General features: G+C 33.1%; 1 pseudogene; it reads right to left on the reverse strand.

Annotated features, from left to right (window-relative positions):
- Nucleotides 1-14927: 14927 nt before the first annotated feature.
- On the reverse strand, nt 14928-40173 carry LOC139900319 (ras-related protein RABH1e-like; annotated as a pseudogene).
- Between the last annotated feature and the right edge of the window lie 31916 nt (nt 40174-72089).

Genomic DNA, 72089 nt, shown 5'->3' on the forward strand with positions numbered 1-72089 from the left:
CTAGTACGTGATTTGTTAATGTATATGGTGTTTAATCGATCCCATGCTGTTAGGAAAAGATTTCCTATTGTTAGGAAAATATTTCCTATTTATTAGAATTGATTGGATAAAATCGGTAGTTTGTATAAATCCCTTAATTAGTGGGATTTGCATTTATCTAGGGGATTTAGTTTCCTAATTCTTATCCCCAAGACTCTATAAATAAAGAGGTCTTGGGGTGAGGTTAGTTATCTTTGCCTGCAGCAAGAATCGATCTCATAACTTTGAGATCGTCTATCCTCTGTTTTTCAGTGTTTATGTTCTTCATTTATTCAATAAAATGTTAAACTTTGAGAAACTTCTTTTGTTCTTCGTTTCCGCACTAAGCTAATGTTTAATTCTTTTGCTTGATCGACGTTATGGGGTCTATCAATTGGTATCAGAGCAGGATCAACATATCTTGTTGATGATCCAGTCATTTTCGAGCAAAAGATGTCTTATTGAAGATACAAAAGAAAAATCATTTTCAGATTCGTCATGCTATGCGCAGCGATATATAAATGATCATATCTCATTCGTTACCCGTCCAATAGTCATAAAATTTCGACTGTAGGTTCGAAACATATGGAATTAAATTCCTACCGAAGGAAATTTCGATCGAAGCATTGGATTGAGAGATATCAATGGTCGAAATCTGCTGCTGAGATTAAAGTGTTTTTCAGTGCAGTTTCAGTAATTTAATTACTGTATCTTCATTATCATCTATATTTTTATGATTTTTGGATATGTTATTGATTACATATAGATGGTTGTTGTGTAAAAATTTCATCTTGATTGGACGTGTCTACGAAAAGATATGAATTTTTGAAATCACAGCAGTCTGCTTGTGTTTCAATCTGCGCAGTCAGTTTAAAATGATTGTTTTAGATTCGTTGGCCGTTGGATCGTCATGATTTTTGAATATGAGGTTAACGACATACAGATAGAATCTATCTCGTGTAAAAATTTTAGCTTGATCTGATGATTGTATTAAAAGATATGTATTTTTAGTTCTGCTATAATTCTGAGTCTGGAAACTCAGACTCAAGACTCTGATTGAGATATGAGTCTGAATTTCGGACCTTCAGTTTGACTCAAATGCAGACTCAAGATCAGACTCAAGCACAGATTATAAAGATCAGATTCAGACATCAGTTTCGCGTGAACTTATACTTAGTAGAAGTCAGACTTACACGAGGTCAGACTCAAAATACTTCAGACTCTAGGACTCCAGACTCAAATCAGGTTAGACCCATTTGAGTTCATCTCTTTTGAACTCAGATTTTGAAGAGGTTATTCCCCAATAAGAAGACTGGATGTTAGCTCAACATAATCAACATTTATGAAGATGAAGATTCAACAAATATGTTCAACATTTATACGCAAGTGGTTTGAAAGGACCCGTCCTAATCCATCTGGACAAAGTCACCAACAACTGGTTCCATTGCGATGATCGACTCCAAATACTGTCTTTAAAATGAGCAAATGCACAGCGGAAATGTTTCTTTCATACCTGAGAATAAACATGCTTTCAAGTGTCAACCAAAAGGTTGGTGAGTTCATAAGTTTATCATAAAACAATAAAATTCATCATTTTGATAGACCACAAGATTTAAATCCGGCATGGTACAAATGGGCCCGAATCCTATACCCACCTGTAATGTACATGCGATATCTTTTAAAAACAGTACACTTTTCTCGTATACGAAATCATCTTTCATAAATCTTAGTAACCGTACACATATCTCGTGCACAAAAATAACATACACATAACCTGTGTATAAAAATCATTCTCCCGATACATAACATTCATATCAATTGGTGGCAATTATCATGTCCACATAATTCAATGGTGGCAATTATCATGTTCACATAATTCAATGGTGGCAATTATCATGTCCACATAATTCAATAATACTCCGCAGAACTTTTGTCTGCATAATAATTCATTCGAGGAAGGTTTTGCTTGTGTCTATCTCGTCAAACATTTATAAAATGCATTTCATGTATTCGCAGTTCAAAATATATTTCAAAAGCATTTAATAACGCAGTTGTAAAAACAGCGCATGTATTCTCAGTCCCAAAAATGTAAAGAGTAAAGGGATTCAAATGAACTCACCTAATGTATTTTGTAGTAAAAAATACATATGACTATACTGAACAACTGAACAATGCAGGGTTGGCCTCGGATTTACGAACCTATATCATTTGTACATTTATTAACATACGTAATTGTAATCGAACAAATATATGTATCATCATTTGTGAAGTAATTTATATATATATATAATAAATTAACAAATTTCATTAAATATAATTATATAGTAATATTAATGTAGTTAGGTTATGTGTATTAAATATATACTTATATATATATATATAAATCTTTATTTTTATGCTTAATACTTTAATTGCGTCATTTAAAACTCTTATTTTCATATTTATCATTATTAATGATAATGATATAAATAATATTGATAACCATAAAAAAATGATAATCTTAGTGATATCAAAAATATTAATTTTAGTAAAGATGATAATAATAATAATAATTCTAATACTTATATATTGATAATAAATTGTATGATTTTAATAATAATAATAATAATAATAATAATAATAATAATAATAATAATAATAATAATAATAATAATAATAATAATAATAATAATAATAATAATAATAATAATAATAATAATGGAAAGAAAAGAATGTATACCCTTAAGAAAATCGTTCTAAAAAGAAATGCCCACGACCGGGCTCGAACCCGTGACCTCTTGGTATCCCATCACTTAGCAAAACCACTTACCTATCTGTTTCTTTCTGTTACAATTCATAAGCTAAATCTACTTAACCCGTTTTTTTTTCTTTTCTGTTTTCGTTTTCTAAATTTCATCACTCATCTTCGATTATTATTGTGTATCCTTTTGAACCATCTGGCCTAACCTTCCTTCAGCCCAGTAGCAATATTACAAGCCCAACCAAATATAATTATACCCATAACAAACAGCCCGTCTAGTTATGTTTAGGAAAGAAATAAAAGGTGTTGGTGTTTTAGGTTTGTAACAGAAATCATGAGCCGCCAGTTTCCTTTATCAGTATACAATATATTTAATAAATCAAGTGGGTTCTTGTTGAGCTCATTCGTTACCTGTTAAACATAAACAAACACGTACAGCTGCAATCTATGTGTGTTTGGTTCGTAACAGAAAAAAATATAGAAAAGAGGTAGGTGGGGTGTTCGGTTTGTGGTGGATTCAGATGATGACCGATGGTGATCAAGGTCTGAGGGTAATAGTATACATTGGTTCTTGGTGGTTGTGATGTCGATAACAAAACAGCAGTAGCAGTATAACGGCAGCAATTAACGGAATTTATTTGTATTTTTAATGATGGTGTTACAGTGGTTAGATGGTAATGGTTTTCATGATGGTGATTGTTTTAATTGACAGAATATAGAAGAGAGAATGGTGTGACGGTTCATGAAGGAAACAGAAACAAAAAGTGTGCAGTAGCAGGTGACTATTTAATAGGTTTAAGTGGTGATGTTTGGGTCTGCGTGTTACTCGATCAATACAGGAAAAAAAAATAGTAGCAAATCATGCGTTTGATGATGAGGATAATGATAGTTTTGATGGGTTGTAACTTTGTGTGGTTAATTTTAAGTGGCCTGATTATAAGTAAAGAAAGAAGGATATACGCGTGTGTAGTAAGGATTGAGCTGGTTGCGTTTGAATATGAACCGGAACAGTGACAGCAAAACAGAAACAGTTTTGAATGCTTTGCAGGTTGCAGGAGATGGTTGTTGATGGTGGTTTGCTCAGTCCACAACAGTAACAGAAAACAGAAATTAATAGAAGCAGTAGGTTGCAGTGACATTGATGATTTTGTGGTGTTTGTCTTGGGTTTGTTCGATTTGGTTGCAAAAACAGAAACACCTATAGCAGTAGATGGGTCACAAGTTGCAGAAGAGAGAGAGAAGACTGGAGGATGGCAGTTTGGGGCTGGAAATCGAGCAGGAACATAATCGATTCAAGAGGTGGCAGTTTGGTTTTTATATCTAGTGGAAGATAGAAAAAGTTTGGTAACCAAAGTCAAAAGTTGTTTTGGTGATAATGCAATGTATCTATCTAAATGTTAATATGTTGAAAGAAACAAGTATAGTAATATTTATGATTAATCACGGGTGATAATTGTACTTTATAAAGGCTGTTTAGAAATTGATGGTTTAATAGCTGGAAAGCAAATATATGTACATATAGATATGTTACCATAATTATGCATATATATATATATATATATATATATATATATATATATATATATATATATATATATATATATATATATATATATATATATATATATATATATATATATATATATATGTATATATATATATATATGTATATATATATATATATATTTATGTATATATATGTATATATATATATATATATATATATATATATATATATATATATATATATATATATTTATGTATATATATATATATATATTATATGTTATCAATTTGTAAATCACAGTACATGAATTGATTGGGATCGAATGATATCTGGATGTGGGGACTGGTCAAAGAATCTGATGGTGATATCTATATGCATACATGTAATGTGTGTATATGTACACATATAATTAATAATAATAATTAAAGCGTGTGAATAAAGTGTATCCTTAGCCGTCATCAACTATCTTTATATTTCTACGTTTATTTAAATTCCCATAAGTTTGCATTAAATTTTATTTAATACTAATAATCAATGATCAACGTTTTAATGTCTTTTATTAATTAAATTTGAAACCATCTTATCTATATATAAACACGTTTTAATCAACACGTTTCATTATATCGTAAGTTATTTACATATTTAATTCTAACAAATAAATCATATATTATTTCAAATTATTATATACATATTTAAATATATATATATATATATATATATATATATATGTATCTATTTACAAATAGTTGTTCGTGAATCGTCGGGAATAGTCGAAGGGTAATTGATTAATGAATATAGATTTCAAAGTTGTCAAGACTCAACATTACAAATTTTGCTTATCGCGCTGGAAACATATAGAGATTAAGGTTTAAATTTGATCGAAAATTTCCGGGTCATTACAGTACCTACCCGTTAAAGAAATTTCGTCCTCGAAATTTGATAGAGGTCGTCATGGTTAACAATAAGAATGTTTTCATGACAAACATGAATTGATAAAATAGAGTTTTATCGTTATTGAGTGATATAGATAAAACAATTTGATAATACGAGGAGTATAAGCGAAGCTATCGCAAAAGAGTGAAATGAGTAATCGTATATTCGTTTACCCGATGACGTAGTTACGATTGATTTCCGGAATTTAAAGAAAATCTTCGTAATAAAATTTGGTTCTTCGGTGATTAAGGAAATCAGGATCTTCTTTGATTTAATGTAATAATCTGTTTCGATTTCTCTGTCGGATATATTACTATAAATCCACCTCCTTCACTTCCTTATTTCCATATCTCACATCTTTTATTCTTTCTCCCTCAATTCATACTTTACTGTATTTGTTAATATGCTCCATCCAGTTCTGCTTCTTAATATATTCCTAACCTTCATATCGGTCATTCTTCTTTTTCACCTACCGCCAGAAGAATCTATTCACTTCTATTATTTCCTTGGAATTATAATGTTTTTAATTCTCCCGTGTCTTTACGTTGCAATACGTATTGATATACACGGTTTGAAATTTCTGGGTGGTTGTTGGGTTTTATATCTTCCTTTATACTTCGATGTCCCTGCTTCTGTCTTCTATAATAATTGTCATCCACAGTTAATACCCTCTCCTATTTGCTGCGATTTATACTCCAATTTCTATTTTTGGAGCTTTATTCTTTCGTTTCCTCTTCCCGTCCTCGAGTCAAGCGAGCAATGGTCCGGAATTCGTAAGTATGAAATTTGGAATGAACATAGCTTATGCTCTCAGAAAGAAATGATAATGGCACGATTTTGATTTGTAAAATTACCAGATTGTCCTGGAAAAGACCGAATCATCAAGAAATATTTTCTTGATATTTTTATAATTTACATAGAATGCAAGAGCCGTGTAACATGGCACATGACGATGGTACTGTGAATCATCACATTCCGTTAGAAACTCAACATGACTTACTGTAATATAATCACGTTGATCAAGTGTCATTATATTATACTAACTCATGCATCAGTTCCCAACATTACTTCAATAACATTCATATTTTAAGCTCGAAAGTTTACAGAATATAGAAACTAACAGTTTCGATATGATGTAACACTGATAGCACGAAGAGATTAATGATTTCAGATAAGAATAGTTATAAAAATATCTCCAGAAATATGGAGGATATTTATAATGAAAGATACGATAATATCTCGAAATATCTAAGATCAGAGGATGATAGAAACTATTATCTGCAAGGGTTTAGAGTAAGGAGCAAGATATTCACTAAAGATTTCAACGGATCCAGAATTACCTGGATTCTTTGAATATAGGGTTTGGTCCTTGTATTTATCCTTGATCTCCTTCGTGGTTAGCTCAATCCGTTTTTCAGTTCCAACTTTTCTGAACTTTTCCAACATTCTATTCTTTATCATCAAACTTCTGATGATTAGGGTCGTTTACAGTTTTTTTTTTTTTTTTTTGCTTCATTCGACTTTTCAAAATTCAGAGTATTGGTTCGCGGACTGGGTGCTTTTCAGAATTTCAGAATGGAAGATCAGTATTCTAAGAGATAAATGTTATACATATAACTGTTGATGTAGATATGCTGTGAGTTTTCAAAGTACTGCTTGCCGATTCTTCTACATTTACTGCTACCATATCTGAATCATTGTTTATCGATCTGAGGTGATTTCAAGAGAATTGTGTTTTTAGATGATTAAACGCTGATGGTAATATGGTGGAATATAAAAGGTTCCCCGGTAACAATAAAAGAACATACATATAAGTCAAGGTGATAATAAGGTTGTTTCGAACGAAAAGTCGAAGTTGATTTGCTGAAGCTGTGACAAAATTTGCTACCTTGAAAAGGGATCGCAAAGTTATTTTTGCTAATAAATGCCAAAGGATCTGACGCGGTTCCGTGTTAAACTTTTACTCAGTTGCCGAGAGTTTCTCAAGTGCATAACTATATGCATCGATCTTTTCTTCCGTAGATGAAGTGCGGTTGGTTCATCCTCTCGATTGAGGTGTTTTCAAGAATCATGAAAGATTTGAATGCAGATTGTAATTGTGATGATACGAACGGGGTTTAAAATGAAATCAAGTGGCAAACTTGAAGAATTGTTTAGTTTCATATGTTATAATCAATATTTTAATTCATTTTAATTGTCCAGTGTTGGTAGTCCACAGTTGATAGTCCACAGTAACAGTTCAGTAATTCATATATAGTTTAATATATAATATTCGAATTAATTACTACGTATCGTGACCCGTATACGTCTCAGACTCGATCACAACTCAAACTATATATATATATATATATATATATATATATATATATATATATATATATATATATATATATATATATATATATATATGGGTCGATATGATATGTCAAAACATTGTATACGTGTCCCGATATTTAAAATGCGTAAATAACAGAATGACGATAATTAAAGTGCGTAAAATAAATAACAGAAATTAAATGACGATAAATAAAATTGCGAGAATGTAAATTGCGAGAATGTAAATTGCGATAATTAAATTGTGATAAATAAAATGTAACCAGTTAGCTAGGATCTTGTTAGCGTGGTTTCTTAACAAAATTTCATATTGTTAATTAGTCTGTTTCTAATCAATTTTTATTGTATCCATTATTTCTTCATTATGCCACTTGTTGGATTCTGATAGGTCAAAATCCAAATTTAAAATTGAATGAAAATGGTTATTCTGCGGTGACGGATACGGATACCGGTGGATGTAAGTAGGATAGTGAATGACTGTTGAATCAGATTCGAAGAACGTACAATGTAACTTATTAATATGAAATTTAAATATTCCTCGAGTATTACCTACCCGTTAAAATATTTTCACCATTAACAGTTTGTACAAGAGAATTTTTAATTACAATCTTTATGAAAACATATATACATATATATATTTTCTTCAGATGTATTCATGGATTTAATGAGTTAATATGATATTAAACTCATTTGCTTTTCGGTTGGAACTAGAATAAATAATCTCTAAAACTTTAGAGATTACATATTCGTCATGTCGAACGAAGATAGATGAGGTAGAACGATACGTAGAACGAAGATCATACTCAAAGTACAGATGATGATATTGAAGCATGGATTATTGATGGTGCTGGTGCTGTTATTGATGGTACTGTTGGTACCGGTGATGTTGCTGAAGCTGGTACATTTTGCACCATATTCTCAGAATTGATTATTCGAGCGCGAAGTTCGTTGACTTATTACTCCAGGATGATTGTCGGTCGGAACGAGCGGATGAATAAGGTTCAGAATTGTGGATATAATATAATCTTGTCGAGTTACCCTGGAAATGAGACTGAAAATGGTGTCTCGAACAGGTTCGCCGGTAACCGCTTCAGGTTCATTGTCAAGAGGTGAATTCGGTTGTAGAAAGGATCGCCTTCTTCGCGTCTCCATTGATTAAGTCGACTACGAACTCATCAGATGAATTGGGGATGGATGATTTGTTGGTTCATTCTGGTGAGACTGCTTTCGGAGCTTAGGTGAAATTCCATATCGGAATAGCTGTCGGAATCCGAGGAATTCGAACTGGTTGAGGGATTCATCTCGTACGGTTAAATGAAGTATTTTCGATAAGAAATAGTTTATAGGATATAGATTAGTACCCTGCAATACATAATTTACATATGCATATATAATACTAAAATCCCATAAATTGCGGAGGAATCTACAGAAAATGTCAGGCAAAGTCTACAGTAACAGATATGGTAAGATATGAATTAGCAGATACGCTAAGATACGAATTTTGTCTATACACTATTCATACAATCATTGCAGTAAGATGTGTCTAGACTAAGAATGATAAGCAGGTAATTTCCTAAGGATGATAAGCAGATGATTTCTGACACGAAATGATAAGCAAAACTTTTGACATGCAGACACGGTCGAAGTCCAGACTCACTAATGCATCCTAACAACTATCAGTTAGACATACTAATGCAAGACCTGGTTCACTAAGACCACCGCTCTGATACCAACTGAAAGGACCCGTCCTAATCCATCTGGACAAAGTCACCAACAACTGGTTCCATTGCGATGATCGACTCCAAATACTGTCTTTAAAATGAGCAAATGCACAGCGGAAATGTTTCTTTCATACCTGAGAATAAACATGCTTTCAAGTGTCAACCAAAAGGTTGGTGAGTTCATAAGTTTATCATAAAACAATAAAATTCATCATTTTGATAGACCACAAGATTTAAATCCGGCATGGTACAAATGGGCCCGAATCCTATACCCACCTGTAATGTACATGCGATATCTTTTAAAAACAGTACACTTTTCTCGTATACGAAATCATCTTTCATAAATCTTAGTAACCGTACACATATCTCGTGCACAAAAATAACATACACATAACCTGTGTATAAAAATCATTCTCCCGATACATAACATTCATATCAATTGGTGGCAATTATCATGTCCACATAATTCAATGGTGGCAATTATCATGTCCACATAATTCAATGGTGGCAATTATCATGTCCACATAATTCAATAATACTCCGCAGAACTTCTGTCTGCATAATAATTCATTCGAGGAAGGTTTTGCTTGTGTCTATCTCGTCAAACATTTATAAAATGCATTTCATGTATTCGCAGTTCAAAATATATTTCAAAAGCATTTAATAAAGCAGTTGTAAAAACAGCGCATGTATTCTCAGTCCCAAAAATGTAAAGAGTAAAGGGATTCAAATGAACTCACCTAATGTATTTTGTAGTAAAAAATACATATGACTATACTGAACAACTGAACAATGCAGGGTTGGCCTCGGATTCACGAACCTATATCATTTGTATATTTATTAACATACGTAATTGTAATCGAACAAATATATGTATCATCATTTGTGAAGTAATTTATATATATATAATAAATTAACAAATTTCATTAAATATAATTATATAGTAATATTAATGTAGTTAGGTTATGTGTATTAAATATATACTTATATATATAAATCTTTATTTTTATGCTTAATACTTTAATTACGTCATTTAAAACTCTTATTTTCATATTTATCATTATTAATGATAATGATATAAATAATATTGATAACCATAAAAAAAATGATAATCTTAGTGATATCAAAAATATTAATTTTAGTAAAGATGATAATAATAATAATAATTCTAATACTTATATATTGATAATAAATTGTATGATTTTAATAATAATAATAATAATAATAATAATAATAATAATAATAATAATAATAATAATAATAATAATAATAATAATAATAACTAATAATAATAATAACTAATAATAATAATGGAAAGAAAAGAATGTATACCCTTAAGAAAATCGTTCTAAAAAGAAATGCCCACGACCGGGCTCGAACCCGTGACCTCTTGGTATCCCATCACTCAGCAAAACCACTTACCTATCTGTTTCTTTCTGTTACAATTCATAAGCTAAATCTGCTTAACCCGTTTTTTTTTCTTTTCTGTTTTCGTTTTCTAAATTTTATCACTCATCTTCGATTATTATTGTGTATCCTTTTGAACCATCTGGCCCAACCTTCCTTCAGCCCAGCAGCAATATTACAAGCCCAACCAAATATAATTATACCCATAACAAACAGCCCGTCTAGTTATGTTTAGGAAAGAAATAAAAGGTGTTGGTGTTTTAGGTTTGTAACAGAAATCATGAGCCGCCAGTTTCCTTTATCAGTATACAATATATTTAATAAATCAAGTGGGTTCTTGTTGAGCTCATTCGTTACCTGTTAAACATAAACAAACACGTACAGCTGCAATCTATGTGTGTTTGGTTCGTAACAGAAAAAAATATAGAAAAGAGGTAGGTGGGGTGTTCGGTTTGTGGTGGATTTAGATGATGACCGATGGTGATCAAGGTCTGAGGGTAATAGTGGACATTGGTTCTTGGTGGTTGTGATGTCGATAACAAAACAGCAGTAGCAGTATAACGGCAGCAATTAACGGAATTTATTTGTATTTTTAATGATGGTGTTATAGTGGTTAGATGGTAATGGTTTTCATGATGGTGATTGTTTTAATTGACAGAATATAGAAGAGAGAATGGTGTGACGGTTCATGAAGGAAACAGAAACAAAAAGTGTGCAGTAGCAGGTGACTATTTAATAGGTTTAAGTGGTGATGTTTGGGTCTGCGTGTTACTCGATCAATACAGAAAAAAAAAAAATAGTAGCAAATCACGCGTTTGATGATGAGGATAATGATAGTTTTGATGGGTTGTAACTTTGTGTGGTTAATTTTAAGTGGCCTGATTATAAGTAAAGAAAGAAGGGCATACACGTGTGTAGTAAGGATTGAGCTGGGTTGCGTTTGAATATGAACCGGAACAGTGACAGCAAAACAGAAACAGTTTTGAATGCTTTGCAGGTTGCAGGAGATGGTTGTTGATGGTGGTTTGCTCAGTCCACAACAGTAACAGAAAACAGAAATTAATAGAAGCAGTAGTAATGCAATGTATCTATCTAAATGTTAATATGTTGAAAGAAACAAGTATAGTAATATTTATGATTAATCACGGGTGATAATTGTACTTTATAAAGGCTGTTTAGAAATTGATGGTTTAATAGCTGGAAAGCAAATATATGTACATATAGATATGTTACCATAATTATGCATATATCATTCATTCATATATATATATATATATATATATATATATATATATATATATATATATATATATATATATATATATATATATATATATATATATATATATATATATATATATATGTATGTATATATATATATGTATATATATGTATATATATATATGTATATATGTATATATATATATATATATATATATATGTACATATATATATATATATGTATATATATATATATATGTATATATATATATATGTATATATATATATGTGTATATATATATGTATATATATATATATATATGTATATATATATATATATATATATGTGTATATATTATATGTTATCAATTTGTAAATCACAGTACATGAATTGATTGGGATCGAATGATATCTGGATGTGGGGACTGGTCAAAGAATCTGATGGTGATATCTATATGCATACATGTAATGTGTGTATATGTACACATATAATTAATAATAATAATTAAAGCGTGTGAATAAAGTGTATCCTTAGCCGTCATCAACTATCTTTATATTTCTACGTTTATTTAAATTCCCATAAGTTTGCATTAAATTTTATTTAATACTAATAATCAATGATCAACGTTTTAATGTCTTTTATTAATTAAATTTGAAACCATCTTATCTATATATAAACACGTTTTAATCAACACGTTTCATTATATCGTAAGTTATTTACATATTTAATTCTAACAAATAAATCATATATTATTTCAAATTATTATATACATATTTAAATATATATATGTATCTATTTACAAATAGTTGTTCGTGAATCTTCGGGAATAGTCGAAGGGTAATTGATTACATGAATATAGATTTCAAAGTTGTCAAGACTCAACATTACAAATTTTGCTTATCGCGCTGGAAACATATAGAGATTAAGGTTTAAATTTGATCGAAAATTTCCGGGTCATTACATGGTTAAGCGGTGGTGAACGCGGTTTTTCATGCATATTTTCAAATGCAGTTTTGTCATGATTATGTTCATGTTAGTTGATGATTTGTCTTCGGGATACATAAGTGCTGATGAGATGTTGAGGCTATGTGTACAACAATGATAAATAAAGAGGAGGAGAATCAAGATTAAAGAAAGATCAGTTTATCAAGAGTTATGAAGATCATACAAGATGGTTAAAGCTTTGAAAACAAAGATTAGATTTATTTTTAGTCTATATTTATATCTTGTAACCGATTGTTTTATCCTAATCAATTAGGGGGAGATTGTTAGGAAAAGATTTCCTATTGTTAGGAAAATATTTCCTATTTATTAGAATTGATTGGATAAAATCGGTAGTTTGTATAAATCCCTTAATTAGTGGGATTTGCATTTATCTAGGGGATTTAGTTTCCTAATTCTTATCCAGACTCTATAAATAAAGAGGTCTTGGGGTGAGGTTAGTTGTCTTTGCCTGCAGCAAGAACCGATCTCATAACTTTGAGATCGTCTATCCTCTGTTTTTCATTGTTTATGTTCTTCATTTATTCAATAAAATGTTAAACTTTGAGAAACTTCTTTTGTTCTTCGTTTCCGCACTAAGCTAATGTTTAATTCTTTTGCTTGATCGACGTTATGGGGTCTATCACATGCTACCACGGATGTAGTAGTAAATGAGATCACTACTGATACGCAGGATTTTTGGTGGCGAATGAACTGTGTCATCGATACAACTGAGAACATCATAGCCGATTAGGCTTTTTACAGTTTTTACAATCATCGATAAAAGAAATTTTTGTATCTGTTTGATTTTTTTTCACAGTTTTACGGCTAGAATTTTCACATTATCACTTGTTTTGCATTATACTCGAAACGAAACAATAGTATGAAGTTTGAACAATTGATCGTAGTAAGTACCAATTTTATTAACACACTTTTAGAAATAAATATACAAATCATACAACTTTTAACCTTAATCAATCGATACATAACGAATTTTACTAACACGCCAACATTCTTCTCAAATTAATACTAATTGTTCATAAAATTTGCCTCCTTAAAAATCTGATTACCATCATCACAACCACCACCATCCTTAATCTCTTAATACTATGATCACGATTTACAAACTTTTTACTAGATTTTGGTAATTTCCCAAGCAAATTAACATTAACATAACTATTAATTCTTCCGTTCAAAACATCTTCCAATAGGTTTTCAGCATCACTTGATCGACACAATTCATCGATAGTGATCATCGGTGTCATAACGAATTCTTCACCCTTTGCCTCTTTTACAGGTTCATGTTCATGCCCATGATGATTACAATCACGTTCATGTTCATGTTCGCGTTCGTGTTCATGTCCGCGTTCACATTCACGTTCATGTTCTTCAGTATCATCAGCGTACAAATGAGGTGGAGGTGGGCCCATCTCCAATCTCTCCCATTCATCAAAATCCATACCCCACTCGTTATAGTCTACTCCCAACATTGCCAAAACTTCAATTGAAATCGACATTTCTTCTTCCATCTTGTATAAACAATATGATATTTCTTGTTCACGTTTAATCAAAGTATATGAAATTTATTGATAGATGTGTTTGTTTCCATATGCATTATGTTCATATATATATAGTCGCCAAACACCAATACTAAAGTGGAAGTTTCAAATAGCACTTTTTAGGGTCGTATTGAAAGGTAAACTTGCCCGTGACCATTTTATTGACCACTGACACGTAGATTTAACTATTTGAATTAGTACGTAGTACATTTTTTGAAAAGGTTGTTTGAATGGAACTAAATGGCATAATATCATGTTTATTAATTGTGACGTGATGTTATATATGACGTTTTTTCATTTGATTATTGCATACGTAAGCAGAAACTTATCTAATGTGAATACACAGTATATATATTTCATGAACAGTCAACATGTAACTTGTTGTGAACACAAATTAGCTCTTGAGTCCTGATTTGATAGTCTTACTTTTAAAAATGAAACTACACACCTTCAAAGTACCAAATTTGTCAAGATATTTAAATTCGTATTTTATTAGATTGATCAGGTAACATAGAGATATCAACACCCCCAACAAACTCATCATTAAGCATAGTATTGGAGATATAGGATATAAAAGATGCAAGAATAATATGTTCCAAAATAAATAGATAAAAGTGAATGACTAGTTAGTTGAAGTTAAAGTAATTCAGCAGGCACAACCTCCACCTTGCAGATCGGCATGGTTCGGTTTTGACGTCAATTTTAAATTTACATCAACCATGTCTTCCTGTTTTGTGGAGAAAAGTGTTTCCATTCCTTGTAACGCAGCAGCAATATTTCGGAATAAAGGCTGCAAAAAACATAAATTCTTCAATAGACACATAGTTATAGACAAAAAGTGTGTACATTTAATTAGTTTGTTGTATTGCATCCAACTATTTTCGACTTAGAAAGCGCAATTTAACCATTTTGTCACGCTTTTGGAACACATGCAACAATTATAGGTGACGTTATATATTTTCCCTGTAACATAAAGCATATTACCTTGATTTTAAAATCCAGCTTTTGCTCTGGTTTTCACAAATATGACTCCTCCATGTTCACGAGCTTTCTCATCTCCTTTTTCAATCGATACTTGCCTGTTCAAGAACAATAAAATTCATCACCATCAAAACAATTGCAATTTCACGACAATATGTAATGAAATAGAGATGGAACAAATAATGTCAAATACTTTGGGTGACTTTCACTTATATGACACTTTTAAAGTAAACATTTACTTTATCAATCTGAGCACTAGAGATATAGATAAGAACGAGTGAGAAGGTACCTGCGCATTGCCGCATAAAATGATTTAATTCTGTACTTTGAGCACAATTTTAATAGTTTCTAACTACAATACGCACATAACGATCATAATTGATGTAAAGAATTTATATACTATTATAAATGAATTCGCTCATATTCTACATTTTAATAAAACTAACGTAATCTGTAAGGGGAAAAAATGTAATATAACATCATGACATCATCAAGGTCACCATTCATGGGGCTTACACTAATAAAATATATAGTAATATGGGTCGAAATTGACACTTCTATGAGAAATAGAACAAACTATATACATGGCCCGCGCGCTACGCTGCGCGATTACAAAGAGATATCTACAAACATAATACATACGGAATGCTATTAACGTTCAGTTACATTGTGTTCCTAGTTAAAAACAGTATGTTTTTGTAGATATTACATCATGAAAAAAAAAGCGAGACTTTATCTTTCGTCGAGGCTTGAGCTAGTGGTACATGCTTCCACCCTTCCTCAACTGACATTCACAAACATCAAAATTAGTCACCTTCATATATAATTATATTCGGCTTCCACTATTGAAACTTGTAACAACCCAACCCGATAACCGACCATAAACAGTCCCAAAAAAAAAAAATTTAAAAGCTGCTGGACAGGGGAGTGCGCGGCGCACATCCCCTGTAGTGCGCGGCGCGCACAGAGCATTCCAGCTTCTGTCCGAACTGTTTTTACACACAAAAAGATGGACCACTTCCCGACATTTTTAGACCGAACGCTTTTCACAACAAACTTATATATGTAAAACTAACACGAATCAAACATAAAAATGATGTTTTACAAGCGGGGCCCACATGACCCAAAATACAAGTTTAATACAAATTTAGAGTTTCGACCACCAAAAAGTTTAAGTTCCAAACTACACAATGAGCATGGCGTTTGGGATTAAACTACCCAACTACCGGTCAAACTCCAAGAGCTACTAAAGCCAAAAGCGTCCCCTAGCATCAAGCGGGATCTCTAGTCCAATACGATGCCCTTACCCTTGTCCAAAACCGAACCTATAAAATGGTAAATAACGAGAAGGTAAGCAAAGCTTAGTGAATGCAATAATTATACGAATACATATATAATTATACCTACTTGCATACACTTACACAAACCGCAAACGTGCTAGCAATACAATTAGCTTATCATCACATTAACAAGCTATAATCTCCAATACCACAAGCTAGCAACAACCGCATAATAATATAACTCAAAATGATATAATATGCTTACAACACAAGTAACCATGGTCGACCAATAGTACAAGGGAACGGCGCTCGCGAAAACGCCATCGGTGTTCATAACATCCATTAGGGCACTTAACACCTCGCACCACTAACCCCTAGGGTGGCACCTTAACACCTCGGCACATCACCCCGAGTGGCATCTTAACACCTCGATGCAACACTCATTATTTTACGGAGTGGTGTCTTAACACCTCGACACTACACTCCTAGGTGGCATCTTAACACCTCGATGCTACACCCGAGTGGCATCTTAACACCTCGATGCTACACCCTTCACGTGAAACGTGGTGTCTTAACACCTCGACACTACACCTTTCACGCTACAACAAATAGATACATTATATACATACGCATATAATTATTCCACTCACCTTAACAATTAGATGACGATTTCAACCTCCACAAGCTTCAAAGCAAAGTACCTAATATAATAAGTACTTGATCAACACACAAGCTAAGTGGACTCAATACTAACACTTACACATGAGCATTTAATGACTTAATGTATTAAATCGCCCATTTATACCAAAATCGTCCAATTAAAGTCAAGACCACCACTAATCACTTAAAAGTTAGTGATTAAGGTCCAACAACACCAACTAATACATAATTAGGGTAATTCATACCCATCTTTCCAAACTAGGTCAATTTATTACCCAAATAACCATTTTAAGACAACACACCCATTTCGGGTCATCCACTAACTAACCAACACCCATTTACTAAATAACTAGGTGTGTTAGCAATTAACTCACCAATTAGGGTTCATAAACATCATTTAATACTTTGAAACCCTAGAATAGTCACCAATTAGTATTCAAGACTCAATTTTACCCAAAAACACCCAAAATCACCAATAATGGGTTTTGTGTTCATCATTTACTCAAACCCTAACCCTTACACTAAATCAAAGTAAGGAAAATAAAATTAGAACATACCACAACTACCACAACGAAGCTAGAGATAAGATGAACGACTTTAATGCTTGAACTTTAACCCAAAACAAGCTCCTTCCTCTTGGATTTAAGCTTTCTCTCTCAAAAATCACAATCTCTCTCTAGAATTAAAGTTAAAGTGATAAGGTTGTTGATAATGGAGTAATGGTGCTCCACAAACTGACCTATCTGTCTTTAACCCGTCCATAAGTGAATTTACCAAAATGCCCATCAAAATATCTGATTTAAAAAGCTGGAACCCGGCTACAGTAAGGGTGCGCGGCGCGCTCCCTTTAGTGTGCACGGCGCGCACTAGGCTCAGCTCACTCAGTGACTTCTGTTTAACTGCACAACATCACCCACACTCTATGTAACATATTTACACTGCTGTACAAACTGATTAGGGTCTTACAACTCTCCCCCACTTATTCGGAGCGCGTCCTCGCGATCCAAGCCGCATGACAAGAGGGAAGATAAACCAACACGAATTCTTCGGGCTCCCAAGTAAACTCGAAACCCTTACTACGACGCCATTGAACTTTAAAAGTCCTAACCTCTTTATGCCTCAACCTTTTGACCTTCTCATCGAGTATGGCAATCGGCTCCTCAATATACTCTAACTTATTGTTTAGCTCAATTTCGTCTAACGGCACCCATGATGAATCATCCGCAAGACACTTACGGAGATGGGAAACATGAAATGTATTATGAATCCCCGCAAGCTCTTCGGGTAATTCCAAATGATACGCGACTTCACCAACACGAGCTAAAACTTTAAAGGGACCAATAAACCGAGGAGCTAACTTTCCCCGTTTTCGAAATCGAATAATACCCTTCCATGGCGAAACCTTAAGCATCACCATATCGCCTTCTTGAAATTCGATCGTTCGTCTACGTTTGTCGGCATACGACTTTTGTATATCTTGAGCCTTTTTCAAATGTTCCCGAATAATATCAATCTTGTCATTCGTCTCTAAAACCAAATCGGTACTCCCGATTTCTCTTTGACCCACTTTTCCCCAACAAATGGGAGTTCGACACCTCCGCCCATAAAGCATCTCATAAGGTGGCATCCCGATACTAGTATGATAACTATTATTGTACGAGAATTCCACCAAAGGCAAATGCTCATCCCAACTACCACCGAAATCAATAATGCACGCCCGTAACATATCTTCCAAAGTTTGATTCGTACGTTCGGTTTGACCGTCCGTTTGAGGATGATACGCCGTGCTCAACTTCAATTGTGTACCCATATCCTCATGAAACTTTTCCCAAAATCGAGATGTAAAACGGGTATCTCGATCCGAAATAATAGATATAGGAACCCCATGTCGAGCGACCACTTCCTTGATAAACAACTTAGCCAAGGTCTCTGACGATATCGCTTCTTTAATGGGAAGAAACAAAGCACTTTTCGTCAACCGGTCAACTATCACCCAAATCGTATCAAATTGGGTTCTCGCCGTTTTAGGTAACTTTGTAATGAAATCCATGGTAATGTGCTCCCATTTCCATTTCGGGATTTCTAACGGTTGCAACTTACCATACGGCTTTTGGTGTTCGGCTTTTACTTGTAAACACGTGACACATTGCTCAACATACTTCACAATATCACGTTTCATGCCCGGCCACCAATAATCTTTCTTCAAGTCGTGATACATTTTTGTCGCGCCCGGATGAATGGAATATTTTGACTTATGTGCTTCATCAAGTAGCACCCGTCGGTAATCACCCATCTTAGGCACCCACACCCTTCCTTGAAAAGACAACAAACCACGCGGTCCCATAGTAATGAACTCCGATTGGCCCACGATTCGTTCCGTATGCTTGTTGTGAACATAAGCCTCTATTTGAATCTCACCAAGCTTTTCAAGAAAATCGTTGGTAATAATCAAACGTAACGACCCCACTTTTATCGCCGGATGTTGACTCTTTCGACTCAACGCATCCGCGACCACATTCGCCTTACCCGGATGATAAAGTATTTCACAATCGTAGTCTTTCACCACATCCATCCACCTACGTTGGTGATAATTCAAATCTCGCTGATTAAAGAGATGTTTCAAACTCTTATGATCCGAATAAATCGTACACTTGACACCATACAAGTAATGGCGCCAAATTTTCAACGCATGCACTACCGCCGCCAACTCAAGATCATGAGTCGGATACCTCGTTTCATGTTCCTTTAATTGTCGAGAGGCATAAGCGATGACTTTACCTCTTTGCATTAGAACACACCCGAGACCATTTAAGGAAGCATCACAATAAACCACCATGTCTTCAACACCTTCCGGTAACACTAACACCGGAGCTTGACACAACTTCTCTTTTAACAATTGAAAAGCAATTTCTTGCTCGTTCTCCCAAACAAACCTCGCATTCTTCCTTGTCAATTTCGTCAACGAAGAAGCGATCTTAGAAAAATCGTGGATAAACCGACGATAATAACCGGCCAATCCGAGAAAACTTCGAATTTCCGTAGGCGTAGTCGGTCGTCCCCAACTCTTCACCGTATCGATCTTCCCCGGATCTACTTGAATACCATTTTCGTTCACAATATGACCAAGGAATTGAACTTCCCTTAGCCAAAATTCACATTTGGAGAACTTTGCATACAACTTCTCCTTTCGTAGCGTCTTCAATACTTCACGCAAATGATGTTCATGTTCGTTCATACTTTTCGAGTAGACTAGTATGTCGTCAATGAACACTATTACCGACTTGTCCAACATAGGTTGGCACACTCGGTTCATAAGATCCATGAATGTCGCTGGTGCATTCGTAAGACCGAAAGGCATCACAACAAACTCAAAATGCCCATAACGCGTTCGAAAGGCCGTTTTCTCAATGTCCTCCTCACGGACCCGCATTTGGTGATAGCCGGACCGTAGGTCGATCTTAGAGAAATACGTTGCACCTTGAAGTTGATCAAATAAATTGTCAATCCTAGGTAATGGATAACGATTCTTGATCATCACTTTATTCAACTCACGGTAATCAATGCACATACGCATACTACCATCTTTCTTCTTCACAAATAACACCGGAGCGCCCCATGGCGAAGCATTCGATCGAATAAAACCCTTCTCGAGCAAATCTTGGGTTTGATTTAACAACTCTTGCATTTCCGTTGGTGCTAAACGATAAGGAGTTTTAGCAATGGGAGTAGCTCCCGGAACCAACTCAATAAGAAACTCAACTTGTCTTTCCGCCGGAACACCCGGTAATTCGTCCGGAAAAACGTCTTCGAATTCACTAACAACCGGAATTTCACGAATAGGTGGTGGCTCATTGCGAGTATCAACAACATGAGCAAGGAAAGCCATGCCACCGGTAACAACAAAAAGACGTTGTGACGACCCGGAAATTTTCGACTAAATTTAAACTTTATCTTTATATTATTCTGACACGATAAGCAATGTTTGTTAAGTTAAATCTCAAGGATTTTAAACTATGTTTATACATTCATTTAAACCTCGACCAAATTCCAATGATTCACGAACCATTAAATGAACATATATGAATATGTATGTATATGTGTATATGTTATAAATTAAAAATGTCAACAAAGTATTTAAAAGTATAATGCTTTATATGAATGTATTTGTTTCAATATGATTATCGACGAAATTAAAAAAATATATATTAAATGATTGAATTATCAGAAACATTGAATTATGATTACAAGTCTCTGTTGAGAGGTCCACTATGATTTGAGAAATCTATTCCTCTTAACGATATTCAGAATAATTTGTAAAGCTATTTATAAATAAAAATAAAAAGTGTCATTTACGAAAGTTAGACAAAAGCTATTGGAGAATTGGTTTCCATAATATTCTATTAATCTATTTTCAAACGTACAAAAACGTTTTCAGTTTAAAAAGAACTTTATTATTAAAACGTATATAACTTTTATAAATATCTAGAATCACTTTTGACAACTCATTACTTAACCAGTATAATAAATATAACGATATTTATATTTTTTTTCATTAAATATATATAACGATTTAAATTAATATTATATATATTTATACACGTATTATACATACATAGTTTTTATATTTTTACTATACTTTAACTTTACCTTTACTTTACTTTACCTTTACTTTAACTTTAATAATTCACTTTAATAATTCATACTTTAATAATTCACTTTAATAATTCATACTTTAATAATTCACTTTAATAATTCATACTTTAATAATTCACTTTAATAATTCATACTTTAATAATTCACTTTAATAATTTATACTTTAATAATTCACTTTAATAATTCATACTTTAATAATTCACTTTAATAATTCATACTTTAATAATTCACTTTAATAATTCAAAAATCTTTTATAAATAGAATTCAATAGGTTTCATTATTTTATAGAAACTTGAAAATATATTTCTCTAAACTCTCTCAATCGATTTACATATATATATATATATATATATATATATACACATATATATATATATATACATATATATATATATATACATATATATATATATATACATATATTTATATATACATATATATATACATATATATATATACATATATATATATTTGCTCTATATTATTTCAAGATATTATTAGTATACATAAAATATTACGACGGAGTGATGTCCGAGTGATTTCAAAATAGTTTTTTGAATGAGTCGAAGCTAAGGAAATTATGGGTTATAGCTATGGAGGTGATGGGTATGGTTCATGGGTATGCTCGTGAGGTCAATCTAGTTTTTATCATCTCCGTTGCGTCTACGTACTTTCCTGCAATATTGAATCTCAATATTGATACGTGAGCACTCATAACTTAACTTTTATATATCAATAGTGTATCCCTGACTAGTGCTCGAGTATATAGGATTATGCATGCTTGTACATTCGATATTGTCCATAGATAGGTTTGTTGAATCCTGAATTAGATACATATGCTACTGAGATAGGGTATATGATATGCATGTCATTGGAAAGTTAGCGAAAAATTAAGAACTTTTCATTTAGATATCGAATGGTTTCGATGAACGGATTTGAAGTTATAGTCAACTGAATTTTAGTATTATTGTTAAAATGATTATTATTACTATCGTCGTTATTATTTTAATAGAAATATCATTGTTATTATAAAATATCATTATTACTATTATGTTAGTATTATCATTTTATCATAATAACATTTTTAGTAAATATAAATATTGTTATTTTTTTTATAGAATAATAATAATTATTATTACAAAATAATACAACTTTTACTTATTATTATTATGATCAATATTATTTTATCAAATAAATAGGGGATACAAAGATATTTTTCACCACGCGTAATATAATTACATTAATAATACTTACCACTATAGTTTTACGATATTAAGTGAACTTTATAAATTTTACTACTTAAGATATATAAAAGTATATTTTATCATATATAAACGTTAATATAAATTTTTATTAATAAATGACTTTTATTGTTATAAAATCTAATAAATATATTTAAATATATAAAACGACTATAGCTAAGTTATATAATAAACACGTATAAATTTTAGAAGTTATTTTGGGTCAAGTTGACTTTTGCACATTAGTCTCGAGCATTAGGATTGTGGTACACTATGACTTGACCAAAAATTGTTAGACAAATATTGACCAACATATAAATATATATAATTAATATAGGTTCGTGAATCCGAAGCCAACCTTGCACTTGCTAAATGACGTTATATGTATTTTTACTACGAAATACAGTATGGTGAGTTTCATTTGCTCCCTTTTATATATATCTTTGGGACTGAGAATACATGCGCTGTTTTTATAAATGTTTTACGAAATAGGCACAAGTACTAAAACTAATTCTACGCGGGTTTAAACCAGAAATATACCCTTAGCTTGGTAACATTAAACTACTTGTCTATGTACGGTAGGCGCGAATCCTAAAGATAGATCTATTGGGCCTGACAAACCCCATCCTGACTATGGGATGCTTTAGTACTTCGGGGTTATTTTAAACACACCCGATCTGGTGTACTTCAGAGGGTAAAACATGAACGTTAAGGCTTGTTACCGGGTGCCTACAACTTATAGAATACTTTTATACACTTGCGAGTGTACATATATTTATAAACGGAAATCTTGTGGTCTATTAATATATTGAAATGATTATTATGATAAACCTATGAACTCACCAACCTTTTGGTTGACACTTTAAAGCATGTTTATTCTCAGGTATTAAAGAAATCTTCCGCTGTGCATTAGCTCATTTTAAGGATATTACTTGGAGTCATTCATGGCATATTTTGAAAGACGTTGCATTCGAGTCATTGAGTTCATCAAGATTATTATTATGTCAATTATAGTTGGATGTATTATGAAATGGCGTGCATTCCGTCAACTTTCGTTGTAAAGAAAATTTGTCTTTTAAAAACGAATGCAATGTTTGTAAAATGTATCATATAGAGGTCAAAATACCTCGCGATGTAATCAACTATTATGAATCGTTTATAATGTATATGAACGGGTCCTTTCAGTTGGTATCAGAGCGGTGGTCTTAGCGAACCAGGTCTGCATTAGTGTGTCTGACTGATAGTCGTTAGGATGCATTAATGAGCCTGGACTTCGACCGTGTCTGCATGTCAAAAGTTTTGCTTATCATTTTTGTCGGAAATTGCCTGCTTATCATTCTTAGTCTAGACACGTCTTACTGCATTGATTGCATGAATAGTGTATAGACAAAATTCATATCTTAGCGTATCTGCTAATCCATATCTTAGCGTATCTGTTACTGTAAACTTTGCCTGACATATCCCGTAATTTCCTCCGTAATCTACGAAATCTTTTGCGCTATATATATAGATATTCTATGTAATTAGAATACCACCCGATAGCCGAAAAATCATTTCATATCGAAAAATTCTTTATTCAATCGAACAAAATGGAATTCGTCATTAGTTCAAGTCCCTCGAATTCAGATATGGAATCCCACTCAAGCTCCGAAAGCAGTGTGACCGGAATGGATCAACCAATTAGCCATCATCTATTATGAATGAATTGGGGATAGGTTCGTAGCCTCCTCAATAATTGGAGACAAGAAGAAGGTGATCCCTTCCATCCACCACATTGCCCTCTTGGCGATGAACCTGAAGCACTTACCAGTGAACTGGTCTGAAACACCATTTTCTCTCTCATTTTCAGAGTATCTCGTCACGATTATATACTACATCAAATTCTAGATTTTATTTATCCGCTCGTCCGAACCGACAATCACCCCGATGTAATAGAAGAAGTCAACGAGCTTCGCGCTCGAGTAGTGGCTTTAGAGAATATGGTGCAAGGGTTACAAACACCAACAAATAACGAAGTATTAATTCATAATTTCAATTTTATTGAATAAATACTCCGTAAAAGTTATGTAATTTCTAAAGTCTTTAGGGATTATTCAGTTCTAGTTTCAACCGTAAATCAAATGAGTTTAATTTAATATTAACTCATTAAATCTATGTTACATCTGAAGAAAATATGCACATATATATTTTCATAAAGACTGTAATAAAATTCTGTTGTACAAAATATTAATTGTGAAATTTTTTTTTAACGGGTAGGTAATACCCGAGAGATATATAAATTCACAAATTAATATATTACATTTTTCGAATCTGATTAAGCAAATCATCAACTATACTCTCAAAATCTCACAACAATATACATTCTTGTATAAAAATCAAAACAACCATTCTCACCCAAATTTGATTACGCATTCTGATTTTGACAAATCAAAATCCAAGTCATGATTTAACAGAAGACATCACTCTTAGATTCCTACATCTTTCAAAGCTATACTTTGACTTCAAAACCGTGTTAGAACATCATATGTATATTAACGATTACAAACTATGTTCAAACTCTCCGAAGTTTTCGAAGACACTTCAAACAATGAACAACCGAGATGATGATCCAATCACATATTACCCACATTTATGTACCTAAAAAGCTCTCGAAGCCAAAGTCATAGTTCGACGCGTATCCGTGTCAGACCCTTTGGCATTTATTAGCTAAAATGACTTTTCAATTCCTTTTCAAAGTAGACAGTTTTGTCACAGCTCCAGCAAGTCAACTTCGACTTTTCAGTCGGACTAGTCTTATTATAACCTCGATAGATACGTTGCCCTTTCGTCATCGTTACTGGGGACCTTTCATATCTCGCCACCTTAGTAATAAACTTACCAACAACTTCAATTATCTTTGACTTTTCGAAAAATCATTATATTTATTGAAATCACATCATTTACTCATTCGCATCTTGTAACGAGAATTGTCATACGAATCATCGAAAAACAGTAACCAGTATTTTGAAATCTCGCAGCATGTCTACGCCAACAGTTATATGTGTACGTAAAACGTCTATCTCCTGGACTTACATACTTTGAATGTGAAGTTCTGAAAAATATTCTGAACTGCAAACTAGTTCTTGAAATGCTGACGAAGCATCAAAAACTGTAAACGATCTTAACAGTAAAAAGTTTGATGACAAAGAATAGTAAGTTGGTAAAGCTGAGAAAAAGAGAAGGTTTGAAACTGGAAAACGGATTGAACAGGCTATGAAGGAGGCTGTGGACAAATCACAAAGACTAAATTTTCCTTCAAAGAATCCAAATGATTCAGTGCCTGCTAAAGTCATTAACGAATACCTTACTCTTTATTCTAAACCTTTACAGACAAATCTTCATCATCATCCATCAATATTAGAAATTCTAAGATATTATCATATCTTTCATTATAAATATCCGCGATATTTCTGAAGATATTTTCACAACTAATCTTATCTGAAGTCATTTATCTCTTTGCGCTATCAGTGTTACATCATATAAGAAACTATTAGTTTCTATATTCTATAAACTTTCGAGTTTAAATTATGAATGTTTTGAAGTAGTGTTGGGAACTGAAGCATGAGTTAGTATAATATAATGACACTTGATCAACGTGATTATATTACAGTAAGTCATGCTGAGTTTCTAATGGGACATGACGATTCACAGTCCATGCCGTCATCATGTTCCATGTTACACGACTCTTGTATTCTATTTAATCTCTAAAAATATCAAGAATATATTTTCTTGATGATTCGGTCTTTTCAGGGTATTCTGGTAAATTAACAAATCAAGATCGTGCCATTACCATTTCCTTCTTAGAACATTAACTATGTTCATTCTGAAATTCATATCTGCGAATACTGGACCATTACAAACGTTGCTTAATCGCAAGAAGAAGAAACGAAAGGACAAAACTCCAAAATAGAAATTGGAGTATAAATCGCAGCAAATAGAAGGGAGCATTAACTTGGATGTCAATGATTATAGAAGACAAAAGCAGGGGCTTTGAAATATAAGGGAAGATATAAAACCCAACAACCACCCAAAAATTATAAACCGTATATATCGATGCATATAGCAATATAAAGACACGGAAGAACTAAAAACACTATAAAACCGAGAATATAGTAGAAGTAAATAGATTCTTCCGGAGGCAGATGAAAAAGAAGAATGACAGATATGAAAGTGAGGAGTATATCGAGAATCAGTACTGGATGAAGCATATTGACAAATACTTTAAAATATGAGTTGAGGGAGAAAGAATAGAAGGTGTGAGTTGTAAGGAAACGAAGGAGGTGGATTTATAGTGAAATACCCGACAGAGAAATCAAGATGGATTATCGTATTAATTCGAAGAGAATCATAGTCTCCTTAATCACCGAAGCATCAAATCCAACATAGATTACAAAGATTTTCTTTAAATTCGGAGATCAATTGTGATGACGTCAAAAGATATGATGAATCACTATAATCTTATTTCCTTCATTTACGATAACTTCCCTCATACGCTTTGAGTAATCGAATTATTTTATCCATACTTCTTAGACATGATAAAACTTCATAATCGTCATAATAACATTCTCATTGTTAGCCATAACGATCTCTATCAAATTTCGGGGACGAAATTTCTTTAACGGGTAGGTACTGTGACGACCCGGAAATTTTCGACTAAATTTAAACTTTATCTTTATATTATTCTAACACGATAAGCAATGTTTGTTAAGTTAAATCTCAAGGATTTTAAACTATGTTTATACATTCATTTAAACCTCGACCAAATTCCAATGATTCACGAACCATTAAATGAACATATATGAATATGTATGTATATGTGTATATGTTATAAATTGAAAATGTCAACAAAGTATTTAAAAGTATAATGCTTTATATGAATGTATTTGTTTCAATATGATTATCGACGAAATTAAAAAAAAAATATTAAATGATGGAATTATCAGAAACATTGAATTATGATTACAAGTCTCTGTTGAGAGGTCCACTATGATTTGAGAAATCTATTCCTCTTAACGATATTCGGAATAATTTGTAAAGCTATTTATAAATAAAAATAAAAAGTGTCATTTACGAAAGTTAGACAAAAGCTATTGGAGAATTGGTTTCCATAATATTCTATTAATCTATTTTCAAATGTACAAAAACGTTTTCAGTTTAAAAAGAACTTTATTATTAAAACATATATAACTTTTATAAATATCTAGAATCACTTTTGACAACTCATTACTTAACCAGTATAATAAATATAACGATATTTATATTTTATTTCATTAAATATATATAACGATTTAAATTAATATTATATATATTTATACACGTATTATACATACATAGTTTTTATATTTTTACTATACTTTAACTTTACCTTTACTTTACTTTACCTTTACTTTAACTTTAATAATTCACTTTAATAATTCATACTTTAATAATTCACTTTAATAATTCATACTTTAATAATTCACTTTAATAATTCATACTTTAATAATTCACTTTAATAATTCATACTTTAATAATTCACTTTAATAATTCATACTTTAATAATTCACTTTAATAATTCATACTTTAATAATTCGCTTTAATAATTCATACTTTAATAATTCACTTTAATAATTCATACTTTAATAATTTACTTTAATAATTCAAAAATCTATTATAAATAGAATTCAATAGGTTTCATTATTTCATAGAAACTTGAAAATATATTTCTCTAAACTCTCTCAATCGATTTACATATATATATATATATATATATATATATATATATATATATATATATATATATATATATATATATATATATATATATATATATATATATATATATATATATATATTTGCTCTATATTATTTCAAGATATTATTAGTATACATAAAATATTACGACAGAGTGATGTCCGAGTGATTTCAAAATAGTTTTTTGAATGAGTCGAAGCTAAGGAAATTATGGGTTATATCTATGGAGGTGATGGGTATGGTTCATGGGTATGCTCGTGAGGTCAATCTAGTTTTTATCATCTCCGTTGCGTCTACGTACTTTCCTGCAATATTGAATCTCAATATTGATACGTGAGCACTCATAACTTAACTTTTATATATCAATAGTGTATCCCTGACTAGTGCTCGAGTATATAGGATTATGCATGCTTGTACATTCGATATTCTCCTTAGATAGGTTTGTTGAATCCTGAATTAGATACATATGCTACTGAGATAGGGTATATGATATGCATGTCATTGGAAAGTTAGCGAAAAATTAAGAACTTTTCATTTAGATATCGAATGGTTTCGATGAACGGATTTGAAGTTATAGTCAACTGAATTTTAGTATTATTGTTAAAATGATTATTATTACTATCGTCGTTATTATTTTAATAGAAATATCATTGTTATTATAAAATATCATTATTACTATTATGTTAGTATTATCATTTTATCATAATAACATTTTTAGTAAATATAAATATTGTTATTTTTTTATAGAATAATAATAATTATTATTACAAAATAATACAACTTTTACTTATTATTATTATGATCAATATTATTTTATCAAATAAATAGGGGATACAAAGATATTTTTCACCACGCGTAATATAATTACATTAATAATACTTACCACTATAGTTTTACGATATTAAGTGAACTTTATAAATTTTACTACTTAAGATATATAAAAGTATATTTTATCATATATAAACGTTAATATAAATTTTTATTAATAAATGACTTTTATTGTTATAAAATCTAATAAATATATTTAAATATATAAAACGACTATAGCTAAGTTATATAATAAACACGTATAAATTTTAGAAGTTATTTTGGGTCAAGTTGACTTTTGCACATTAGTCTCGAGCATTAGGATTGTGGTACACTATGACTTGACCAAAAATTGTTAGACAAATATTGACCAACATATAAATATATATAATTAATATAGGTTCGTGAATCCGAGGCCAACCTTGCACTTGTTAAATGACGTTATATGTATTTTTACTACGAAATACAGTATGGTGAGTTTCATTTGCTCCCTTTTATATATATTTTTGGGACTGAGAATACATGCGCTGTTTTTATAAATGTTTTATGAAATAGGCACAAGTACTAAAACTAATTCTACGCGGGTTTAAACTAGAAATATACCCTTAGCTTGGTAACATTAAACTACTTGTCTATGTACGGTAGGCGCGAATCCTAAAGATAGATCTATTGGGCCTGACAAACCCCATCCTGACTATGGGATGCTTTAGTACTTCGAGGTTATTTTAAACACACCTGATCTGGTGTACTTCATAGGGTAAAACATGAACGTTAAGGCTTGTTACCGGGTGCCTACAACTTATAGAATACTTTTATACACTTGCGAGTGTACATATATTTATAAACGGAAATCTTGTGGTCTATTAATATATTGAAATGATTATTATGATAAACCTATGAACTCACCAACCTTTTGGTTGACACTTTAAAGCATGTTTATTCTCAGGTATTAAAGAAATCTTCCGCTGTGCATTAGCTCATTTTAAGGATATTACTTGGAGTCATTCATGGCATATTTTGAAAGACGTTGCATTCGAGTCATTGAGTTCATCAAGATTATTATTATGTCAATTATAGTTGGATGTATTATGAAATGGTGTGCATTCCGTCAACTTTCGTTGTAAAGAAAATTTGTCTTTTAAAAACGAATGCAATGTTTGTAAAATGTATCATATAGAGGTCAAAATACCTCGTGATGTAATCAACTATTATGAATCGTTTATAATGTATATGAACGGGTCCTTTCAGACGTGCCCGTGCAAAAGTGCATATCGGCACCTGTCTCCTTCGCTTATCACCATGAATAATTAACTCTCCCCCACTTAGGGTCTTCACACGAATAAACTTATCATGGCTTGCAATATCAGCTCTATAACGATCGAGCCAATCCATACCAACGACAATATCAAAGTCGTCCAAGGTCATTGGAATAAGATCAATTTTAAAGGTTTCGGCACCAAAAACAACATCACAATTTTCACACACATCAACCACTAGCACCGTCTTGCCGTCCGCTATTTCGACTTCTATCGGACGACTTAACTTAGCTAACGGTCTATTAAGTTTAGGCACAAATTTAGGAGACACAAACGACAAATTTGCACCGTTATCGAAAAGAATCCTCGCCGGATTAGAATTAACCATGAAAGTACCTGAGACAACTTCGTTCGATTGTTTGGCTTCATCATTAGTCATCAAGTAGTTGTGACCCCTAGCCGTACCTGCCGCCTTCTCTAACCGCTTCACATTGTCGTTTCGCAAGTCGGGACACTCCTGCTTCTTATGCCCTTCTTTGCCGCAATTAAAACAAGTGACTTTGTTTCCGGAAGATGGTTTCGGACACTCACGAGCCATATGACCCGGTTGCCCACAATTGTAGCACGTATAAGAAAACCCACCGGTAGTGCCCTTCTTTGCACTATTGACACTTTCGGCCCCCCTCTTGCTCTTGCTCTTGCTCTTCTTGCTTGAGGCGTTAGAGTAACTAAAACCTTCAAACTTTCTTTTGGAAAACATGAAATCACTCTTTCTTGGAACCTCCGGCTCAAAACCCCGAGCCAACTCGAACAATTCATCAAAAGACTTAGCCATACCCCGACTAATCTTCCCCTTGTACTCATCATTCAAAGTACGGTAGAAATCCTTCATGAGCTTATGATCATCACCAACATATTCCGGGCAAAAACGAGTCTTTGCCAAGAATGTGGACTTGAGGGTAACCAAATCCATGGAACCTTGTTGCAAATGGTGCAACTCGTCCCGGATTCTATCGAGGTCGGAAGAAGTTCGGTATTCTTTGAAAAATTCTTTCTTGAACTCTTCCCAAGTCAAGCCCATACATTGTTCTTCGCCATATAAGTTGATCTTATCGTCCCACCACAACTTAGCTTCCTCCCGCAACATGCTTGAACCAAACCTTGTTTTCTTCTCAGGAGGGCATTCCGCTGTACGGAAAGCTCCCATGATATCGGAGATCCAACATGTACTCTTCAAAGGATCTCGCACCCCATTAAACATCGGGGGTTGAGTGTCCTTGAAATTCTTATAATAGAAGTCCCGCCTTCCTTCACCTCCTTCACCGCGAGGATAAAGGTTTCTAGCATCAAGGGCCTCTTCGATAGTAGCCTTCATTTGTTCATTTATCAAATCGGTCACCTGCCCATTGACCGAATCTTGAAAGACCTTTCGGACGTCCGTAAGAAAATCCGCTTTTAACTTTTTAAAGACGGCCTCAACCTTGGCCGAAAACTCGGCGTCCTCGCTTGTACTTCCGTTATCATGATCGGGACCGTTTCTCGTCTTCATTCTATAAAACGAAATAGGTTAAACCACAAAAACGAAAGGACAATTACATGTGTATATACATATATGCCACACTACTCCATCTCGCTCAACAATCGTCGTACATTGCTTGTTTAACACGATTTGCGCTCGTAACAATGGTAGCTAATCATTGTTATGCGAGCACGTCGCATTAACTTGCTAGTACAACGTCCATCTCGCTCGATGCCCGCTAAACATACATAACAAATAGCGCATGATTAGTTTACATAAACCTATGCACAAACCAATCCCGATCCGACCCAAAGTCCTACAAGTCCCGCATAACGCACACACAAAAAGTCTAAGTCTAGGCGCCTATCTCAAGTCACCTAAATCCCTTAGACCATGCTCTGATACCACTTGTAACAACCCAACCCGATAACCGACCATAAACAGTCCCAAAAAAAAAATTAAAAGCTGCTGGACAGGGGAGTGCGCGGCGCGCATCCCCTGTAGTGCACGGCGCGCACAGAGCATTCCAGCTTCTGTCCGAACTGTTTTTAACACACAAAAAGATGGACCACTTCCCGACATTTTTAGACCGAACGCTTTTCACAACAAACTTATATATGTAAAACTAACACGAATCAAATATAAAAATGATGTTTTACAAGCGGGGCCCACACGACCCAAAATACAAGTTTAATACAAGTTTAGAGTTTCGACCACCAAAAAAGTTCCAAACTACACAATGAGCATGGCGTTTGGGATTAAACTACCCAACTACCGGTCAAACTCCAAGAGCTACTAAAGCCAAAAGCGTCCCCTAGCATCAAGCGGGATCTCTAGTCCAATACGATGCCCTTACCCTTGTCCAAAACCGAACCTATAAAATGGTAAACAACGAGAGGGTAAGCAAAGCTTAGTGAATGCAATAATTATACGAATACATATATAATTATACCTACTTGCATACACTTACACAAACCGCAAACGTGCTAGCAACACAATTAGCTTATCGTCACATTAACAAGCTATAATCTCCAATACCACAAGCTAGCAACAACCGCATAATAATATAGCTCGAAATGATATAATATGCTTACAACACAAGTAACCATGGTCGACCAATAGTACAAGGGAACGACGCTCGCGAAAACGCCATCGGTGTTCATAACATCCATTAGGGCACTTAACACCTCACACCACTAACCCCTAGGGTGGCACCTTAACACCTCGGCACATCACCCCGAGTGGCATCTTAACACCTCGATGCAACACTCATTATTTTACGGAGTGGTGTCTTAACACCTCGACACTACACTCCTAGGTGGCATCTTAACACCTCGATGCTACACCCGAGTGGCATCTTAACACCTCGATGCTACACCCTTCACGTGAAACGTGGTGTCTTAACACCTCGACACTACATCTTTCACGCTACAACAAATAGATACATTATATACATACGCATATAATTATTCCACTCACCTTAACAATTAGATGACGATTTCAACCTCCACAAGCTTCAAAGCAAAGTACCTAATATAATAAGTACTTGATCAACACACAAGCTAAGTGGACTCAATACTAACACTTACACATGAGCATTTAATGACTTAATGTATTAAATAGCCCATTTATACCAAAATCGTCCAATTAAAGTCAAGACCACCACTAATCACTTAAAAGCTAGTGATTAAGGTCCAACAACACCAACTAATACATAATTAGGGTAATTCATACCCATCTTTCCAAACTAGGTCAATTTATTACCCAAATAACCATTTTAAGACAACACACCCATTTCGGGTCATCCACTAACTAACCAACACCCATTTACTAAATAACTAGGTGTGTTAGCAATTAACTCACCAATTAGGGTTCATAAACATCATTTAATACTTTGAAACCCTAGACTAGTCACCAATTAGTATTCAAGACTCAATTTTACCCAAGAACACCCAAAATCACCAATAATGGGTTTTGTGTTCATCATTTACTCAAACCCTAACCCTTACACTAAATCAAAGTAAGGAAAATAAAATTAGAACATACCACAACTACCACAACGAAGCTAGAGATAAGATGAACGACTTTAATGCTCGAACTTTAACCCAAAACAAGCTCCTTCCTCTTGGATTTAAGCTTTCTCTCTCAAAAATCACAATCTCTCTCTAGAATTAAAGTTAAAGTGATAAGGTTGTTAGTAATGGAGTAATGGTGCTCCACAAACTGACCTATCTGTCTTTAACCCGTCCATAAGTGAATTTACCAAAATGCCCATCAAAATATCTGATTTAAAAAGCTGGAACCCGGCTACAGTAAGGGTGCGCGGCGCGCACTAGGCTCAGCTCACTCAGTGACTTCTGTTTAACTGCACAACATCACCCACACTCTATGTAACATATTTACACTGCTGTACAAACTGATTAGGGTCTTACAAAACTATAATTTGCAGCTATAACTTTAACTATTCAAGAAGGTAACCAACAAATTGAGAAAATCTAAAGTTCAAATCTAACATGACAAAATGCCATACTTTCGACATGCATTTTAAAGAAAAATTTTGTTCTTTCCATACACATCATATCCGTCTTTGATTAATATTCGTATAAAAGAACTCTTAATAATCTTAATCTTATTATATTCCTTAAACATTCAAAAGGAGGCACATACTTAACATTAGCATGATAAAAGAAATATAAAAACTTATTTTTAACCTCTAAGGTACTAATTTTTTTTTTTAAATAAATAGTTAAACCTTTTAGCTCAATGAAGAATCTGATGCACTGTGTTAGAAGATATCATTCCAGCACCTGAGACAACATTATATTTAGTCAGGGATATCAAAATAAACGCTTAATGGATGTAGTAATCAATAGGAAACAAAAATAATAAATGCACTATAGTTGATTCCAGTTGCACCATCAACAATTTAGGTTACCATCGATGACAAAATACCTGTATCAAAAATAAAGAAAGAAAATGTTACATTCATGAATCGGTGTATTTAACAGTAATGGTATATTGGTAAATGCATTTTAATTTTTTTTTTAAATAGACTATGACTATGTTCTAAATTTATACCTGATAGCACGATCCGAAGGAGGATATCAATTGATAAACTCGTGAGATAATAGCAACGTATTAATTTGTTGTCTAGTGACGAAAGCAAAAACATTGTTAGGGTAACACTTAATCTTCAATAGTAGCAAAAAAAAAATCATAAACAGAACAGAGGGATGCTTAACAGCTGATTGTAAACACACATATTGGCTAAGAAAATCAGGAGACTATCTTTTGACTGGTGAGACAACTTTTACCCGTTCAGGTTAACGATACACTTATCCTCATCAATAGTCAAAACCCTTAAATTTTTACCTTCAAATTCACCGATTTTTAACTCAACATTCTCATTAACAGCTTTAATCAAATCTGCAACCAATCTTAATTCCTTTCTAAACATCCTATGATTTTTCTCATGCCACACAAAGTAGACAATTGCAGCAACTACAACTCTATTTATAATACTCCAGATATTAGCTTTTAATGGATAGTTAGCAAGACAGTTGATAATATCCATTGATTGATCATAACCACCTATACAAATATTATAGCTATATTGGATAGTATGTAATTTACAAACCTCATTCTTCGACCCATTTGGAAGTCTGCCTACCTGTCAATTTACAAAGGTAGTTACTTTTCTATGCTTTAGAAGTAGTCGTCGTTACAAAACTTATTGATATCCAAATAACAAAAGTATTCATTGTTCTCCAAAAAGTAATCAAGAGTTACTAAACTGACTTACCTGGTCTATGTGGCCTAATCTTTTTTTTTCCTTCTCTGTTTCCGTGGTTTGTGCGGTTTGTGCAACTGTTTAAACTAATCTTTTTTTTTTCTTTTTTTTTTTCCGTGGCTTGTGCAGCTGTTAAACAGATGGATAACAATAACCATACGGATAATAAAAGTAATATAATGAAAATAGTAATATTAAACCACATGATGAAGCCAAATATACAATATGAAACTGCAGCACAAAATGTTATAAGGTTCTACACTATATAGAATGAACTCATAAACAACCATAACAGGATTAATCAAATGCAAAAATACATACAAAACAAACCTCACTATATACCTTCATAATGACAGTAATTAGTTGTATCGTCCATTCGTGATTGTGGGTCAGAGCCTTGCAATGGACACAAATACTTGTGCATACTCTTGAGCTGGAGCACCAAACCTATGGACCTGACCGCAATCTTGCATTAACAAAAAAGAAAAATAATAAATCAAATGCAACGCAATAATCCATCAGCTAATTAGAACACGGGAAGTGACCACCTATACTTGTAAAAAAAAAAATTTAATCAAAATGTTATCTGTACCATTTCAGGAGATAATTTTCAATCGGAAAACAATCAACGGGTTACTCCATGCGCAGCGTAGAGACACCTAAGAACAATATCAAGCAAAAACAACAAAAACTAAGAAGCAATCAAGCTCATTTATTTGCATAAAGTCATGTGAGAAAAACCGGATCACCATGGCTGCAATCTGGAGGTAGCTACGCCAAGCTGTGAACACATTTTTTCTAAATCCCTTGTAACCCAAAAATCATCGCGGAGAAGATAAACGCATATTCTTGTCTCTTCTGGACAAATGCTGCAGTTCAACACAAAATGAGTAACAAATTAATTGAACTTCTTAGAAACATTAGCATATAAAATTTGAAACAAATATAGGAACTTCAGGTAATAGACAACAACAATTGAATAGGAAGTAGCAAACAAAAACATTAAAACCCTCATGTAATCTCACTATATCCACATATCAATCCATTACCATCATTAACTGAATTCAACACTATACACATAAACAAATTTATTCGGTTAGTGAGTTTTACTTTGAAAATGAAGGTTCGAAGAAGCAATGAAAGGTTTAGTCACTAAGTATTATAGGCTTAGAAAGATATTATAGGTGTAAAACAACCTAAATATATATGCTTTTCAATTCACATAAATCATCATCATCATCAACTCATCAATATATACTCATGGATTTACAATAAACGAAAAAGACAAATACAGATGCACTGTCCGTTAAACATCCAACAATCACCAAGACAACAACAACACAATAAAAAGCGAAAATAATGAATTAAATAACAATAGAGCATAATTTACAGTAGAAAAAAATGCTAAAAAATAAAGAAAAAAAGATGAGCAAAATACCTATATATTAATTGCAGTTACAAACATCTAAACCTGCAGTAACAAAAACATTTTTTTAACGAAATCACACAGTTAGTAGAACAAAATTTAAACAAATGCGACAACATTAGTATCATAAAAAAAAAATAGAAACCATTATTCCTATATATTATGAATCAAAAGATGAAACAACTTTTGACCTTAGTCAAAATTGAAAAAGAAAACCCTAAAATCGAGCTCTAAGTCCACCCAAAGAAACGAAAAAAGAGTGAAGAAGAAGGAACATACCTGAATCTGTTTATGGAGTACACAATTGATTCCAGACAGCACCTGTTATCCCAAAAAAAAAGTACACAATTGATTCGGGCAGGTGGCGGTTCGTGAGCAGTTGGTTTTTTGGAAGCAGTGGTGGTGGCGGACGTTGATGTTGGTGGTGCCGGTAGCGGTCGGTGTTGGTGGTGGTGATGGCGGTCGTGGTGTTGGTGGTGGTGGTGAAGGAGTGATTAATAAGGATGAAGAGGGAGGAGGGACAAATAAGATGGTTGGATGCAGATGATATCAGTTGCTAGGGTTAGGAAAGGAAGAAGGAAGGTTGTAGAAGATGCGTGAAGGGTGAGAAGGTGGGGGTTTTTTATATGGGAAAGGGGATGTCGTTTGGATAGCGTAAATGGGCTAAAACGACCAAAATTCGGGTGACAATTAGTATATAGGAATAATAATTTCATAATAGAGTTGCATACTATGACCAGTGTTAAGAAAACCATCATCTTAAATTCATGAAATAAGCAGATTAACAAGTAAAGTTGCACCTTTTGTCCGCAACATCAGTTTTGTTCCCAACAAGAACTATAATCACATCGCTTCCTCGCTCAGTACGTACTTCATCTATCCACTTTGAAGTGTTTAAAAATGACTTTCGATCTGAAAGATAACAAAAGTTACTTATCAAAAGGTCTAAGACATAGAAATACATGTCTACTGTGTCCTATAACACTCTGTTTAATCAACGATATCAGTATAAGCGCAACATATTTTAAAAAATAAAGTGCCAACACAAACGTTTTTTACTTTTTGAGGTAGGTGCTACTTAATTTTAAAAAACGCCAACACGGATGTGTTTTAGTTATTAAGATAGGTACTACTTACCGGCAACATCATATAACCGATGAATCTCTTATATAACTTGGAATGAAAGTCCTAAATCTCTCTTGCCCAGCAGTATCCCTAAAAGGTAAAATGTAAGCAGAGGAATAACATAACTTATTTTTTTAGATAAAAAAGACAGTGCACAAACTTACCAAAACTATAACAGAACTGTTCTATCTTCAAGATCCATTGTTTTAGACAAGAAATCGATGATATCCCGGAGTTGATATAAATATCATGTATGTATAAGATTTCAATTATCATGGCATCAAAACACCCTAAAAATCAAACTTCAGAGTGCAACACAATATTCAACTGAGTATGAAGCGCATACGGCATAATAACATGTCTCCTTGAAGATAGACGATCTCAATCAATTGTGAAATAGTGAGTGTGTGCGCGCGCGCACTGGCGCGTTCAGTGCAACCGTCGTTCATTACTATTTACTACTAATAAAACAACAAGTTACTAGTGAATATAATAGAGACAAATTTTCAGCAGCATACTTCTGTAATCCATTGGAGTTTAGGTTATTATTTTGAAACTGTGTATGGTGTTACGCCAAACGATTACCTGATTACATAACCAATTTTCTGTTAAACCTCGTTGATAATCAATAACATCCACAACCTAATTAGCACAACTAAACATCTCAGAGTCATAGTATCTATAATCGATTTAAACTGTACCAGGTAAATGGTATCGAATTTGTTATACGTGAATTTGGTAATAAATTAATAATACTAGTTTTACCGACGGATTGATCGCCCAAAAAACCTAACTTATATTTCGCAAGAGGTGAATAGTCGACTGAATCGTCGGAGTTTAATTCTGATGTTGGTAGGAAGAAGATGGAAGGCGCGATGCGAGTCTCAAGGGAAACGATACTCCAGAATTTAACATGGAGCTACAGCCAAATTCAAAAGTCAATATAAAGCCCAACTATGCCATTGGGCCGAAAACTGCTTGATGGGTTTACTTCTTGTTTTTTTTTTTTTTAACGTCAAATTTGCATTAGTGGATCATTTATTTCAACGACCCTCATCATTTGCACTCACACGCTCTAGAAGGAAACTCCTACCTGGGTTGCTTGACAACTGATCGCAGGACCTGAGTTGTTTGGCAACTAATCGCAGGAAATTGAAGAGAAAATCTTCCGCCCCCAGGAGTTGAACCCGGGTTGCTTGGCAACTAATCGCGGGCCCTTCCACACTGAGGCATGATACCATTGAAGCAAACCTTCATTGGTAAATTAGGTTGCTTGGTTGGGTTTCTTCTTGTGAGCAATTGGGCATGATATTTCCTAGGTAAATTGGTCAAAATGATCTCATTTGCAACAGGATTGAAGCTACAAATTGGCTATATATACTTTCTCAAATGTCTCGATGTCGCCCATACACCCATTTGTGTTCCACTGTCGTCTACAAACTTTCAAAAAATGTACCGATGTCACCCACTATACTTTTTTTTACCTGTAACGAAAACAATTGATGATGTGGGTTCTAAGTAGTCATGACACGTCAGTGATACATCGGAATAGAAACTGAAAGTATATGGGCGACATCAGAACACAACTGAAACTATATGGGCGACATCGGGGCATATAAAATGAAAAAAAAAGTTAAATAATTAACATTACCGGATCAGCAGGTAACCGGTAACGAAATGTTGACATCGGTACATTTTGTTGAAAGATTGTAGATGACAGTGGGACGCATATGGGTATATGGGAGACATTAGAATATTTAAGAAAATACATAGCCAATTTGTGACTTTAACCCTTTGCAAAAGTGTGTTTAAGAATATGTACTTAAAAATTTGTAAAGGCAAAAATACTCTGTGAACACGCATCACGTACCATGCATGGTGTTTGGTACATGATGTGTGTTACTGATGTGCGAAATGTGGTATATGAATTGTTGTATAAAAAATACCGGTTTTAAAGAATACACACACTAACGGGCAGTGTACCCGATCGTGTAGTAGTATAGATAATGGTAAAATCCGTGTATCGTTCCAAGGTCAGTTATATGTGCAAGTTAAGATTGTATAAACTAAATTGGGATTTAACTAGATAAAATGAAATCAAACAAATAAAAGATATTGGGTTGCCCTTTAACGATGGGCAAATCAATAAAGGAATAAGTTTAAAAGACAATATCTTTGGTATTTTAGATTTATAAAAATGAAAAGATAGTTTTTATATCAAATTAAAGGAATATGTTCATCTAGACTTTTTACCCTCGATATTGAATGTTAATATGGATTAAGACCGGATTGATTGACTATGCACGAGAACTAATTGATCGGTTTACCAAGAGTAGTCTTGCTCAAACACTCAAACGGGATTACACGATGCAAGTGATGTTCTTGTCATCTAAGACCTCCTATTTGTAATCAACTAATTCAACTAGTCTAAAGACTTGAATGATGATCATGCCAATGATTTGTTGATCACGATCCACTCCTATGTCAACTAATGGTTTAGCTTAGTTCATCCTCTTGGTCCGGTTAAATGCTCAATTCACCTAACCCAAGTAATCAATTAAGTGTAGTAATAGGATCCCTATAAACGTCACTAGATAAGGCAAATTTCTAACACCTATTAGCTATATGGAATTGAGTAGTGAAAATATGTATAACATATTCTAGGGAATTGATCGTTCTCCTAGATAACTACACATATCAATTAAGCTATCCGAAAGTATATATAAGAGTCGTTCTTACATTCCTATATAGATTAATCGTTTGAACGCAACTTACCCCTTTTGGTAAAAGACGGGCAAACACTTGTCACTAGGTGTAAATCGATATACTAAATTAACAAGATGATGTTTCTTGGTTAAACAAATATACCAACTAATTGAATCAAAAAGATTAAAATTAACAAGAATGGTTCTTGTATTCAAACATCAAACTATCGCGCATAAGAACAATCAATCAAAAACAAACATTCAATATCTCGGTTATTTATCTAGACAAGCATAAAAAGAACTAGCTAACAATCATATTTAAAGACAATAACAAACTGGAAATAAAGATAGAATTCATTGAAATAACAAGAATCGACCTTTTGAAGAAATCTTGGATGATGATCCTGATGATTCTTGATTCCGGATTGAAATGATGGATTAGGTGATCCTGGATTACTCCAAGGATCGCCTTGAATCGTAACCTTAGCCTATGAAATGACTGTGAACTGGTGTCTTTAGAATGAAGCTGGAAAGGGCCTTAAAAGGAAGAATATACTTGGAAAAGCAATCGTGCGCAGCGCACAAAAGTAGGTGCGCGGGGCGCACTAGCCACCTACCACCTTTTACTTTACAGCTCGATTAGACGTCTCAGATCTGCTTTACAGATGAAAAAGGGGGCGTACGCGGAGGGCGTGCGCGGTGCGCACTATAGTGCGCGGGATGCACTCTTCAATTTTGCACGGTGCGCATTTATGTTTTGTTTTAGCAACTTTCTGATCAAATTTTTTCGTGCGCGGTTGCGTGCGCGGAGTGCACACCCTCGGTGCACATTTTTTGTTTCTTCGTTATCGTTCTTTGTCTTGATCTTTAAGTAGTTTATGATAAATCTTCCACATTTCTCTCAGTTTTACAATGATTCTAAGCTTAATTTATCACACCCCCAAATAGGGCCTGAGGCATTTGTGACTAATTATATCAAATTACAGTTGTGTAAACGAGAACGACTCTATATGATACGATTTATTGATTTTTGCAGCGGAAGATAAATAGATTACATTAAATGTTTTTAAATGAATTGATAAGTAATGCATGAAGACTCCAAGCATGGCAAGCAATCATCATCAAAGCAGTAGATATACAGCGGAAGCAATATTTAAGTACTTGAGAATAAACATGCTTAAAAAGTCAACATGAGGTTGAGTGAGTTCATAGGTTTGTCATAAATAATGATTACAGTAATAATGTTAGACCACAAGATTTAGTTTGTAAAGTTGATCTCCCGCAGGATCAAAAGTTATGCCAGTGCGTGATATTTAGACTAAACGTTGTTTGCCCCGTGACAAGTTGTTCTGTCCTTGTCGTTTTAATTTCATTATTAAGTAATACAAAGACTTAGTCAAATGTATCGGAGACGTTACTCCCGATAGGCCTATCTCCAATAATTAAGAATGCCGCAGCAATTAAAAATATCACTGTAGGGACTTAGTCGGACATAGCCGGGTATAGCATAGTTTAATAGTTGGTACTGATATTTAGACTAGACTTTCAAGTTTGCCCCGTAACAAGTTATCGTTTATACTTGTCGGTTGGGGACTTGCTGGTCATAGCCCAACATATCACAGTTTAATAGTTGGTACTGATATTTAGACTAGACTTTCAAGTTTGTCCCGTAACAAGTTATCGTTTATACTTATCGGTTGGGGACTTGCTGGTTGATAGTGCTCCAAATGAACATATATTTAGTAGCAATATCGTTCCAATATGTAAAGTTTTTAAATGTAATTTCCTTATTTTTAGTTGTAATAGTTAAATAAATAAGTGCGAAGACGAAAGACGCAAATCGCTCGAAAATGAAGATTTAAAGACAAAAACGAAGATTTGAAAGACCAAAACATCCAAAAAGCTCAAAAGTACAAGATACAATTAAAAAGGTTCAATTTATTGATAAGGAACGTCTAAAAATGACAAGAGTACAAGTTACGAAACGCAAAGTACAAAATATCTCAGCGTACGCAAGGACGTTCGAAAATCCGGAACTGGGACATGAACCAACTCTCAACGCTCGACGCAACGGTGTAAAAATTACAAGTCAACTATGCACAAGAATAAAATATAATATTTAAATAATTCATAATAAGAATAATATTAAATAATAAAAAGTTGTTAATTGAGCATAGTTCAGGGGTCGTAAATGAAAATTTGAATTCTAATTTTCCTATAAAAGGAACGATATGTTCGATGAATTAGGGAGAGAGATTTTTTCGATCTTTTTTTCTTTCTATCTTTTTTCTTATTTTTCTATATCAAATATCAATATCTATATTTATAATTCTCTATCATAATGTTAATGTAATCAGATATAACAATAATCTTAATTTTAATTTTAAATTATGATAATAATAAGATTTATGATAGAGATCGTTTGAGTGTGTAAGTCGAAATTCTGTCCGTGTAACGCTACGCTATTTTTAATCATTGTAAGTTATGTTCAACCTTTTTACATTAATGTCTCGTAGCTAAGTCGTTATTATGCTTATTTAAAATGAAGTAATCATGATGTTGGGCTAATTACTAAAATTGGGTAATTGGGCTTTGTACCATAATTGGGGTTTGAACAAAAGAACGACACTTGTGGAAATTGAACTATGGGCTATTAATAGATGGGGGGTATTGTCTAATTGAGTGACAACTCATTGGAGTCTGTCGAACCTATCTTCAAATTAATTAACCTAATAATTAATAATGATTATGGTTGTCCTATTTAGTGATGTTCATATGGAATCTGTTATAATCATTTAATTAATCAATTGGGTTGGGTAATTGATTATTCATTCTGATCAAGTGGATGAATTAATATTCATAAACTAATTAAAACAGGGGTGGATTACATACAGTGATAACTGGTGTAATTGTTGACAGAAGTGATAACTGCGTCACAGTTTAAATCCTTAATCAGTTGGAATATTTGACTTCGGGTATAAGGGTAATTTGACGAGGATACTCGCACTTTATATTTATGACCGATGGACTATTATGGACAAAAACCAGATAGACGTATCAAATAAACCAGGACAAAGGACAATTAACCCATGGTAATAAATTAAAATCAACACGTCAAACATCATGATTACGGAAGTTTAAATAAGCATAATTCTTTTATTGTATTTCTCATCGTATCTTTATTTACTGTCATTTTATTACTCGCAATTTTATTTACTGTCATTTTATTTATTGTCATTATTTTACGCACTTTAATTATCGTCATTTATCTTTGCGCTTAAAATATAGAATCGACAAACCGGTCATTAAACGGTAAAACCCCCCTTTTATAATAATATTACTACTTATATAATTATATATATTTTGTATAAATATAGTTTTTAAAAATATAGTAAGTTTCACCAGCTCCCTGTGGAACGAACCGGACTTACTAAAAACTACACTACTTTACGATTAGGTACACTGCCTATAGTGTTGTAGCAAGGTTTAGGTATATCCCATCCGTAAATTAATAAAACTTGTGTCATATTTTGTAGTATTTCCTAGTAAAAATAATACTATTTCGTACCCTCACGCTGCACACATCAAGTTTTTGGCGCCGCTGCCGGGGAGCGCTAAAACGCTATATTTTTAATTATAATAATATTGAAATAAAATATAATAATATAATAATATTGAAATAGAATATAATAATATAAAAATATTTAAGAATCTTTACGTAAATTTTAAAAAAAAAAAGTCGTATTTATTAAATACTATAATTAATAATTGCTATCATGTCGCTTTCATGTGAATAGTAAATTAATTAATTAATTTTCATTTACTATTCATGAATAGTAAATGAATTAAAAAAAAAAAAAAAAAAAAAAAAAGTTTAAAAAAAAAAATTATAATTATAAAAAAATTATTAATTTATAAAAAAAAAATCGTTTTTTAAAAAAAAAAAAAAAAAAAAAATAATCGTTTTTTAAAAAAAAAAAAAAAAAAATTTGTGTAAAAAAAAAAAAAAAAAAAAAAAAAAAAAAAATCGTTTTTTTTTTAAAAGAAAAAAAAAATCGTTTTTTTTAAAAAAAAAATTTGTAAAAAAAAAATCGTTTTTTTTTAAAAAAAAAATTTTAAAAAAAAAAAAAAAAAAAAAAAAAAAAACGTAAAAAAAAAAAAAAAAAAAAAAAAACAAAAACGTAAAAAAAAAAAAAACAAAAACGTAAAAAAAAAAAAAAAAAAAAAAAAATTATAAAAAAAAAAAATATATATATTTTTAAAATTTTGTCTATAAAAAAAAAAAAAAAAAATGTTTTTTTTAGTTTTATTACCTTTAGATTTTTAGACTATAGTCGCAACTTTTAGTATTAAGTTTAGTTTTGCCATAGTTATTTTTACTTTTAGATTTTTTAGGCTTTGCCGTAAAATCCCTTAAGTGCATATTCCTTAGACTAAGTTTTAGGTGCTTTAGAATTTTACGACGCCGTATTTCGCACTACTTTCTTATTTTTATTTTTCGACGCCTATTTTTCGACCTTTTATTTTTCGACATTTTTCGACGCGCAATCTTTTTCTCTCTTATTTCTCGCTATTCTAGTTTTAGGACATAGAATTTTTTTTCTACTTCTTATCTAAATTTCTTAAAATTACGAAAATTTATTTTAAGTGGTTAAATTGATAGACATCAAAATTTTCTGGTTCGTAGTAATAGTTGGATTTGTACGTGGACCGGGTTATTGGAGCCAAACAGTCCTCAATTATATTGAGACCAAACGAATCCTGCCCCTCTGCTGCATCTTTTGGCTATTCGAAACGTGGGCAAAATCAGAAAAGTCTATTGGTTGGATAACTTATTATAATTTTTCTTTCCTTTTTAAAAACTAATAGGATATTCAGTGAATGCACAGAGCAAGACGTTCGCCGCCGGTCATACGTTCACCACCTGTAACTCGATCAAGACATCTAGCAAATATTGTCGCCGTTGATTTTTCTTTAGAATCGTCATCTAGTCGAACAAGAACTCCAACTCAAATTTCCGATAATCCATCTTTTGAACCCGACTTCACAATTAAGAACCCGGAGCATATTCAAGGACAATTCCAAGATCTTGAACCACTAATTATTCCTCCTGAGCCACAAACCATTAAATCAGAATCCTCTAGTGATTCGTATTCAACAAATTCAATTATGGAAGTAACGGAACCTCTAAGTATGGAAGATCGAATGAGAGCTACACGCACGGGCCAAGGTCACGCCATTATTAAGCCAGAAGTTAATGCGCCAGATTATGAAATCAAAGGACAAATTCTACACATGGTAACTAACCAATGCCAATTCAGTGGTGCACCGAATGAAGATCCTAACGAACACCTTCGTACGTTTAAAAGAATTTGTACACTATTCAAAATCCGAGAAGTGGAAGATGAGCAGATCTATCTCATGTTGTTTCCCTGGACTTTAAAGGGAGAAGCCAAAGATTGGTTAGAATCGTTACCTGAAGGGGCGATTGACACATGGGATGTTTTAGTTGAAAAATTTCTTAAACAATTCTTTCCGGCATCCAAAGCCGTGAGACTTCAAGGAGAAATTGTTACGTTCACACAAAAGTCAAATGAAACTCTATATGAGGCGTGGACAAGATTCGGAAGGATGCTGAGAGGATGTCCTCAACACGGATTAGATACTTTTCAAATAGTACAAATCTTCTATAAAGGCGTAGACATCGCCACACGAAAAGATATCGACATAACCGCTGGTGGTTCCATTATGAAGAAAACCGCAACTGAAGCTTACAAAATTATTGATAACACAGCCTCCCACTCGCATGAGTGGCACCAAGAAAAAGATATCTTTCGATCATCTAAAGCGGCTAGAGCCGATTCTAGCCATGACTTTGATTCCGTTTCCGCAAAAATAGATGCTTTCGAAAGACGAATGGAAAAGATGAATAAAGATATTCACGCAATACGAATCAGTTGTGAGCAATGCGGTGGACCACACTTATTGAAAGATTGTCACATTGAACCAACGATGGAACAACGAGAGAATGTTTCCTATATGAACCAAAGGCCGGGAAATAATTATCAAAATAATTATCAACCGCCAAGGATAAACTTCAATCGAAATCAAAACATTCTTTACAATCCAAAAGGACCCGAAAATAACTGGTATAACCAACAAGGTCCGAATAACCAACCAACTCAAAACAACACTTTCAATCAACAAAGACCTGGCTTATATAAACCACAACAACAAACCGAAGAGAAAAAGCCAAATCTAGAAGAAATGATGGCAAAGCTGATTGAATCTCAAACACAATTCATTACATCTCAAACCCAAACGAACGAGAGGTTTGATCAGTCATTAAGAACTCAACAAGCTTCCATTTTGAATCTAGAAAAACATGTAGGTACTCTTGCTAGCATGATGAGTGAGAGGGAACAAGGAAAGCTACCGAGTGATACTGAAGTAAATCCTCGGAACGAGAATGTTAATATGGTTTCAACAAATTCTGAAAAACCAGCTCCGGAAGATGGGAAGGTTTTAGATGAGAATAAAAATGAAGAAGTTACAGCACCACCACCCGAGTATGTAAAGCCAGTGGTGGCACCATACAAACCACCCATCCCGTTTCCAAGAAAAGGAGTTGAGTATGAGCAAGTGATAGGTAATAAAGATTGTGATACCTCTGGAAAGAAGAAGAAGAAAAAGAATAAGAAAGTGCAAGAAACAAAAGTCGTAAATATAAACCCGGTGAAGACAGTTCCACCAAAACCTCCACCTAGGGTAGGTGATCCGGGTGAATTTATTGTTCCTTGTCTACTTAGTGATTGTGTCATGTATGATGCACTAGCAGATTTAGGTGCAAGTGTAAGTGTTATGCCTCTTTCCTTATATAAGAGATTAGGTGTAGGTAAGTTAAGTCCAACGGATATGAGTGTTCGACTCTTTGATCAAACCATTAAGCACCCAGTTGGAATTGCTGACAACCTACCCGTTCAAGTAGGCAATTTAACTTTTCTAGTCGAATTTATTGTCATTGACATAGAAGAGGACCCAAACGTTCCTCTAATTTTAGGTCGACCATTCTTTGCGTCCACCGGGGCGTTATTTGATGTAGGAAATGGAAGAATGACACTTAAAAGTGGTAACAAATCAATCACCTTTATGATTCGAAAGTCTAAATCTCCACCAACTAAAACCGTTGAACCAGTAAAAACGATTGGTAATAACCATGTTGTTTTACCAACTCCAACGGTAGTGCTTAGCAATAATAAAACGCCTAAGTGTGGGGAAAATGAAGTAAAACCTAATGATGACTTGATAATAAAGAACCCCGTTGTTGATACGAAATTAAATGACCCCGTTATTAACAGTTCAATGAAGAAACTTTTTAAACGGGCTATCGATGCTAGAAGTAAGGGGAACTTTAAGTTATGTAACCGGTTAGTATCCAATCTGTCGCCTAAAGAAAAGGCGAAACTAGTTGAATTTTGGGATATTACGGAAGAAGCCGGGCACTGGCTTAAAGAAAAAGTCACAGATAGGCAAGTTGATTATGGACCAAGAGAAATTGACGATAAAGTTAATCACAATTTTGACACCACGGCTACCTAAGTGTGGGGAGATTCAAATGTTCTAAAAAGAAAATGCTATCTAGAGTTAGTTGTTCTGTTCTCGTGTAGTTCCGAGAATGGAATCCGATTGGTCTTTTCCGCTAGCAGACACTAAAGAACTAGTTTTCTCCCCCCATTCTGAATTTTTTTTGTTTTTTTTAGGTTTTATATGAAATTAATATGCTTTTAAGTTTTGTGTGAATTTTAAAAACAAAATTTACTTTAATTCATTAAGTTGAAAAAAATGATTTCTAAAATTCGTCGTGAGTTGAAGACTAGGTCATTAAGCCGAAATTACTTTACCCGAGGGCGGGGCGACAAATTTTGTTATCATTATTTTTAATTTTATTGATTTAAAGTATGCCAAAAATATTATACTTTATAAATTTTTGAAAAGTGGGGTTATAAACCAAACTTCAAAAATATGTATATATGTTTGTATTTTATCTTATGTACAAAACAGGGTAAAACAGCGCACTTTCAAAGACTGTCATGAAGTTCAGCAAAAGCTACTGATTTTGACAAGACGAAAAAATCAAATGTGAAATAACAATATGTTTGCAAACTCGGTATTTTTAATCACTTTTCTACGCTAATCACCCTCATGAATTTATAATTATAGTCTGATTTCATGCAAATGAGGGCATTGCATGATCTCAAGTGTGGGGAAGGGTTATAAATTCTCTCAGGTTTATACTTGGTTTATTTGCCAAATTTTGTGAAAATTTGAAAAATTTTCAACTAAATGAACTCAAAATCATGTTTATACATATTTATGAACGATGAAAACTAGGTGTTAATACCGAAATTATCGTTACCTCGAAAAGGACATAAATTGAGAAACAACTTAAAATGCTTGAATTCATTTAAAATGGAATAAAGGAGAATAAAAAGGCAAAGAAAGAAACTAAGTGTGGGGAGAATGTACCAAGTTATTCAATTAAAAACCATCTATCACATATTTTCGTACAAGATTATTGCGGGTACTTTTGTTTTGGATGATACTAATCAGTTTTACCCGATTTACTATAATACTTTTGAAAGAAAGATGGATCTACACGATGAATCAATTCCATCATTAAAAGGAAGTAAAGTCTTCCGAAAAAGAAACGCGCTTCTTGATTTAGGTCATGAAGTTGTCGTCCAGACCAGCTGTAGGTTGACGAAAAACCTAGAAAAGTCATCACTAAAATCAGCAGGAAATCCACGGACCTCAGCATCAAACAGGGTCGCCAAGTGGTCAGACTTATCCTAACCATGAGAGGGTCTGTCTTGTAAAATGGGGAGGGCACCGTGCAAATTAGCTTGATAAGACTAATGAATCAGATCCCCAGAAAGGATAATCTCCTTAAAGATTAAAAATCAGCTTTTAAGACTGATATTACTCAATCCTAGAGATTGACCTTAAAGATTGAGAATTCAAACTCATGGAATTCAATGATATCTAAACTCGAGCTTGAACGAGAAAATATTTTGATCAAAAATACAAACCGATTTGTTTTCTGAAAACCCATTTTCAATGCGTTCATTACCATTGAACGTAAAATCCTAGGAATTCACCTGGAATTCATTAGGTCACCTGAACCAAATCGGGTGTCAACCGTAAGAACGGTGGTTGCATAGCATGGTCGGAGACATGACCTTGTGCCAGACCGAAAAATCATAGGATGATCTTTACTATCGCTCCTACCAAGGATAGTTCTAGCATCCGACACGTTAAAAGACCATAATCATCTGCATGTCACGGGACATTGCCTTAACAGTTTCTTGTTCATCGCTTTCCTTTACAACCGGACGGTAGTTTACCGAAAGGTAATATACGGAACAAGTAAACTGGATGTGTGCTTTCCGATACCGGGATAGCAGTGGATTACACGAACCTAAATGTTTTTAGCCAAAATATTGATCCACAAATATATTTTGCAACACCAATGGTGGATCAAATCAGAAAACTTATCTAGGGTAAAAGCTAGATTGAATTTTCAAAAGATCAAATGTTTTCATAAAGATCCTATTTCCTAAAGGATCTAAATTTTTATAGTCATGTGGGACTGTAAACCGCCTTTCAAATGTGCACTTTGCTTTGGAAACCGAAAGTAAATCGGCTATTTGATTGCAAGTGTCGTTGACCTAAACCCGAGGCAACTGTGGATGACACACCCACCTTTAACCATCATTACTGTCATTGTTTATACCGCTATATCAAAATCACTGATGTACAAAGTGTGATGAATAAAAAAGTGATTCATGTATGTTTTTATTTCAAGTTCTGTATTGCTTGAGGACAAGCAACGCTCAAGTGTGGGGATATTTGATAGTGCTCCAAATGAACATATATTTAGTAGCAATATCGTTCCAATATGTAAAGTTTTTAAATGTAATTTCCTTATTTTTAGTTGTAATAGTTAAATAAATAAGTGCGAAGACGAAAGACGCAAATCGCTCGAAAATGAAGATTTAAAGACAAAAACGAAGATTTGAAAGACCAAAACATCCAAAAAGCTCAAAAGTACAAGATACAATTAAAAAGGTTCAATTTATTGATAAGGAACGTCTAAAAATGACAAGAGTACAAGTTACGAAACGCAAAGTACAAAATATCTCAGCGTACGCAAGGACGTTCGAAAATCCGGAACTGGGACATGGACCAACTCTCAACGCTCGACGCAACGGTGTAAAAATTACAAGTCAACTATGCACAAGAATAAAATATAATATTTAAATAATTCATAATAAGAATAATATTAAATAATAAAAAGTTGTTAATTGAGCATAGTTCAGGGGTCGTAAATGAAAATTTGAATTCTAATTTTCCTATAAAAGGAACGATATGTTCGATGAATTAGGGAGAGAGATTTTTTCGATCTTTTTTTCTTTCTATCTTTTTTCTTATTTTTCTATATCAAATATCAATATCTATATTTATAATTCTCTATCATAATGTTAATGTAATCAGATATAACAATAATCTTAATTTTAATTTTAAATTATGATAATAATAAGATTTATGATAGAGATCGTTTGAGTGTGTAAGTCGAAATTCTGTCCGTGTAACGCTACGCTATTTTTAATCATTGTAAGTTATGTTCAACCTTTTTACATTAATGTCTCGTAGCTAAGTCGTTATTATGCTTATTTAAAATGAAGTAATCATGATGTTGGGCTAATTACTAAAATTGGGTAATTGGGCTTTGTACCATAATTGGGGTTTGAACAAAAGAACGACACTTGTGGAAATTGAACTATGGGCTATTAATAGATGGGGGGTATTGTCTAATTGAGTGACAACTCATTGGAGTCTGTCGAACCTATCTTCAAATTAATTAACCTAATAATTAATAATGATTATGGTTGTCCTATTTAGTGATGTTCATATGGAATCTGTTATAATCATTTAATTAATCAATTGGGTTGGGTAATTGATTATTCATTCTGATCAAGTGGATGAATTAATATTCATAAACTAATTAAAACAGGGGTGGATTACATACAGTGATAACTGGTGTAATTGTTGACAGAAGTGATAACTGCGTCACAGTTTAAATCCTTAATCAGTTGGAATATTTGACTTCGGGTATAAGGGTAATTTGACGAGGATACTCGCACTTTATATTTATGACCGATGGACTATTATGGACAAAAACCAGATAGACGTATCAAATAAACCAGGACAAAGGACAATTAACCCATGGTAATAAATTAAAATCAACACGTCAAACATCATGATTACGGAAGTTTAAATAAGCATAATTCTTTTATTGTATTTCTCATCGTATCTTTATTTACTGTCATTTTATTACTCGCAATTTTATTTACTGTCATTTTATTTATTGTCATTATTTTACGCACTTTAATTATCGTCATTTATCTTTGCGCTTAAAATATAGAATCGACAAACCGGTCATTAAACGGTAAAACCCCCCTTTTATAATAATATTACTACTTATATAATTATATATATTTTGTATAAATATAGTTTTTAAAAATATAGTAAGTTTCACCAGCTCCCTGTGGAACGAACCGGACTTACTAAAAACTACACTACTTTACGATTAGGTACACTGCCTATAGTGTTGTAGCAAGGTTTAGGTATATCCCATCCGTAAATTAATAAAACTTGTGTCATATTTTGTAGTATTTCCTAGTAAAAATAATACTATTTCGTACCCTCACGCTGCACACATCACTGGTCATAGCCCAACATATCACAGTTTAATAGTTGATACATGTAAAACAGTTATAAAAGTTGCGCATGTATTCTCAGCCCAAAAATGTAAAGAGTAAAAGGGATCATATGAAACTCACATTAAATAGCAGCTGAAGTATTCCACGCAAGAAGGAAAGTAAAGCAAGTAAGTGATCTGGATATCAACTAGTAGTAATTCTTCAAAGAGAGAATGAGAGAAATTTTGGTGTGTGTTTGAATGAAAAATGAGGGGTATTTATACTTGAAAAAATTAGGTAAAAAGAATAAAATAATTAAAAGAAAAAGAAATATTTTAATTTTTAATGGGATTTTAAAATTCAAAAGTATTAAATGTTAGGTTATGGGATAATGCACAAAATAAAATAATAAAAGTAGTTTTCCATTATAATTTTAATTAAAAAGTAATTTATTTATTTATTTTATTAAAAAAATCATTTATTTTAAGGATTTTTTTTATATATTTTTTTAAAATAAACAAATTGATTTACTACTTTTCCAAGAATATTTGTTAATATTTTTTTTATTCATAATAACAATACTGATAATAAAGATATTAATTATTGACATCTTGTTTAAAAAGGATATTAATAATAATAATATTAATATATCAAATTAATGCGTAATTATTTACAAATAATTGTTCGTGAATCGTCAGAATTAGTCGAGGTTAAATGAAATCATATAAAGATTTTTATTTAAATTTTGCCGGAAATTTACGGGTTGTCACAGTATCCCCCTGTTAATAGAAATTTCGTCCCGAAATTTAGTTGTTGCCATCAGTCGGCGTTGTTTGTACACAGGTGAGGATATTTTCATTTTATTCGATTTTCACGTTCCCAGGTATACTCGGGGCCTTGCGTGAATTTCAACGGATGTTTTGTTTGAAGAGTTTAAGTCTTATGATTCATAAATTCTACGAAGTGCATTTTATTATTAATGCGGAGGTTATCTAAAGGATTTAATCAAGAGTGTCATTGATCAGGTTTTCTCAGAAAGAGATGATGGTGCTATATAAGCATGAAATATGTTATGAATAGTAGTGAGCTTATTTAAATCTTGAGCGTTTATGCCACAATATTAGGGTAAATAAAACAGAGAGGAGTTAATGAAAATCATGGTCATGATATTTGATAGAGATCATCATTTTTTACAACAAGGATATCTTAATGAGGTATATGAGTTGAAAATAGAGTTTTATCAACATTGGGTAATATGGATGAAACGATTTGATTATAGGAAGAGTATAAACGAAGCTATCGTAAAAGATTGAAATGAGGAAATTAAATGTTCGCCTTAACTTTTGATAAAGTTAAAGTTGATTTTCGGAATTTAAGGGATTTAAAGAAATCTTCATAATCTTTAGAAGATTTGATTCTCCGATAATTAAGGAAATTAGGATTTTCTTTAATTAAATGCGGTGAATTGCCTCGATTGCTGTGTCTGGAATTTCGCTATAAATTAGCTTCTTCCATTTCATTATCTTCTCCACTTCTATACTTTCTTTCCTCAATTCATACTTCCAAAATATTTGTTAATATGCTCAATCCAGTTCTTGTTCTTGACCTTATATTGGTTAACGCCACAATCTTCCTTCTTTTCCAACTCCCACCAGAGGAGTCTGTTTACTTCTATTATGCTCTAGGATTTATTGTGTTTTTAATTCTCCCGTATCTTTATATTGCTATACGCATTGATATACACGGTTTGTAATTTCGGTATCGTTATCGGGCTTTATATTTTCCCTTATATATCGAAGCTCTGCCTTTTTATTCTCCTCTCGACTCTAAGTAAAGCGAGTAATGGTCCAGAATTTGTAGGTATGAAGTTTCGAATGATCATAATATATAAAGTAGAAAGGAAAGGTAATAGAATGATTTGATTTGTCAAATTACCAGAATATCCGGAAAAGACCGAATCATCAAGAAAAATATTTTCTTGATTTGTTTAGAGTTTAAATAGAATGTAAGAGTCGTGTAACATGGCAAATGATGATTATAAAGTCTATGAATCATCATCTTCCATTAAAAATTTAGCATGACTTAATGTAATATAATCACGTTGGCCTGACGTCATTATATTATACTAACTCATGCTTCAATTCCCAACACTTCTTCAAAACATTTATAATTTAAACTTGAATATAGAAACTAAAACAGTTTCCTTTATGATGTGATAAAGTTATCGCAAAGAGATAATTAATTGCTTACAAGAATCGTTACAAAGATATCTTCACAAATATAGAGGATATTTATAACGAAAGATACGGTGATATCTTAGAATTTCTAAGATCCAATGACGAGGAAAATTCTTCTATTTCCTCTGCATTTAACGCTACCATATCTGAATCATTGGTTATCAATCCGAGATGGTTTCAAGAAATTTTATTTTTAGATGATTAAACGCTGATTGTAATCGTCAACGGATCTAATGGTTAACGAATAGGCATTATTGATTTTAAAAGTGATGAATGATAATTTCAGTGGTTTGATGTGATAATTCATTGCAGAATACGAATGATTATAATTCATGAATGTAGTAATCTTTAGGAAGATAACACCTGCTAAAGCTTTACTTGAATTTCGATATGTTAATTTCAGAATGTGTAATTGATTTTGTATGAAGATGATTGTGTATCATTTGTGAAGGTAGTGCGTATAATTAATGATTTATGAATCGAAATTGAAGAATGTACAGTGTATTAATGTGAGATGTAAATATTTTTCGGGTATTACCTACCCGTTAAAATATTTTCACAATTAACAGTTTGTACAACAGAATTTACAATCTTTATGAAGATATACGTTCATATATGTATTCTTCAGATATAATTATGGATTTAATGAGTTAATATATATTAAACTCATCTAATTTGCGGTTTGGAACGAGAGTAAATAATCTCCAAAACCTTAGAGATTTCATAATTGTCGCGAAATATTTCGCTAATGAAGTTATGAATCAATACATTCATCGTTACACTTGATTTATTATGAAATGGAGTTTATTGTGTTGAAGGAGTGATTAACAATTGTTAAGTCATTAACGAAGGGTGTACATCATAGCATATTAGTGATATGAATTAACCAAGTAGTACATACTAGTTGAGATTCTCACGTAATTGCTTAGTACGACAAGATTTATTATTGTTCCAAATCATATATATATATATATATATATATATATATATATATATATATATATATATATATATATGGTATACATATATAATTCTTCACGAAGAATGAGTCAATACATCTTAACTCATTATTACCAATATTCCTTGGTATCTATGGCGTATGATGTTGATGTTTGAGGTACTGAGTGTGATGTTGAGGCGTGGGATGCGGATGTTGTTGTTGATGAAGCTGATGATGTTGGTGGTGATGTTGATGGTACTGTTGGTACTGGTGGTGATGCTGGTTATGCTGCTGGTGCTGCTGATGCTTGTAGAATTCACACCATATTCTCCAGAGCCACCACTCGAGCGCGAAGCTCATTGACTTCTTCTACTATTCCGGGATGATTGGCGGTTGGAACAAGAGGGTGAATAAGATCTAGAATCTTCGATATTATATATTCGTGACGAGATACCCTGGAAAGAAGAGAGAAAATGGTGTTTCGGACTGGTTCGCCGGTAAGCGCTTCAGGTTCTTCGCCAAGAGGTGAATTCGGTTGGTGGAAGGGATCAACTTCTTCTTGCCTCCATTGATTGAGTCAGCTACGAATCCATCCCCAATTCATCCAGAATAGATGATGGCTGATTGGTTCGTTTGTTCCGGTTACACTGCCGTTGGAGCTCGAGGAGTTCGAGAAATTCATATTATGTGTTTGGAAAGGGTTTGATATGAAATAGGTACTGAATACTGAATGATATATTCGTCTCCTTGAATACGTATTTATAGCAAAAAGATTTCCGTGATTTACGGAGGAAATTTAGGAAAAGTGGTAGATAAAGTTTACTGGGATAGATATGATAAGATATAATAAGATATGATGTGTCTATATTCCAATAATGGCAGTATGACGTGTCGAGATCATAAAATGATAAGTATGTAATCTGATAATATTTCGACTAAAGACTTTCAATTCGTAATGGCCTATTCAGGTCTAGGGGCTTGAGCTATATGATCCTTTAAATCGGTAATCCAAACCCTTCCATTCTAGAGTTTCGTAGACGCCATCCGTCAAGAAAATTCAATGATCAAAAATAACGAGAAATCAAAGATTTTGAAAGTAATGAATATGAATAGTAGAGATTTCAAGAATCAATGATAACATTTCATGTAATACATATGTAATACACAAAACCATGATAGATGACAAAGGAATGTCGAGAATTTCAGAAATCATGGTGTCGCATTTAAATATGGTGGCGGAATTGGATAGTACTTAGGATAATGAGCAGAGTTCTTAGATTGGCTTGGCATTCTAAGATAAGTAAAGTTTCTAAAGTATAGGGTAGCATTTAACAGTTAAAGGCAACAATTAAAGGCACTATGGTCAAGGATAGTTGTAGTCCTACATTGCTACGGTACCTAATTGTATAAGGCACACATAAAATGCAATCCTGGTTCTCTAAAACAACCTGCTCTGATACCAATCTATCACACCCCCAAATAGGGCCTGGGGTATTTGTGACTAATTATATCAAATTACAGTTGTATAAACGAGAACGACTCTATATGAGACGATTTATTGAGTTTTGTAGCGGAAGATAAATAGATTACATTAAATGTTTTTAAATGAATTGGTAAGTAATGCATGAAGACTCCAAGCATGGCAAGCAATCATCATCAAAGCAGTAGATATACAGCGGAAGCAATATTTAAGTACTTGAGAATAAACATGCTTAAAAAGTCAACACGAGGTTGAGTGAGTTCATAGGTTTGTCATAAATAATGATTACAGTAATAATGTTAGACCACAAGATTTAGTTTGTAAAGTTGATCTCCCGCAGGATCAAAAGTTATGCCAGTGCGTGATATTTAGACTAAACATTGTTTGCCCCGTGACAAGTTGTTCTGTCCTTGTCATTTTAATTTCATTATTAAGTAATACAAAGACTTAGTCAAATGTATAGGGGACATTACTCCCGATAGGCCTATCCCCAATAATTAAGAATGCCGCAGCAATTAAAAATATCACTGTAGGGACTTAGTCGGACATAGCCGGGTATAGCATAGTTTAATAGTTGGTACTGATATTTAGACTAGACTTTCAAGTTTGCCCCGTAACAAGTTATTGTTTATACTTGTCGGTTGGGGACTTGCTGGTCATAGCCCAACATATCACAGTTTAATAGTTGGTACTGATATTTAGACTAGACTTTCAAGTTTGCCCCGTAACAAGTTATCGTTTATACTTGTCGGTTGGGGACTTGCTGTTCATAGCCCAACATATCACAGTTTAATAGTTGATACATGTAAAACAGTTATAAAAGTTGAGCATGTATTCTCAGCCCAAAAATGTAAAGAGTAAAAGGGATCATATGAAACTCACATTAAATAGCAGTTGAAGTATTCCACGCAAGAAGGAAAGTAAAGCAAGTAAGTGATCTGGATATCAACTAGTAGTAATTCTTCAAAGAGAGAATGAGAGAAATTTTGGTGTGCGTTTGAATGAGAAATGAGGGGTATTTATACTTGAAAAAATTAGGTAAAAAGAATAAAATAATTAAAAGAAAAAGAAATATTTTAATTTTTAATGGGATTTTAAAATTCAAAAGTATTAAATGTTAGGTTATGGGATAATGCACAAAATAAAATAATAAAAGTAGTTTTCCATTATAATTTTTAATTAAAAAGTAATTTATTTATTTATTTTATAAAAAAATCATTTATTTTAAGGATTTTTTTTTATATATTTTTTTTAAAATAAACAAATTGATTTACTACTTTTCCAAGAATATTTGTTAATATTTTTTTTATTCATAATAACAATACTGATAATAAAGATATTAATTATTGACATCTTGTTTAAAAAGGATATTAATAATAATAATATTAATATATCAAATTATTGCGTAATTATTTACAAATAATTGTTCGTGAATCGTCGGAATTAGTCGAGGTTAAATGAAATCATATAAAGATTTTTGTTTAAATTTTGCCGGAAATTTACGGGTTGTCACATAATTACAATACAATGAAATATACAAGGAAATAATACAAATACAAATGGAAAAACAATGAAAAGGACTTGATATTGCAACTAATGATATGTCTATTTTGAGCAATATCAAAATTCCCCACACTTAACTCTTGCTCTTCCTCAAGCAAGTCTTGTTTTAAACACTCGAATACAAAACACAAAAATATATGAATCATACACATTTCATGGAATACACATCACACTAGTCACACGAATCACGCAAAACACACACATTATCTTGGAATACAAACTCGCGCTATATGAAACACATGTTACACAATTGGAATACACACTCATTGAGTTACACACATAATATATGAAACACACGCACACATTTGGATTTGTTTGGGAGAAACGAACTTCGGTGAAAGTTCTTAAAAATTTGGATCCTTAGGAAAAATTGGATCTTTGAGAAAACATTTTAAGATTTTGAAAATGTCAATGCTAGTTTTTAAACTAGACACGTTTTCCGATTTTAACCTCAAATTCCGGTTGAGGGTAAGTGAAAACCGAAGTCTCATTCGGCGATTAGCAAGCTATCCGCCCCTATGATTGTAGTATCATGGAACTCTTAACCGGGCGCCCCCTGACGCGATATAAATATCTGTCTTTCATGACAATTTGTACATTTTAGATCAAGGGTTAAAACTGCAAAGACTAAGCTATCGCGTGGGACAGATCCTGCTCCAGCTTATACACCGTAATCGGTCTTGCACTGGATAGCGACTTGGATTTTCCCTACCAAGTTTATTTTCGGGTTTGAAAGTTCAAGACTTTCCCTTCCCACTGTACCTTTATATCGTGATATGATATTGGTATGAAATGATATAGTTTAGGAAGTTTGCTATATCAAGTAAGGCAAAAATTTGGAAGACTTTACTTCCTCTATGGATGAACTAGATACATCCTTTAGGTTTAGTGATATTATTCTTTTTTCTTTCAAGCCAAAAGTATTTTAAACATTTTTCTTAGAAAAATTTGGTGATAGTAATTCGAAAAGATTGGTAAAATCCCCGACACTTGGTTTTTTTCGTTAAGTCTTTTATTTCAAAATTTTTAAAATTTCCCATTAAATTACGAAAATAAGCCAAGTTTGAATACCATTTGAATACCTGCGAGAATTTATACCATCCCCCCACACTTAAGATTAAGTAATGCCCTCATTACTTAAAATCAGTAAAATTTAAATTCGAGAGGGCAATAGTGAGAAAAAGGAGTTCGAAAAACCTATGTTCAAAAATCGGAGATCGTGGAATGTAGGTAAGCGATGGCGCATCCTTCATTCCTTGATCTTCATCACACAAATTCTAATTTGATAGGTACCTTGCCGAATTTGAATGCTAGTGTCACTAAAACCTTGAAAAACATCGTGCACTTTTATTAACGCATCATGCACTCGGCTCGACCCTAGAATTTAATGCCTAGTGGGGTTAAACTCCCCCACACTTTATCGAACGAGACGTGAAGTCGGTGGAAAAAGTTCCACGAATCAGAATAGTGAGACAATCATTTACACCTCGGGTGGTGTATATTATATGAGATAAATCCTTTTTTAGTTTTCTGAAAAAGGATAACCTAACCCAAGGGTTAACACATGACTCCCCTCCAAGTGCGGTTTTTATTAAAAAAATTATTCTTATTGGTGGATCTTGGTCAAATGGGTCTTTGTAGATTGTCTTCCCCAAATTGACATCCTCTGGAATAAGCGTGGACCCGCTGTGAATCTCAACTATTGAGCGGGGCTCAATTTTCAGCTTCAATTCCTTTAATTCTTCAGTTGTATGTTCATAACCATTAGCCATGAGAACGAGTAGCAAACTGTCTTCCTCCTTTACCACAATCTCATCTATATAACTAGAAGAGTAAGAATGTAACTCGGGGAAATCCTGCAAAAGCTTAGAAAGTTATCTAAACGAGTACATTTTTCAACAACCAGTTCGTTTTGCACAATAGATTGTGAAGTTATAAGTTGTGGAGCTGGACTAGACTCTGTCAGATTTGAATGTTTCGAGAACAGAATCAATGGTGAATAATGATCGGTAGCAAGTTGCTTAATGGGTAGGGGTCTTGAATGTTTTACGTCCGGATTCATGCAACATTGCCAAGACCCATAAAAACACGGGCAAAAACCTTCGGCTATCATCCTCTCTTTCATAGACATGTTTTGAGTGTTAGCCACAACTTCATCTTCTTCTTTTTCTTGGTACCCCTTGTTGGTAACACTAGGAGATAAATATAATTAGATTAGTTTCCTTCGTTCTACTCTCATTCTCTCACCCATTGTCATATTTTTGTGGTCAACCATTTCCCTGCAACTGACAAAAATTAGAAAAGAATAAAAGCACCGACACTAAACAGTGATAAAAAATAATAAAAATTCTACAAAAAAATGATAAAATCTAAAAAATAATAATCACAACTTAGTCAACAATTCTTATCTTGACACAACTTCCCCCGGCAGCGGCGCCAAAAACTTGATGTGCGAAACGTGGTATATGAATTGTTGTATAAAAAATACCGATTTTAAAGATTACACACACTAACGGACAGTGTACCCGATCGTGTAGTAGTATAGATAATGGTAAAATCCGCGTATCGTTCCAAGGACAGTTATATGTGCAAGTTAAGATTGTATAAACTAAATTGGGATTTAACTAGATAAAATGAAATCAAACAAATAAAAGATATTGGGTTGCCCTTTAACGATGGGCAAATCAATAAAGAAATAAGTTTAAAAGACAATATCTTTGGTATTTTAGATTTATAAAAATGAAAAGATAGTTTTTATATCAAATTAAAGGAATATGCTCATCTAGACTTTTTACCCTCGATATTGAATGTTAATATGGATTAAGACCGGATTGATTGACTATGCACGAGAACTAATTGATCGGTTTACCAAGAGTAGTCTTGCTCAAACACTCAAACGAATTACACGATGCAAGTGATGTTCTTGTCATCTAAGACCTCCTATTTGTAATCAACTAATTCAACTAGTCTAAAGACTTGAATGATGATCATGCCAATGATTTTTTGATCACGATCCACTCCTATGTCAACTAATGGTTTAGCTTAGTTCATCCTCTTGGTCCGGTTAAATGCTCAATTCACCCAACCCAAGTAATCAATTAAGTGTAGTAATAGGATCCTTATAAACGTCACTAGATAAGGCAAATTTCTAACACCTATTAGCTATATGGAATTGAGTAGTGAAAATATGTATAACATATTCTAGGGAATTGATCGTTCTCCTAAATAACTACACATATCAATTAAGCTATCCGAAATTATATATAAGAGTCGTTCTTACATTCCTATATAGATTAATCGTTTGAACGCAACTTACCCCATTTGGTAAAAGACGGGCAAACACTTGTCACTAGGTGTAAATCGATATACTAAATTAACAAGATGATGTTTCTTGGTTAAACAAATATACCAACTAATTGAATCAAAAAGATTAAAATTAACAAGAATGGTTCTTGTATTCAAACATCAAACTATCGCGCATAAGAACAATCAATCAAAAACAAACATTCAATATCTCGGTTATTTATCTAGACAAGCATAAAAAGAACTAGCTAACAATCATATTTAAAGACAATAACAAACTGGAAATAAAGATAGAATTTATTGAAATAACAAGAATCGACCTTTTGAAGAAATCTTGGATGATGATCCTGATGATTCTTGATTCCGGATTGAAATGATGGATTAGGTGATCCTGGATTACTCCAAGGATCACCTTGAATCGTAACCTTAGCCTATGAAATGACTGTGAACTGGTGTCTTTAGAATGAAGCTGGAAAGGGCCTTAAAAGGGAAGAATATACCTGGAAAAGCAATCGTGCGCGGCGCGTACAAAAGTAGGTGCGCGGGGCGCACTAGCCACCTACCACCTTTTACTTTACAGCTCGATTAGACGTCTCAGATCTGCTTTACAGATGAAAAAGGGGGCGTGCGCGGGGTGCACTCTTCAATTTTGCACGGTGCGCATTTATGTTTTGTTTTAGCAACTTTCTGATCAAATTTTGTCGTGCGCGGTTGCGTGCGCTCGGTGCACGTTTTTTTTTTCTTCGTTCTCGTTCTTTGTCTTGATCTTTAAGTAGTTTATGATAAATCTTCCACATTTCTCTCAGTTTTACAATGATTCTAAGCTTAATTTCAATACAATGAAATATACAAGGAAATAATACAAATACAAATGGAAAAACAATGAAAAGGACTTGATATTGCGACTAATGATATGTCTATTTTGAGCAATATCAGTTACTGTGATTTTCATTGAGACAATCTATTTTTTGGCGCACCAAGCGTGTTCCGAAGTTTTTTTCGAAATCGGCCTCGAAGACCTTTAATTTTGACATTTTCGTTAATTTTGACTTTTTGACATATTTGACTGCCCATGACTTGCTATAGAACATTTTAATTTGTGGTCTGTTAAAAGTACATGAAACCCTCAATGAATTTGAATAAATGTCTCATTTCTCAAATCAAACATTTTCTACCTTATTTTAATTTTGACGAATATAAGTATGGTTTTAGTAGTACTCCGTAATAGAGAAGTATACAGTTTGTCATTTGCATCAGGTAAGTTTGATCTTTGGCCTGAAAAGATTTAACGTGAGTTGACCACGACATCTGTCGAGATTTCAACTATATTTAATTTAACTTAGGGTGTGTGTGGTTGGTTCATCTTAGGTAATGGGAATGTTAATGACAATGGGAGTACTAAGGTAATAGAATGAATATAATCATTGCATTGCTGTTGCTTGTTTTAAAAAGATAATATGAATTACTACATAATTTATTTAACAAAAGTTAATGAAGATATAATGATTATACGGATTAATATCTTGTTTACAATGAATTTCTAATTTCAACATCCTGATATGAATTAACGCAAAATGATGCAGATTTTTCCTCAAAACATAACAAAATTAAAGTAATTCTGAAAGTGAAAAAACATAGATTTTTATTTGACGGATATGTGAACATCTCTGATAACATGACGTTTCTTTAAAATTGATCGAAATCAAAAGTCAAAATTGTTTGCTGTCAGTTAAATACAACTGGTGACGAGTGATGGATGAAATCTCCATATGAAAAACAGATACTACAATTTACGAAGAAAAAAGATGATTAATAAATTGAAAAGGAAAAAGGTGAAACATACGGTTACGATTTATTACGAAGTTGGAAGTTATTTTTTTTTTTCATTACCCACATTCCATTATAGCCAATTTAGTGGGGAATGCCTCATTACCTTAAACTCTATAACGCTTCATTCCATTATAACTAACCAACCACCTTTAATGATTATCATTTCCTTTCCTTAACCCCTAATACCCCCAACCAAGCACACCCTTAATTAATGCTCTCAATTCTCTAATTATTTGCACCCAGTTGGCCCAATTATTTAGTACTAAGTGATAGCCCAATTCTATTCCTCGATCAGCTACTCAGTTATCTATAGCCCGTTAACAATCAAGCCCGTTATTCTGTTTCTGAACTCACAATATAAATAAACCATCACACTACATAACAAGAGTTGCCCTACCTTTTCTCAAATCTCATGATAAATATAAATAAATACAAGTCAAAAATAGTAAAGTCTGAGTATTCAAAATTTTAGGCACCATTAACTTGTTTATTCAATGACAACGACTATTTAAGCATAATGCCGATTTAAGCACAATTAATTAACTTGTTTATCAGGAGTAAATGACAACAGCTATTCAAGCATAATGCCAAATTGCCAATTCAGCATTTTTGAGCTCAGTTTTGGTGTCTAATGTCTTCCACAAAGAAACCAATAGTTTTATTGTGAAACTTTCATAGCTAATACGGATGAAGACCACGTCAATCTATTTGTCTCTTTTTATGTTATTTTCTTTATTTGAGTGTATAAAGGGTATAAAAAATTCGCCAACTTTCTAATTTTTACTCTATTTGTTTAGTTTTCTTTCAATTAGGTCGTTTTTGAGATCGTGTGGTTACAATTTACAATATCTTTTATGCTCTTTATTATTACCACTCTTGGCTATATTTTAATAAAATCTCCACTGTTAAAAAGAATTAGAAAGGTATAATAGTGTAGTGGAGTCACTCTATTTTTTTTTTTAATTATTTCATTTATTCATTTATATATTCATTTGTGAGTGGTGTTATAGGGTAATTTTTTTGTAATTCATTCGAAATGATTTGGATGATACATTTGTTTCCCGACAAGTTTACATTTATAAATTATTATTTCATATTTATTCTATATTTAGGCCAACTACTCTTTTGACACCTAACCGTTTCATGCTATTTTGTTTCACTTGTTGGTTTAGTTTATCATCTTCATCTTTATACTTTATTACTTACTTTAATTTAATTTTCATAGACATACAAGATCGTGATGTAAATGCACATAAGCACATTGGTTTAAACGCAAATATTTAATTAATTATACACTTAGAATAATATTTCATCCTTTTGGAATTTTGAATGTTTACCTTGAAATTTTTAAACTTTTCATAATAGACCTATACAATGACATGGTACAACGTATAAGAAAATTGTAAACCATCACGGTCTTAATTTCCTGTATAGTAATTTTCAAACATCCATCACCAAGTTGCCATCACGAGGTCACTTCACTAGAAAATTAAATTTTATTTGCAATTTTATCTCAATAGAAGGTACATCTAACTACCACTTAATCTAATTATATCTAAACTTTTCACATTAGTCTGCCCTTTTTCTCATCATAAAAATGATTAAGGTTATCATTCTTTCGTCAGAAAATAATATTATAGAATTTGTCATTGAAGATAACATATGAGGACTTTAGCAACAACAAAAAAACATATGAGGAGTACTTATATTTCCGTCAGGGCCGTCTCAATAATTCGAAGGCTCTAGGCAAAAATAAAAATGAGCCCTCACACACGTTTAATTTTTTAATACATATAAAAGATTATACTTAAATTTATCAATTTGTATATAATTACAATGAATTTAACTATTCAAAATAACAATATTACAACTTTAATTGACAATTTTGTATTTAACTAAATAGAATATATATATATATATATATATATATATATATATATATATATATATATATATATATATATATATATATATATATATATATATATATATATATATATATAAGGGCAGGATCAATGGGGAAGTAACCAATCAGGGGGAAGCAAAATTTTTTTTTTTTCGTTTTTTTGGAATTTTTTTTCCGGCATCAAGATCACACGAAAATATGAACATTTAGAAGAGACACTTCGAGATGAATGTTATTATTTAGATGGGAAAACGATCGACAAAAATAACATTCAAGATAATATTGTTCGTGAAGAATATGAACATTTTTTTTTTCCATGTTTTGTGAAGTAAAATTTAGCCCGATTTAGAGTTTAGGGTTTAGGGTTTGGTGTTTTGGGTTTATTCCATAAACCCAAAACACCAAACCCTAAACCCTATAAACCCTAATATCTAAACCCTAATATCTAAACCCCAATAGCTAAAACCTCAACATACGCTCGAAAAACACGATAATTGTTATATATTACTTCTTCGAGCGTTTTCCCGCCAAAATAAAAACATTTATCACAAAGTGTCTCTACTAAATGTTCATATTTTCATCTCATCTATAATGTTCGTGAACAAAGTTTTTTCAAAAAACGAAAAGAAAAAAAAGTTTTTGCTTTCCCCCGCTTCCCCCCGATTGGTTACTTCCCTCTTGATCCTACCACTATATATATATATATATATATATATATATATATATATATATATATATATATATATATATATATACAACAACAACAACAGAGCCCAATCCCTCATGAGCGGGGTATGGGGGAGGTGAGACGTAGACAATCCTTCCTCTATCCTAGATTAAAGAGAGGTCATTTCTCACCCCAGTGAGACACTCCAAGAGTAGAGAAAGTTCTCCCTCTCTATATTCGACGGATGGAGAGATTGTTTCCAAAAGGACCTCCGGCCATAAAAAATAAAATAAAATAAAATAAAATAAAAAAGGTAAAATAGAATAAATAAATAGATAAATTAAAATAAAGAGAGACGCCATGAAAATGGTAGGATCAAATTTTCATGGGTTTTAGATTATGCTTAGAATTCAATATAGGCTTTAAGCGGCAGTCAAATCGTCACTAAATCGACGATTGCTGTTGCCTTACTTAATAGAGCCATTAAAAAAAAAGTAACGTACCTTAGAGTGTTGTGCGGAGCTCGAGCCATATCAGAGATGCTACTCTAAAATAACAATCAATATGTATGATGCAACATAAACACTCTTATCATGAATATCTACATACATAAACCTATATACATACATATATGCATAAATCCGTTCCTAAAGATACATAAAACATAGTACATACCTACGTACATACCAGCACACATATATACATACATACACGCATACATACATACATACGAACATACATACCTACAACCATAAGCATACATGCATACATACATACACGTATACATACATACGAACATACCTACCTACCACCCTAAGCATACATACATAACGCAAACATATATGCATACAAACACACATAAGCATACACGCATACATACGGACATACATACCTACAACCATAAGCAAACATACATAACGCAACCATCTATGCTCCCAAAACAAACAAATGTAATCCTACATACCTAAAAACATACATAATACATAAATACATACATACATAGACATAAATCCATACATACCCATACATACATGCACAAGGACACAAACACAAACAAAGGAGGGACCCAAGTAAAAAGCAAAGCGCAAAAAGCATAAAACACTCTACAGGAAGATAAATACAAACCTAAGCATACATACATAGATCTCATTAAAAGGAGACACATACCCATAAGCACACAACCATACCAAAAACCTACTCGTCTATTCTAATTCTAGTTCTCCACGCATTCCTATCAGAAGTCATGTCCTCGGTCAAACAAAGCTCCTTCAGATCAAGCTCTATTCTGTCCTCCCATCTACGAGCAGGTCTACCCCTTCTTCTTACGCCGTCAACCGTAAGTGTCTCAACTCTCCTCACGGGAGAAGTAAGAGGTCGCCTCCTCACATGCCCAAACCATCGAAGCCGTTCTTCTCTTAGCTTGTCGATGATGCTTCTAACTTTCAGGTTCTCTCTAAAAACACAATTTGGAATCATGTCCAACATGGTTTTACCGCATGTCCACCTAAGCATCCTCATCTCTGCCACCTCCATCCTTCTCTCTTGCGCCTTCGTCATTGGCCAACACTCTGATCCATAAAGCATGACAGGTCTAATTGCCACCTTAAAGAATTTCCCTTTCAGCTTAAGGGGGATCTTCTTGTCGCATAAGACTCCAGTCGCTGCTCTCCACTTCACCCACCCTACCTTAATACGGTGCGACACGTCTTCATCTATCCTCCCCGATTTGTGGAGCACCGAGCCTAGGTATCTAAACGAAGTTTGTGGAAGCAAGATCTGGTTTCTAATGCAGATGTTCACACTATCATCTTGTTCAACATCTTTCCTATCGAAGTCACATCTAATATATTCTGTCTTTTGTCTACTAATATGTAGACCATTACTTTCTAGAGCCCCCCTCCATTGCTCTAGTCTTCTATTAAGCTCCTCCTTAGATTCTGAAAATAAGCACAATATATATATATATATATATATATATATATATATATATATATATATATATATATATATATATATATATATATATATATATATATATATATATATATATATATATATATATATGTATATATATATATATGTATATATATATATAATTTTGGGCCCTTCAAACTTTTTGGGCCCTAGGCGGTTGCCTATCTTGCCTATGTCCAAAGACGCCTCTGATTTCCGTCCTTACACCCATTCTTCATATTCTCAAGATGGTGCTATAGGCACTCCCTCGTCTAACCAAGCGTGTTCGTGCCCCCTCTTCCTATCAAGATGGTTGCCCACTACTATGTCTTACGTATATGTGTATGACGTGTCATGGTAGAAAGTGTTTAATTTGGGGCCAATTACCATTTTTTAATTGATGCTACACTAACTTTTTTTAAAGGCAGTTAGAAGTCACTGACAGGGACCCGACGCGATGTCATAACGCACCCGGTCATTTCCTTGCCACGAATATAACAGTCCTACCACCTCTCAGGAGGTTACCCCCACGGCGAATCCATACGGACATCGCGTGTGGTAAACCCACTCGGGTGTCTCGAACACAAGACGTCCTCAACCTCCAAGGCCCATGAAATTGGCTGGTAACCTCAAGGGAAATATTTTGCATCGGTCCTTTATTTTTAGCTTGACTTCCTTTGTTGGCTAGTTTCGAATACGTATTATTGTAATTTTGTTTCTTGTTTGTTTATTCCGGCTTGTTCGGATGGCTCGGCTCGGCTCGTCTATAGATAGCTTTAGGTTAGTTTGTTGTTGAGCTTTGTTTAGGTGTGCGAGGCTTGCCGAGGTTTTTGTTTCTCTCTTGTATCTTTTTATAGGCTCTTTAATCCTTGATAAAAGGTTTTGGTTATATATCAGTTAATCTTTTTTTTTATTAAAAAAATCAAACGTTATTGTAATTCTAAATATACTATAACACATGAAAAGTTTGGTCGTTTGATTTGGTGAAAAACGACAATACAAAACATATTTACAAAATGTCCCCCGAACAATGTTAAACATGCCGAATTTGCAGGGGCTAAAACTGTAAAATTAATATCCTTTTCTAAAAACTCCACCCACATTCTCAACGGACCGTATCTTTCCACTCGTCACGAGTTAAATTCTTCCGACATCACCGTTTAACTCGGAAAAAAATTACGAACACGACGAAACTAAGTACGCGCAAAACGGGCACTTTTTAGAAAACTCTAAATATTTTGAGATATTTTCCATACATATACACAGACACACAATAAACGAGCCAAACTAACTACGTCACACCCAATGGTTCTGTCTTTCCTTTTTATGCGATTTCTTGGTTCTAAAAACGTGCAGGCCATTAGGTACACTAGATATTAACCACATGGATCCAACCACACCCTCATCACCACGTTTTTGATTCTGTAAGAACATAACGCTACGTTAAATGTGAATACGCAGCCGGAAAGGCCCCGCCGCATCACGCGGGCTGATCCGGATCTAGTTAATAAGAAAGATAAACAAATACTAGGTCATTGTTCATATAAGGACATGAAACCAATGGTCGCATAATGTCTTACATGTGACGACCCAAAAATTTCCGATCAAATTTAAACTTGATCTTTATTTGATTTCGACCACGATAAGCAAAGTCTGTAACGTTGAATCTTAAAACTTTTGAACTGTTTACATGAATGCATTCGCCCTTTTGACCGTTCCAGACGATTCACGAACAATTGTTTGTAAATATATATATATATATATATATATATATATATATATATGTGTGTGTGTGTGTGTGTGTGTGTGTGTAAGGTATATTGAATGTATATTTATATGGTTTTGAATTTATTTAGTAGACGATAATAGCACTCATTTGTCAGTCAATCGATATTAAGTAAGTTAAATTCAAACTTATGTAATTTTAAAATAAACGATGATACGAAAATGAGTTCTATAAATTTTAGGCTTATTAAAAATGTATTTAGGAACTATTTGTTAAGTTTTAACATTTTTTATATTTTACCCAGAAATGGGAGGGAAAGTTGATGTAATTTTTATTTAACAAATTAAGGATCGAATTTTATACCATAATGACCAAAATAAATAAATATAGTTAATTTAAAAATTTGGAATTTTTAGGAACACTTTTATACGTTAACTGTTTAGCAATGGACACGATATAGCTAACCGGGATAAACTGTCAGTAGAAAACTGTTGTGTGTGTACGTTTATTAATCTTGTGATATAAGAATTATATTATAATATAAATAAATTATATTACTTTTATATATATATAATGTACATATGCAGATGCATATCACTAAAACGGAAACCACAAGCTCCATCACCAAAGCTCTATCACCACCTCTCACCGTTATACAACTGCCATACTCCATCACCGCTGCCACCTCCATCATCGCAACCCACCATGAACCACCACCTTTATGTTATATTCTTTTAATTATTCGAATGATACACCCATTCTTTTTCCTGTTTTCCTCGCTGTAAAACACACCACCTCACCTCTCGACTACCATCATAATCACCACAATCATATACCACAAACCACCACCATCAAACCCAACATCACCGAAGGTCTGCGACACCTGCTCTTTCTGTTTTCATTCTAACGCAAACAACCACACACCACCTTTCTTCTTCAACAATCACCACCAAGGTTCCATCATCACCACCAATCATCAATCGTCGGCCACCTTGCTGCCACCACTCGCCACTATCATTCAATCGTATGTAACCACCACCCTTGCCACCACCTCACCTCCATCTTTTCTCTCTTTCCCTCTATCT

Source organism: Rutidosis leptorrhynchoides, chromosome 3 (genome assembly GCF_046630445.1).
Source record: "Rutidosis leptorrhynchoides isolate AG116_Rl617_1_P2 chromosome 3, CSIRO_AGI_Rlap_v1, whole genome shotgun sequence".
In the NCBI taxonomy this organism is placed as follows: Eukaryota; Viridiplantae; Streptophyta; class Magnoliopsida; order Asterales; family Asteraceae; genus Rutidosis; species Rutidosis leptorrhynchoides.